Source organism: Electrona antarctica (genome assembly GCF_951216825.1).
Source record: "Electrona antarctica genome assembly, chromosome: 2".
NCBI classification, from domain to species: domain Eukaryota; kingdom Metazoa; phylum Chordata; class Actinopteri; order Myctophiformes; family Myctophidae; genus Electrona; species Electrona antarctica.
Window position 1 is genome coordinate 7,140,546 of NC_136807.1, and position 72,089 is coordinate 7,212,634.

A 72,089-nucleotide genomic window follows, 5' to 3' on the forward strand; every position below is an offset into this window, starting at 1 on the left:
GGATTCAAACTCAAGTGTTTTGCGGTGTAAATTATGAAAGTGATTCACTCACTGCCATGTGTTATGGTGTGTAAATGTAATCTGACAACCAGCGGAACAGAGATGCCTCTGTGTGTTACAACAAAAGTGAGACACTGTCACAAACCGCTGTCCAATTACGTTAGCCTTTATCAATGAAACTCTACAGTTATTATCCTCTACGCCTCACAGGCGCATTTTGACAGATGCACCAGTCAACTGGAAAAGGTGAGGGACCTTCGGGAGGGCCAGGTTTAACAGCGTATTATCCTGATCTGACCACTCACTGGTTCCCATAGTGTTCAGTAATGTCTTGGAAAACTAATCAGACTCTACGACGGAATCCCATGGTACTCAGGGCTTTGATGCTGGTGCTTTATAGGCCGATCCTAGTGATAAGCACCGGTGCGGGGGCGTGGGGAGCTGTGTTCTTTCCACTGCCAACACAATTAGCCTGATTAGTAACTGGGCACTTTATAAACATGGACTACTTTCTCATGACCAAGACTATGTGGAAACCGAGGGCATGGCTGTTGTACAAAGTAAAGCCCCATCCATCCATAAGTTTCATGGCCTACCTGGACATGCAAGTTAAACAAATCTAAGACTTCTTAAGACTACTTTGAATGCAAACCTATTTCACAGCCATATTGGCAAAAAGCATTTGAATATGAAGAAAAGCATTAAGAATGAAAATAAGTCACACATACAGTATCCTAATCTCTTGGCCCAGTTGTGTGACAGAAGGTTGTCAACAGGAGATTGGGGGGGACTGTAAAATATGAACCGCTGTTTCCTTCCCTAAAAAACATTCAGCTGAAATGGCTTTTCTAGAGCAAGGCCTTAAGGACCTCAATGACTCCATGGCCAATGGCCATGGATATCAACGGGGATCGAGATTCTGATATTAGCAGCGCACTGCAGCACCCATGGGAAACAGGTCAGTGTCTTACTTAAAACACTTCGTCACCATGTCGGGAGGGACCGGAGCCTTCTGATTGGCGACAGATCCCACTTGAAGAGCCCCTGCTTCCCCATTCAAGAAATGAGAAAATGTAAGTGTCTAATAACAAAACTGTACTGAGGGGAAATGAACTGACCCATCCCAGATACATTAGAAGCAGGGAAAGGCTCTCACTTCCTGAGACAAAATACAAATGTTGGAAATGGAAAATATTTGCCTACAATGACATTACTAAATACAGGGGCACCTGGGTGAAAGTGGTTAAGGACTAAGGAGTGTTTGAAAATGAAAGTGTCTCAAAACAAAACTGTACTGATGAAAGGAAATGTTTATGGATCTGATCAGATCAATTCCAGAAACAAGAGAAAATTAAAGTGATGTTTTTATTATGAATATCAAAACAAAACCAACTAGAAAAAGTGCCCCTCGGGGCACAGGTCTCCACCAGGGCAGGTCAGGTTGTGGCCTCCTGGTGGCGCTATATTAGGCCAATGTGAAAACGGTGCCATTTCTTCATACGCCTTTGATGGCAATTGGATGATTTGAGGCATTTTGTTCCAAAAATGTGTTTTGCAAAAATCAACCTGTTGGTGGCGCTATAACAGGCCAATGTGAAAAGGGTGGGATATATTCCTCAGCCTAGTAAGAAAATGTGTGAAAGATTTCACGTAAATTGCATGCTGCATTCATGATTTGAGGCTTTTGTTCAAAACGGGGCAATCTTGCAAACTGTGAAAGCCAATTATAGCCAATTAGGATGGAATATGAAATATCGGACAGATCTGACTTGAGCACATGACCATAGAGATACTGTGTAACGATTTGTGAGATTTTTGGACAGAATCTGGAGGAGTAATATCAAAAAATGTGTTTTACAAAAGTCGGCCTCCTGGTGGCGCTATAAAAGGCAGATGTGGAAAATGCAGGTCAAAGGTTTGTCCTTGGCCTCTAGGGAGTGTGCATGCAACATTTCACGGAGATCGGTGCAGTTTTAGGTAAAGAATGTGAAAAGCTGCCTCATGGTGGCACTATAACAGGCCGCTCTGGAAAATGTGGGGCAGAGGTTCATCGTTGGCATCCAGGGAGTGTGTGTGCAAAGTTTGGCATCGACCGGGTTAACGGTGCCGGAGATTAGCTGGTAACAGACGGACGGAAGGACGGACACACACACACACACACACGGACGGAGTGCAAAACATACTCTCTCCCCATGCCTTCGGCCTGGTGGAGACAATTTGAATGCAAATTAAAGTAACCTTTCCTAATGAGCATCAACACCAAACTTGCAGCCATACTGTCAAAATAAGCAAGGGTCTGTTTCCTGACTTCACATGCAACTCAAATGAGCGAAAGGTCCCTCATTGTAGCTAGACTCTGCCGAGGCAGTCTACCTGAAGACTAAAGGACATGAATGGATGCCACAGAAGTTGTTTTGAAACATAAACCACATGGATGGCTGTCAAAACAGAAGGACCTTTATTTTTAATGATAAAAAAGGCACAAGGCAGAGGCTCATTCTATGACAGCGGGCTGATGTTTTGCCATGAGCTTCATGGGTTCTTGTTTGTAGGCATTATTACAAATCCATGCTGTCGCTGTCGGGTAGAAACCTTGTATGTCCAAAACCGTTGGTGAAAACGGACGATCTACATTACAAGCTCACAGTAGATAGATTGCCATTTTCACTACTTTTGTGTGACAGTCTTGCATTATGAAGTAGAGCATTACTTTATGAAAAAACCAACAACAGTACAAAGATGAAATATGTTGAATTGATAGGTTTCTTCTACCCGACAGCAACAAAATGTATCAACAAGCACAAGACAATAAGCATCCATAGCAGACAGTACTAAACACTTGATGTGACAAAGGGGTTTGGCAGGTGGTATTCTGGCCTCAAGAGTTGGAAACTTTGTCCATCATTCTACAGAGCAAAAATCTGTATGTTTAAATTTAAATCTTAAGGTCCTTACACACCAGGAGCGCGACAAATAAAAGAAAAATCTGAAAGACAAATATTTCACATCAAACTATTAATTTGGTGATGCCTCAATCATACAGGTTGATGCTTTTATTCCCAGCGAAAAAAAATATTAATTATGTCGCTGTATATGCATGTAGCCCATATGCACACATTATAACTCTTCCCTACTCACAGATGTTACCGATGATAGTAATTAAGGCTCCGTTCCATTTAGTGTGCAGTGGTTGTCAAACCTTTTAATTTCAAGGACCCCCATAACTCTGAAAGTGTACAAATGGAACCAAAATGGTAAATGGAGCATTTATATAGCGCCTTTATCCAAGGCGCTTTACATAGTGCATTACATTCACTGATTCACCCATTCACACACACATTCATACACACCGATTGCGGCGGAAGCCATTGCAAGGTACCAACCAGCACATCGGGGGCACTTTGGGGTTCAGTGTCTTGCCCAAGGACACTTCGACATGTAGACAGGAGGAGCCGGGATTCGAGCCGCCGGCCCATGGATCATTGGACGACCTGCTCTACCTCCTGAGCCACAGTCGCCCTCTGTAACTCTGTGTTACACACCCGTACAGGGCCATTTGGAACCCACTCAAGGACACTTTGAGACCCACTGGTGTAGCAGAGTGTTTCCACACGCACAATAACAGCACCCTGACTCCGTTTGACCAGAATGGAACAGAGCCTTCATTAGTATCAGCGGTAACACCCAAGCGGTAACAAGTAGGGAAGGCGCCCAAGTTCTTTCCAAAATGGTGTGTGTGCACACAGAGCTCATTGCCACGGAATGTCTGTTTTCTGTGCGGATGTACTCGTGGCACAAGCAGCAGTTTAAGTTAATTTGAATGAATCACACAAAAATAAACGCTCCCGGTGATGCGTAAGGACCTTCAGCGTGTCAAAATAAACGCTCCCGGTGATGCGTAAGGACCTTCAGCGTGTCAAAATAAACGCTCCCGGTGATGCGTAAGGACCTTCAGCGTGTCAAAATGGACCAGAAAGCATCCAATTTTACTCTCAGAGTTAAAGGGAACCTTTGCCGATTTTGAACAAAGTCCACGTTGGGAAACACGGCACTACATCGTAGACCTTAATATCTCAACACTCCTGACTTCGAGACGCCGCTCCAATTTGCCTACGAGTTTGACTGTCCTACACGTGACCTCAGCATCCCAATTCTGTGGGGAATGTTTGACAAAAACAATACACCTCACAACTGTAGACCAGCTATTTTTTTTGGCAAAGAGATATGGTGTAGATTGAAAATCCTCTAAGAGGGTTTAAGTGGTTAAAATTCGGTATTCCTGACATCGACAAGAACTGCAAGAACAAGTAGGACCTGAAACCCCAGTGGCCACAAGCAATTTGTGACAGAAAAGGTGAGACATACGAGGAAATCATATATACCTGTGGTGTAAGTAAGCCTTGGGCAGGAGGACATTTCATGAAGTAAAGTACATCCCCTGGACATGTACAAGTACACCCCCTGGACATGTACAAGTACACCCCCTGGACATGTACAAGTACACCCCCTGGACATGTACAAGTACACCCCCTGGACATGTACAAGTACATCCCCTAGCCATGTACAAGTACACCCCCTGGACATGTACACCCCCTGGACATGTACACCCCCTGGACATGTACAAGTACACCCCCTGGACATGTACAAGTACACCCCCTGGACATGTACAAGTACACCCCCTGGACATGTACAAGTACACCCCCTGGACATGTACAAGTACACCCCCTGGACATGTACAAGTACACCCCCTGGACATGTACAAGTACACCCCCTGGACATGTACAAGTACACCCCCTGGACATGTACAAGTACACCCCCTGGACATGTACAAGTACACCCCCTGGACATGTACAAGTACACCCCCTGGACATGTACAAGTACACCCCCTGGACATGTACAAGTACATCCCCTAGCCATGTACAAGTACACCCCCTGGACATGTACACCCCCTGGACATGTACACCCCCTGGACATGTACAAGTACACCCCCTGGACATGTACAAGTACACCCCCTGGACATGTACAAGTACACCCCCTGGACATGTACAAGTACACCCCCTGGACATGTACAAGTACACCCCCTGGACATGTACAAGTACACCCCCTGGACATGTACAAGTACACCCCCTGGACATGTACACCCCCTGGACATGTACAAGTACACCCACTGGACATGTACAAGTACACCCCCTGGACATGTACAAGTACACCCCCTGGACATGTACAAGTACTCCCACTGGACATGTACAAGTACTCCCACTGGACATGTACAAGTACTCCCACTGGACATGTACAAGTGCATGCCCTGGACATGTACAAGTACACCCCCTGGACATGTACAAGTACACCCACTGGACATGTACAAGTACATCCCCTGGGGGTACTTATGTCCCAATCCAACACATGATGCCGAGTGTCCAAACAGGGAGTCATTGGGTACCACTTTTATAGTTTTTGGTATGACCCGGCCACTGGAAGTTGAACCCCAACCTCCCAGTCTCAGGGCGGACACTGAAACCACAAGGCCACTGGAAGTTGAACCCCAACCTCCCAGTCTCAGGGCGGACACTCTAACCACAAGGCCACTGGAAGTTGAACCCCAACCTCCCAGTCTCAGGGCGGACACTCTAACCACAAGGCCACTGGAAGTTGAACCCCAACCTCCCAGTCTCAGGGCGGACACTCTAACCACAAGGCCACTGTCTATTTCTCCCATAAAAAGCACAAAGAAGGGTACCCGCCTGTGCTGTGCAGCCAAATGAGTCATTCCTACGCATGACCACAAAATACGTTTTTCCTACAGGATGATCTCACGTCAGAACAATGGGATTCAAAATTGGCGAAGTTTCCCTTTTAAATTAAGATTCCAGAATTTACAGTGCACTTGTAAAGCTCTCGTTATTCATAGTGGTTGTTATGACTTCAAGAATGCATATATGAAACTCAAAAAAAATAAAATGCTGAGCAACCAAAGAAATATCTACCAGGTCAACATTTTGATACACACTAAAATGCCACTCTCTCACTGAACCAGTCACAGTACAGTCAAAAATGTACGCAAATAAAATTCTTTATAAAAATAATTCTCTTAAATAAAGACATTAACAGCAACAAAGGAATGTTGTTGATGTATATATGTGCCATCAGAATTCATCACCCTAATATCTACATAATCTATTCTATGGATGTTTAGAAGCTGTACTTATAGTTAGTGTTTTTTAGTTTTTAATTTTACTTGCATTAGTCATAATGTAATGCTTACTGGCTTTGTTGACTATTTGTGATTTTCTCTATTTCTCTTTTGCATGAGTCACTTTTGACTGAGGGCACAACAGAGGAATTGACCTTGTGGGGCCAGTGGCGACAGGGGGAAACCTTCCATGGGGCCAGTGGCGACAGGGGGAAACCTTCCATGGGGCCAGTGGCGACAGGGGGAAACCTTCCATGGGGCCAGTGGCGACAGGGGGAAACCTTCCAAGGGCAAAGACAAGAAAGGGGCAAAAGTTTGACCTAAGAACAAAGCAGAGGCCCAAGAGAAAGAGTCCAAGAAGTTTGACCTAAGAACAAAGCAGAGACTAGGGATGCATCGAAAGGGAAATTCTTGGCCGAAACCGAATACCGAATATAGGAAACAGTTGGCCGAATACCGAATATCCGAATATGATTAATATTATATACCTTTTTTCCTACCATTGCTGTCATGGCCGTACCTTAAAGCTACCTGATTTATGGCAAAATAAATGGTTATGGCAAAACTTAACTTAAATAATAATCACTATTATGGGCCCATAAAACATTTATTCAGCTCTTTTGAATGCATTAATTACATACACTATTCGTGATATATTTTCTGACTATTCGGGCCGAAACCGAATAGGCCGAAAATGCATTTTTAGCCATTTTCTGACGAATATCTTCTGCGGCCGAATATTCGGTGCATCACTAGCAGAGACCCAAGAGAAAGAGTCCAAGAAGTTTGACCTAAGAACAAAGCAGAGGCCCAAGAGAAAGAGTCCAAGAAGTTTGACCTAAGACCTCATCGAGGCCCTTGAAAGAGACATTATATCCCAAACCCCCAACATTAAATGGGATGACAATGCAGATTTGGAAGATGCCAAAAGGTGAATGCCTGCAGTTTTCAAGGGCAATACGAAGACCATGGAAGGGAGTGCTCATGGTGGATTCTCCAGGCATAGGAAAAGAGAAGGGAACCCGCACACTCATATGCTCCAAAAAGGTATACGGTATTCATTGACGACGTTTCGAGCCAAGGCTCTTCATCTGGTCAAACTGATTGACCAGATGAAGAGCCTTGGCTCGAAACGTCGTCAATAAATATACCTTTTGGAGCATACGAGCACATCTCTTTTCCTATGTCACTTTTTTGAACCCAGCACCTCCACGAAGTGGTGTGCGTATTTTACTATAGTTTCTGTAGGATTCTCCAGGCACCCGTGAAACTTTCTTGGTCAAAGCAGTCGCTACAGAGAGTGCAAAAGGAATATCTTCAACGTCTAAGTACAGAGGAGGGGAGTCTGAGAAACTGGTTGGCCTCCTCTTTGAAATGGCACGGTTCTATTATGCTGCCACCACAGTCTTCATCAAGGAGACTGACTCACTGTGCAGCCGCCGTGGAACATCAGAGGAGCATGAGCGGCCAGTCACAAAGACAAGGCAGAGTTGTATCAGGAGGAGATGAAGAAGACCCTCCAAGATGGTTCCTATACTAACTTCCCCTGGGACATCGACGAGGCTCTGAGGAGAAGACTGGAGAAGAAGATCTACATCCCTCTTCCCTCAGCCGAAGCCAGGGTGGGGATTCCCTTTAGTTTGAAGAAGAAACGCCGCAATTTTCACCTTAAATCAATCCGTTGTCAGGAGATGGCGTGGCAAATATTTCCCTATACGTCGTTTCGCATCATCAGCGTGCAATGATGTGAAGCGACGAGTTTAATATCAGCACGTTGCAATGTCAACATCACACTGTGAAATACACAGATACACAATCCTTTTGCCACACTATGTTATTGATCTCCTCACATCAGAAAACAAAATGGAAAAGGCGCTTTTCCTTGAAGTACTAATTTGATTCCCTTTGCTTTAACCAACATGTTGCGCCCCTGTGTGTTGACTCAAAACTAATTCTACAGAGAATTTTCACCAGAATATTTGTTTGATGGAAAATTAACTGTACATGTTAAATATGTTTACTGTAGTACTTCATGTTTCGACAAGATTTACTGTAACTTATCCTCCAACAATGCCCAAAATTATTAAAATAAAAATCTGGTCAACAAAACAACAAACAGACTTCGAGCTTCCCTTAGACAACACTTCAACACTGCGATTTACCTGAATTATCAATGAAAATATTTCCCCTGACAAGCTTTACACAAGTGCAATAAAATTGTTAGAGCAATTAAATACATCATGACTTGGTTATAAGCGTTAGTTGAGCCGCGAAGCAATGCATCTATTTTGATGAGGGTGTACAGTATATTTGTCTGTCTGTGTGTGTGTGTCTGTGTGTGTGTGTGTGTGTGTGTGTCTGTGTGTGTGTGTGTGTGTGTGTGTCAATCTATCTGCCAAATGAAAGGCCACAAGCCACGTGGCTCAACTATGCACACCTCTAAGCTGCCATGTTTAGCACTGGTTTAGGTAGCAGAATCTCAAAGCAAACCGTCTATAACTACAAAGCTCTATTTTGCTATAACGCTGCAATGAGATAGTAATGATTTAAGTGCAAATACAGTATAATATTTACAAAACAAAGAAAAATAAACCTTGAAATATAGTCAAAAATAAAAGTGCTAGAGTGACAACATTGATAAAGCATAAATTGTCCGTCATGAATAATGGGCAATCAATATTTCATTTTCGTAGAATATTGTGTTGTGCACATACCTCGGTAAGATAATTACGCGTAGAAGATGTAGGAGGGCCCAAGGTAAGAGAGACCTTAATTGTAAAGAGTTATCGATTACGTCAGTAGAAATAAAAGCCTAAAGAGTAAATCTTTAGTGTCAATTAATATAACCCGTAAGGGTCCATTTGGTTCCATTTGTACACTGTTCTGTGTTAAAGGAACACAGAGGATTTGACCGTGAAAATGCCTGTAGGATAGCTTAGGACGCGGACTCTTCCTGAACATCAATGCACGTATGCACGTATAAAAATCTAAATGTTCTACCCAAATGGAATTAACCGCAAAAGCAAGCTACCCCAAGATCACATAAAAAAGTTGCATGTTCCCCCGTTTACCATGAAGAATGTGTACATGTCTGTTTGTAAGGGTCATACACGTGCATTTGGAATGGACGGGTACAGGCTTGTCGTGAGTGACCACCGGGTCAGAAATAGTCTGTGACATTTTGAATGAGATGTGGATCTTCCCCTGCCGTTCAGATGGTGATGTAGTGTTGTCTGAGATGTGGACCTTCCCCTGCCGTTCAGATGGTGATGTAGTGTTGTCTGAGCTTGGCGCTGAGGAACTCGTGGGTTAAGTTATGCCTCGTGATTATCCCGACGATCTGAAAGACCGGAGGGACAGAAACAAGAGTTACAGGTGCCGTTACCATCATTTTCTTAATTACCCCCCAAGATGCTGTTTTGATAAGGAGGCCTGCGTTTTACTTGTACTATGACCAACTTCCAAGTACTACTATTTTCTTTTTATCCCAAGATTTTGTAACCCATTTTTTCACCTTGTGTCAATTATCAAATGTAATCCTGGGCTCTACACTCCCTCTGCCAACCTGGGGACAGCAACGGACTGACCTCATGTTTCCTTCAATGCATGAGCGTCCAAGCCACTTCTTTTCACCTGACAGGGGGGAGTTTACCCGGTTGGACGCAGACCGTAGAAGGTACGCGTTATTTCACCCAGTTCCTTTCCCCTCCATCAGGCTGGCCAAGATTACTGCATGTTTCTTGTGAGGGTACCTACCTACCCTGGGGACACGGGGAGAACAAGTACTACTATTAAGTACTACTGACCTCTCCTACGGCATTGACCACTGGCAGGTGTCGTAGGCCCATGGTTCTGAAGAGGTTAAACACCTGGGACACATGTGTGTTGGGGGACACTGTGTAGGGACACGGGTTCATGTAGGGAGTCACATCCTGCACAAAGAATGACGACAACATGCAGGATTTAGAACAGCAAAATGAACCCATTGAGACCTGAGGCCAGATTCTACAATATGTCTTGTAAAACACCAGTTTTCAACAAAAAAAAAGAAAAACGATATCAGTGGTTCTCAAACTATTTCATGTCAAGGACCCCAAAAATGATATCTAATTGACCCCCATCTGAAAATATGTTGTTTCAGGGAACCCCCAGAAGCAAAGATTAATACTTAAAAACGTTTGCTGGGAAAGAATATATATTCAAAGATTTGCGCACATTTTCCACCCTGAATTTTTTATTTTTCAACAGCTAAAGTTTTAAATAAACATCATCAATAGCCCAAAGTTGGCGTGAGATGACTGTATACCACTATCATGCGGGGGTTGAGGGAGGCCAGGTCCAAGTCATGGATGTCGGGGTAGCGTGGATAATCTTCTGTCATCTCTGCGTAGGACAACCTGGGCTGAGTGGCGCTCTGTGTTGGGAGACACAGACACAAACAATTAGACATGCTTTCCAAATGCACTTTCCTGTGTGTGTTTCTCAGCCGGTGGGTTGGGACTTGAAAGTGGGTCACGGGATTTTGTGACAAGGTCCCAAACGAAAAAGTAAGATAATGGTAATTATATTCAGTCTTGAGTAAAAAAATTATATTGCGGTCTTGAGTAGCGAGGCAGTTTTCCTGCTGGGCTGTGAGTGACGTCATGTACGTGTTTTTTCCCTGACCCGCAGTGTTGTTTTCGTCGACTAAAACTAAGACGAAAAATGTCTGTCGACTACCTTTTTCAACTGACGAAAACTAAATGGAAACTAAATAGAAACTAAGCTATGATGACTAAAACTAAGACTAAATATACTGACAATTTCGTCAACAAATAAAAACTAGACTAAAATGTTAGGAAGGGACTAGTGGACAAGAAATCCAGTATAATTTTACACTTGGTTGCATGCTGAAAATAGCAGATCTACAAGCTCACAACGTGTCGCACTGCGACACGTTGTGAGCTTGTAGATGAAAAAACTGTCATCACGACGGCATCAAGGCCCGCCAAAATACATTTTGTTCCACTAAATCAACTGTAGATTTAGTCGACTAAAATCTAATGATATTTAGTCGACTAAAACTAGACTAACACTAAAACATTCCAGGTGACTAAAATGTGACTAAAACTAAATGAAAACTATTCAAGAGACTAATGACTAAAACTAAAATAAAAATGTGCTGCCAAAAACAACACTGCTGACCCGTTTGCCCTCTGGGCTGTGACTTCTGGAAGACGGAGTGAGGGGGGGGCTGTGACGTCATGAGTAGTCTCGCATAGCCAGACAACTATTCCACAATCTCAGAATGCTATATAGAGTCTGGAACTATAGCCCCCATGAGCCGAGTAACGGAAGCTGCCATTTCCGTTCACGAAAATATATTTTAAAATATCTAGAGCTTAATTTTTTTATTTCCTTTTCTGCTAAGCAACTAGCTATATATGCTTAGATGTTTTCTATTTATATTAGGATAAATGTGTGCGACTGTAAAGACGAAACGGAAGTGGGGAGGAGGCTCCACTTCCGCTTTATAGTTTACTCATGACAGCTCTTCCGTTGGCCCAGACTGTATGACGAAGCGTTTGGAAATCGCGGAGGCAACAGTCTGGTAACGCCAGACTACGTCATGGGTGTCAATACATCATCATTTAAGGAGAGAGCTACTCGAGCCTACACCGTTTCTTCAGGAACAGTATCAGATGCAATAAAAACGTATCGCTCAAACCCCTGTGTGTGTGTGTGTGTGTGTGTGTGTGTGTGTGTGTGTGTGACTGACCGACACATTCTCAGCATAGCAGACCCCTTGTATGAGCAGGGTGACCAGCTGGGAGCGCAGGATGAGGCCATGGAAGGTGAGCGGCCTGAAGCGTTCTTCCATGGTCCAGTCCTCGCTGGGGGACTGGTCTGGGTACAGGTTGGGGTAGGGCTCGTGTCTGGAAAACAAACACAATGTACACAACTGCACATGATGATGATCTACAAGCTCATAGCACGGCACGAGTGCCGCGCTACGAGCTTGTAGGTCTGCTATTTTTGAAAAATAAAGCGGCTATAGGAGACAACGGAAACGTGGGAGAAACTGCATTAACCGCCGATGCCGTTAAGTATTTTTTATCATGAAATAGTTGAGCACCACTGACCGTCATGCTTTAGAACAGGGGTTCTCAACCTTTTTGGCCGGGGACCCCCGGAAATGCTTTGGCAACGTCTCGGGACCCCCCTCCCGACCCCCAATATAAATTGACTGCTACAATAACCTTAATAATAGAGACAATACACCATAAATAAATACTGAAACCATAATCATTAGGGAAGGTGTATGCATGTACTATGTGTACTATATGTAAACTCTTCATTTCCACTTTACAGCCATTTAGTTGCAACCCACGGGTTGAGAACCCCTGCTTTAGAAGAGAATCGAGCGTAGGTCTAAATCAGGGCTGGGCAACTTTGATGATGGAGAGGGCCACTATATTTCCACACTCACTCCCTAGGGCCATATATTACTGTCGTAGCAAAAATAGCCGATCTACAAGCTCAAAACGCGTCGCGCTGCGACGCGTTTTGAGCTTGTATCAGTATTGTATCAGTATTCTGACATTAACCTGAGGGCCACATTAAGTGAAGGTGGGGGCCGCATGTGGCCGCATGGGCCGCCAGTTGCCCACCCCTGGTCTAAATGGGTTAATGAAAGCTCTTAGTGAGTAAGTATAGCCTTGGGGACCAACGAGGGTTTCACTGTGTACCTTCTGTCCAACATCTGCTGTAGCATGTCCTCGCCCTCCTCGGCGGGCGCCGCTACGGGGACCAGCTCGTCACACACGTTCCTCAGCTCGCTGGACGGGTAGGACTTCATGGACTGACAGCGCCGCCGCTGTTCCCCCGCCCGCGTCAACACGCTCGACTTCTGTGTGATGGAAAGAGACAGTAGTAGACACACAAAACCATTGAGACCAGAGACCAAATGTCTTGACAATTTCCTGAAGAAAAACTATGTTTCTATATCAGTGGTGCTCAAACGTTTTCATGTCAAGGACCCCCAGAATTATCTGTATTTGTCCGCCGACCCCCATCTGAAAATATGTTGTTCCAGGGACCCCCCCAGAAGCAAAGATTTTAGTTAAAAACGTTCGCTGTGAAAGTATATATATATAATATATAACATTTGTGCCACATTTTCAGATCTACAAGCTCATAGCGCTGCACTTGGTGCCACACTATGAACTTGTATATCTGCTATTTTTCAACAGCTAAAGTTTAAAAATAATGTTTAAAATGATCAAAAGCTAAGGTGACACAGCTGCGTTCCAGGTCCTAATGGGGACCAGAAAAGAAATGCACATGGAAAGAACAGGCAGTACTGTAAATACAACGGCCTTGTTGGAAGAAAACATTCTGACGTGCTGTGTGACAGCCCCATCAGTGCTGTGTGACAGCCCCATCAGTGCCGTCACACAAAATGTGGCATCAGTATTTTCAGTATTTTGTGCTAAATACATATTACACTGAGCATATTCTCCCAAATGTATGAAATATTGTATGTGTACAGTACAACATGCTGTGCTGCTCTGCCTCTCTCTGCCAGAACAATGCATGATGGTATTTAGTACTTGGTTAGTGACCATCAGGTCACACAATTTACAATTTAGGCATTTAGCAGACACTCTTAACCCATTCTGACCTGAGATCAGATTATAAAAATGTCTTCTACATCCTGACAGTTTTCTGAAAAAGCTATGTTTCTATGGCAGTCGTTCTTCGATTTTTCAAAAATAGCAGACCTAATAGTAGATCTGCTATTTTTCAATAGCTAAAGCATAACACAATGCTAACACCAAAAGGGGTTCCCGCCCAGAATGGGTTAATCCATCATGAAACATGCGTAAGCTAAGAACGTAACAGTGGAGTATCTATGTAAACTATTATACATAGGCTACTATACTATATTATATATTATACATGTGTACTATAAAGTGCTATGACTACATAAAATGCAATTCTAGTGCTGTCTACGTAACATGCTATAAGTCTGTTTAAAATACTATCTAAGTCTACATAAAGTGCTATATTTAAAATACTATCCAAGTCTACATAAAGTGCTATCTAAGGGGCTAGTGCTACGGGCCATGGTGGAGTCTGAAGAGGTGGGTTTTCAGACTACGGCGGAATACCCACACCCAGTAAAAAAGGACACTTGGTGAAGGTAATGAATGTCCTAGCACAAGGTAAGGGTGGGTAACTTTGACGATGGAGAGGGCCACTATAGTTCCACACTCACTCCCTAGGGCCATATATTACTGTCGTAGCAAAAATAGCCTACAAGCTCAAAACGCGTCGCAGCGCGACGCGTTTTGAGCTTGTAGATTGGCTATTTTTTGCAATATTCGAATTGAAATCTTAAATTTTTGCTATTTTTATGTAATTTTTTATGTAATTTCAAATGCCTTTAATTATACTTGTGTTGCGCATTGAAGCTACTAATTTAATTATTAATTAAAGCGGGTCATGTTTGCATGTTGTGGAATTGTTAAAGGAGCATTCAGTGATTTGAAAAAATACCCGGTCCACCCGGTAACAAGATGTGCACATGCACACGCTCTACAGTGGGGGAAGTACAACAGACCAACAGCATGTGCACCAAGGCCCGCCCCACTCGATCATGATTGGAGGAAGGCCCCTCTCATCCTGATTGGATGAAGGCTTTGCCACCCAAAGCCCAAACCGAAACTAGGGTTTTTTGACCCCAGGGGCTCACTGGGGACAGGGAGGAACTCCTTATATGGTCAGCACACTTTATAGTAGGGAGGATTATCCAAAAAATAAGAAAAAATAAGTGATATTTGAATTAAGTGCAATCACTGAATATACCTTTAACAGCTGAAACCAATATTGTGACATTAACCTGAGGGCCACATTAAGTGAAGGTGGGGGCCGCATGTGGCCCCCGGGCCGCCAGTTGCCCACCCCTGTCCTAGCAGGACAGAAAAGTATTATAGGATCTTGGACTGGGTTGATAAACACCAGGGTGACAGAATGAGCCCTAAACATGGGCTTCTGGCTCCCTCTGCTGGTGATAGTTTGCAAATAGTATATTCAATTAACACTGGAGCCTGTATAACCCTGGCGACCCTGTTGTCATCTCAAACTATAAGCACTGTTGCAAAACAGTCCAATCAGAATGTATTAATCCAACTTCACAATCAGTTGCTTGTCTTTAACTCCTGCAACAAGGAAACGAGGATGCATGACAGGACTGCCCAAAAACTAAAAACAGATCACACATAAATTGAACGGTAACGCAACAGTTAACAGGATATCCTGGATACCAGAGAAGCCCGGGTACCTTAATCTCCTCATATTAGCACTAAAAAACACTTATCCTTTGTACTGTTATCCTGCTAGAACAGGGGTTTCCAACCTGCGGGCCATGTAGGTTTTGCAAATGGGCCCACAAATAATTTTCAAAACACTAAGATTTCAATCAGAATACAACATTAACGTTTCATGTTTTTTCATTGAAGCATTTATTTATGTATTTATTTTAATAAACATGCTCTGAAAATGCACACGGTCCATCCATCTGATCACTTAACGAGTGGTCAGATGGGTGGACCGCGAATGATATCGAAATTTCCAAGTGGGCCCCGACAGCGAAAAGTTCGGGTACCGCTGTGCTAGTGCATTAGCTGAATAACTTGAACTTGTATCTTAAATAAGATCAGGTCTTATTGTTATATAAGGAGGTATAATTTTTTCAAAAAAGTGTACAGTATTTGTTAAATTGCAGTCACTTTTGTGACTTCCTAGCGAAAATTCAGCAGCAGCGTTTTGACTGGTTTCTTGTAGTCAGTTGATTCTTCATATCCAAATGAGTGAAACGGCCGGGATGATTTGTTTATTTTTCATACAGTTCTTTATGAGGCGATCTGAAAAAACCCTATGGGGATTACAATGCAAATAAAAAGTATATGAACCCGCAGACCTATAGCGCCCTCTACCGATATTGACGTCAGAGTCGGTGCTCCCCATACAGGGAGTATTGTCCGAATTCATCACCATTTGAGTCCACTGAGTCTGGATCCCCGTATGGGGAGTAGGGAGTAGGGAACAACCCTAGCAATTCGAACGCAGCCAAAGTGAATATATCATTGCACATAAAACGACTCCAGGGTGTCTAATGAAGTACTGTCACCTCATAGACACATGAAAAACTGGAAAAATACAAACATTGTGGCACTCCATCTTTAAATATGAAGGGTATGTGTGTGTACTACAGTGTGTGTGTACTACAGTGTGTGTACTAGTGTGTGTGTGTACTACAGTGTGTGTACTACAGTGTGTGTGTGTGTGTACTACAGTGTGTGTACTACAGTGTGTGTGTGTACTACAGTGTGTATGTACTACAGTGTGTGTGTGTGTGTACTACAGTGTGTGTACTACAGTGTGTGTGTGTGTGTGTACTACAGTGTGTGTACTAGTGTGTGTGTACTACAGTGTGTGTACTACAGTGTGTGTGCGTACTACAGTGTGTGTGTACTACAGTGTGTGTGTACTACAGTGTGTGTACTACAGTGTGTGTGTGTACTACAGTGTGTGTGTACTACAGTGTGTATGTACTACAGTGTGTGTGTGTGTACTACAGTGTGTGTACTACAGTGTGTGTGTGTACTACAGTGTGTGTGTGTACTAGTGTGTGTGTGTACTACAGTGTGTGTACTACAGTGTGTGTACTACAGTGTGTGTGTACTACAGTGTGTGTACTACAGTGTGTGTGTGTACTACAGTGTGTGTGTGTACTACAGTGTGTGTGTGTGTGTGTACTACAGTGTGTGTGTACTACAGTAAATGTCAAGCAGCAACAGGTGCTACGGTAGTACCTTGAAGAGGATGTTGTTGCTGATCAGGATATTGCCCTTTATGAAGTCCTTCTCGTTTTGCCGGTTCTCGGTGACCACGGGGAAGGCGTGGTAGACGGTGGTACGCAGGATGCTCACCAGGGACTGGATCCGTGTGTGGGGGTACACGTAGGTCAGGTTGGGCTCCATGATGTCACTGGCCGTCAGTCTGGAACGGGACGAGAGCCGGACACAGCTCACTAAACCCTTTTCATATCAAGGTCCATTTGATGCCTTTTTGCCTCTGAGACCCAAATCTAAAGAATATTTTGTTGTCTTTCAGTCTTTGGATAAGATTTTGTCTACACTTCCATGCTGTATTGATGTTGCACCTGGCCCATAGCAGAGATAAACGTCAATTCTTCTACATTCTCTAATTGTGTACAAATTAAGTAATTCAGATGTTTAGAACGTAAAAGGACCACTGGTGGTTCCCATACCACTGGTTGAAAACCACAGCATTTGTTTTTAATAATGCAATCTGGACATTTTAACCACAAGGACCCTAGAAGTCCCTATTCTGGTCATGCCATAAAATTCAAATATTAGGCGAATATTCAGCGAAAATAGCAGAACATCCATTGGGATACCCAAATGATTTTGGAAAATATTTTGTGCCAGGGAGCCCCAATTAGAATATCTACAACAGTTTGTAGATCGGCCATTTCAAACAGTCGATGTACATAATGGATTAAAGTGGATACATTTAGCGTGGGACTGGGACCTCCTGGAACCCCCCCAATGAACCCTGGGGGTCCCCAGACCCCAATTTGAGAACCGCTGCATTAATAATGTGACCCATAAATCTTACTTGTCCATCTCAGCCTCCGTCTCCCACTCCAGCAGAGGAACTCCTTTCAGTACGATGTGGACATCATAGATGCCCTTGTTGAAGAAGTCTCCTGTCCATTTGGCCACCTGCCAATCAGCACAACAACCATATGTGACAAGATTTGACTGAGAGCCTGCCATCGCGCAAATTCCAGCTTTTCACCAGAGGAGAAAAAACATTTTTTTTCTCAAAATGAGTTAATAGCACAGGCAGACTCTTCACATACTAGAGCATGTCTGAAATAAGTGTCAGAGCTGAAATCAACATGTAAATATGAAATAAATGCTTAAACATGTAGCTAGGTGTAATGTTAGAGACCACAGAAGTGAACCTTTCAAGCCTGTTTTCTCAACTCTCTGTTTTCTGCAAGACATTACTCTATAAGCCATATCTCCAAAACTGGTGGGTCAAACTGAACAACCAATATGTCAATTTGAAGCTATGATTCCCTGCTTTCATATGACATGAAAAAAATGAAAATTCAAAAAGATCCAATGGCAGTCCCTCAGTCAAATTTGGACACATATAGCCCGATTCATAGTTCATAGGTGTTAGGCACTGGAAATAGCAGATCTACAAGGTCACAACGTGGTGTGACTCAACTCAACACACTATACTACCATTACTATACATCTGTGACTGTGAAAATAAAACCTGGTTTATAGTACACTACAGCATTGTAGGTTAGTATGTTGTAACGGTTAACCATATAGTGTACTGTGTACACATTTATTTTTTATAATTAATCAAACATCGTTATTAATATATTGTTTAGACTGGATTAACCCATTCTGACCTGAGATCAGATTCTAAAAATGTTTTCTAAATCCTGACAGTTTTCTGAAAAAGCTATGTTTCTATGTCAGTCGTTCTTCGATTTTTCAAAAATAGCAGACCTACAAGCTCGTAGCGCGCCACTCGGTGCCGCGCTATGAGCTTGTAGATCTGCTATTTTTCAATAGCTAAAGCATAACATAATGCTAACACCAAAAGGGGTTCCCGCCCAAAATGGGTTAACACAAATTACAACTAATCAAGTAATTGCTAATCAATCCATTTCAGCCACTGAAGACCTGAGGATGATCAGCTCTTTTCGCCACAGGACAACAACTACGACAGTGACACAGACACAGAGAAGGCTCCCTTGACTCAAATACACCAGAGTAAGGCCAGGTGTGGACAAGGACGGACACATGCACACCGACACCGCACAGACGAACAGTCTGGTGAGACGTAGGAGGACACTAGGCAGGAGGCAAACCACAGTCCTAGAGACCTCTCAGTGCCTGCTATCCCCCCAAGAACACACAAACCACAGTCCTAGAGACCTCTCAGTGCCTGCTATCCCCCCAAGAACACACAAACCACAGTCCTAGAGACCTCTCAGTGCCTGCTATCCCCCCAAGAACACACAAAACACAGTCCTAGAGACCTCTCAGTGCCTGCTATCCCCCCAAGAACACACAAACCACAGTCCTAGAGACCTCTCAGTGCCTGCTATCCCCCCAAGAACACACAAACCACAGTCCTAGAGACCTCTCAGTGCCTGCTATCCCCCCAAGAACACACAAACCACAGTCCTAGAGACCTCTCAGTGCCTGCTATCCCCCCAAGAACACACAAACCACAGTCCTAGAGACCTCTCAGTGCCTGCTATCCCCCCAAGAACACACAAACCACAGTCCTAGAGACCTCTCAGTGCCTGCTATCCCCCCAAGAACACACAAACCACAGTCCTAGAGACCTCTCAGTGCCTGCTATCCCCCCAAGAACACACAAACCACAGTCCTAGAGACCTCTCAGTGCCTGCTATCCCCCAAGAACACACAAACCACAGTCCTAGAGACCTCTCAGTGCCTGCTATCCCCCCAAGAACACACAAACCACAGTCCTAGAGACCTCTCAGTGCCTGCTATCCCCCCAAGAACACACAAACCACAGTCCTAGAGACCTCTCAGTGCCTGCTATCCCCCAAGAACACACAAACCACAGTCCTAGAGACCTCTCAGTGCCTGCTATCCCCCCAAGAACACACAAGGCAGAGAGAGCTTCCTGTTCGTTCTGGCAGGAGAGAAAGCACGTTTACAGAAAGGGTCTTAATTAATAGCATGCAATAGAGCGTCGCAGTCCCGCCCCCTACCAGGGCCCAGGAAATTATTCTCTGTTCATTTTTCTCATAGACATTTCAGGAAGTATTTATTTAAAGACGTTTACGCTGCGGACAAAGTCAACTCTTGTCGTGACAAATCATGACAACAAACACAATTTTTCGGGCCAAACAAAGAATTAGAAAGGAGAAAAAAACGGCAGGTTACACATTTTTTGTTGTTGTTTTTCTTCTATGTAATTATTTGTTTGGTCCAACATATTGTGTGTGTTGTCATGATTTGTCACGACTCGAGTTGGCTTCGTACGACGCTTAAAAGGTCTTTAAATAAATACTTTTTGAAATGTCTATGGGAAAAATGCATTGCGATTCATTTCCTGGGCCTGGCGTCGTCATGAAAGGGGGCGGGACTGCAACGCTCTATTGTCCATGACATATGGTGGAGGGTATTTCTGCATCAACGTACCATCAGTGTTATCATGATGGGCAGTCCATAGGTGATCTCATTGGTTGACTCAATGAGGATGACAGTCAGGCTGATGGTCATCCTGACCACGCCCCCAAGGAAGGCGGCTGCACCAATCAGAGCGAAGGTCCCAGAGTAGATGTCCAGGCCAAGTTTTCTAAAACATTTGACAGAAACAGAAACAAGGCAGGTCATTGAACAGGTCATTTAACATGAAAGGGGAAAGAAAGATGGTTAAGTTTTAAACCTTCCTTTTTTTCCTTCTTTAGCCGATTATAGTATATTCACCATGTGCTGTTGAGTTTGGCTGCTTTTATAGATATTTTATGCATTTCATATCATTATATCGTTTGCCTATTGATTTGAACTATCTAGCCCATGCTACAAGCTCACACACAATGTCACGATGCAATGTGTCAGCTTGTAGATCAGCTAGTTTTGCTATTCATCGTACAACAAAGTATACAGAGATTAACCCATTTTGGGCGGGAACCCCTTTTGGTGTTAGCATTATGTTATGCCTTAGCTATTGAAAAATAGCAGATCTACAAGCTCATAGCGCACCACCGAGTGGCGCGCTACGAGCTTGTAGGTCTGCTATTTTTGAAAAATCGAAGAACCACTGACATAGAAACATAGCTTTTTCAGAAAACTGTCAGGATGTAGAAGACATTTTTAGAATCTGATCTCAGGTCAGAATGGGATAATGAGCAGGAATGGTGACATTGTAGAACAAGTGCAAGCAGTGGTGCATTAAAGTGGCCGCCAGTTCTGCAGGATGCAACCGAGAACAGCCTGAATAGATGATGAAATGACCAAAAGGTTTTTTAAAGTGAAATATCCCTTTAAGGCCGAACCCGGGTCTCCTGCCAAAGCTCTCAAATTCTTACCTCCGAGTCAAGAGAGCATGCCAGCTCTCTCAGCGGAAATATTGAATTTTCAGGCAGTGCCACTAGAGGTCCAGACTCCAGGATCTATGTAAATGTCCCAATAGAGCACCCAAGTCCTGACGTCACTGTCAGTAGAGGGCGCCAGTCCACCAGGTTTGTGTACTTTTTATTTGCATTTGAATCCCCATAGGGGGATTTTAGATCTCTTCATATAAGAACTGCGTTTGAAAAATAAACCGATCATCCCGGACTTTTCACTCATATGGATATGAAGCATCGACTGAAGGTGGAAATGTAGAAATATACCCAAAGAGTAACACAATAAGCGCTAGAAACGAGTCAAACAACCCAGAGACTACATTTCCGGGTAGGCAGGGTGGCTGCAGCTGCCCATCGCACAACAGAAACTGACATGTTAATTAATTATTATTATTCTTTTTTTTTTAATATTTAATGTTTCGGGGTTACTACGAGTCGAGTCACTGCCGGCTGAGCTTACGTCAACGAGGAATCTCAGGAACGCAATGTGTTGACAGCTGGGCGTGATGTATTGTATATTAGCAGCGACATTGTAGTTTCAAGGCTTTTGCGGCCACATTAATTCCATTTTCTCCAGAAACTGGCTGTATCAAATATGAATGGACATCATTAACGACGCACAGCCACGCCCCTGACAGAAAGGCCGGGATGATCGGGTTATTTTTCAAACACAGTTAAAGCGACCTAAAATCCCCCTATGGGGATTTCAATGCAAATAAAAAAAATACTCAAACCTGTGGACTGGCACCCTCTACTGAAAGTGACGTCAGACTTCGGTGCTCTATAGAGCGTTGCAGTCCCGCCCCCTACCATGGACCAGGAAATGAATCCCAATGCATTTTTCCTATAGACATTTCAAAAAGTATTTATTTAAAGACGGTTACGCCGCGGACAAAGCCAACTCGAGTCGTGACAACTCATGACAACACAAACAATATTTTGGACCAAACAAATAATTACAAAGAAGAAAAACAACAAAAAAAGTGTTGTAACCTACCGTTTTTTTCTTCTTTCTAATTATTTGTTCGGTCCAAAAAATTGTGTTTGTTGTCATGATTTGTCACGACTCGAGTTGGCTTTGTCCGCGGCGTAAACGTCTTTAAATAAATACTTTCTGAAATGTCTATGAGGAAAATGAACGGAGAATCATTTCCTGGGCCCTGGTAGGGGGCGGGACTGCAACGCTCTATACAGAAGCAAGGAGACCAAATACAACCACTGTAGTTGTGTTGCATTGCATTAGCAGAATACAGCTACCGCAGTGCTTCCCAAACCCCCCCAAGAGAAACTATACATTTGCCCAGGACACAAACTAGTGAAAATAGCAGATCTACAAGCTCATGTGTCACTTCGCGACACATTGTGAGCTCATAGATCGGCTATTTTCACTATATTTGTTCTCTAATCTCTAATTCTTCATGACATAACTGGGAAAAAAAAGAATCATTGGATTTTGTTATTAATTCATGAAATCTGTAACCACACAGTATTTTGTTTCTAATAGCCATAATGTGTCTGCTAAACAAAGTAGGCCTATAGTAAATGTTTTTTTTTTCTTTTTACATTTTGCTGGTAGATTACACTGTGAGAATGCAGAGTGTTGTGTCTCTCAATTAAGCATAGCTGTGGAATGACCAGTGCTAACAATCGTTACTTGCAGCTGAGTGGCGTTCAAAAGCCTGCGCGACGGCGGCAGAGGCCGCCCGGTGGAAGTGGGTCAGAGAGAGAAAACTGTCAGGACATAGAAGACATTTTTAGAATCTGATCTCAGGCCAAAATGGGTTAAAATGTCCGTGCTGCTCCAGTGACCTCTCCTCCTTCTGCATCAAGTGTCCTTGTTCCTGTGAAGCAACCGGACCAGCCGTTTTAGGCTTGAGGCGCGTCGGTAGACTCCTTTTGTTCTCAAGTTCATTTGACTACACTTACCTCTTTGGAACAGTACGGGCACACTGTAATCTGTCCTTTGTGACATTTTCACCTTCGTCGACGGGTTACAACAGGGTTCCCCAATTCATTTTCCTCAAGGGCCATATTTTGACTAGGGAACCAGGCTGGGGGCAGAGTCTGCACGCGCAAAAAATTGGGTTTTTTATTTTTTCATTAATTAATTCAAAATTGTTCTCAAACAGTGGTCCTTGAGGGGGTGGCCAGTTTGACATGCATAGGCTACTGACCCCCATTTAATGCCATTTATATCTGGGACACCCCCCCAAAACAAAACAAAAAACTTTAAAAAAAAAATGAAATTCTTCCAGGGGCCACAAGGGGGCGCTCCGCGGGCCGCAAATGGCCCGCAGGCCGCCTATTGGGGAACCCTGGGTTACAACAAGGATACTTGTAAAAGAGAGTTGAGCATTCCTCTTACATTTTAAGGAGGTTGGCTACGAGGCGTCCGAAGGCAGCGCCACAGAGCAGCGCGGGGACAAAGAGGCCACTGGGCACCGACGTGCCGTACGTCCAGCAGGCCAGCAGGAAGTAGAGCACGAAGAATATGCTCAGAGTCACCGGGCTGAAAGTACCTACGGGACACACGGGAAAAAAGTGGGGTTGCACAAGCTTTAGGGACTCATCATGACTGCTTTGACAACATCAATATACTCATCATACTGTCCGTTTCTATAACTGCCGTTTTTAATCCAAATCTACACACTGTTTTTGGGAGTATATCAGATATGGTTTGCACAACGTGGAAGACATTCAAATGATGTAGAGCAGTGGTTCTCAAAGTATACCATTTTATACTTCAGCCATTCGAAAATAGTCTAGCTTTTAAAAGAAGCTCGAAAGATCATGGAATCATTTGGAATAATAATTTAACATTCTGGGCAGGAACCCCTTTTGGTGTTAGCATTATGTTATGCTTTAGCTATTGAAAAATCGAAGAACGACTGACATAGAAACATAGCTTTTTCAGAAAACTGTCAGGATGTAGAAGACATTTTTAGAATCTGATCTCAGGTCAAAATGGGTTAAACAACACAAATCTGGGGGTCTTTGGCACAACATCCTTTCAAATGGGGAGTCACATGCAGATCAATTTGCGTGTCCTTGACATGAAAGTGTGAAAGTGTCTTGCTCCAATGGGGAAAATAAATACAACTCTAGATATAATGACAGTCTCTCTGATCAATTGCAATCCCATGTTTCTCTGATCCCTGTCACCTTGCTGGTGGAAGAGCTGGTAAATGGCGGCCTCCTGGGGGTTGAAGAACAGCGTGGCCATGTCGTTGTACGTCTGGTTGGAGCAGAAGAACTGTCGGGTGGTGGCGTTGATCTCCTCACTGCCACGCAGCTGGAAACAGTGGCGGAAGAAGTGAAAACTATTCAAGAGACTATGACAAAAACTAAAATCAAAATTTCCTGCCAAAATCAACACTGGTATAGGTTGTGGTAGAGAAAAAGGGCTCGTGAAAAAGAGAAAAGACACTCATCTTCTCCAAAAGTTATACTTTTATTTATCCCATTTAGGCCCGACCTCAACATTTAAAAAAAAAATCTTCTAAATCCTCTTCTAAATATTTTCACGATTTTTCAAAAATAGCAGACCTACAAGCTCGTAGCGCGCGGGTGGCGGTGGACGTACCGGCGGTGTGGTGTTGTGTGGGGTGGCGGTGGACGTACCGGCGGTGTGGTGTTGTGTGGGGTGGCGGTGGACGTACCGGCGGTGTGGTGTGGTGTGGGGTGGCGGTGGACGTACCGGCGGTGTGGTGTGGTGTGGGGTGGCGGTGGACGTACCGGCGGTGTGGTGTTGTGTGGGGTGGCGGTGGACGTACCAGCGGTGTGGTGTGGTGTGGGGTGTCGGTGGACGTACCGGCGGTGTGGTGTTGTGTGGGGTGGCGGTGGACGTACCGGCGGTGTGGTGTTGTGTGGGGTGGCGGTGGACGTACCGGCGGTGTGGTGTTGTGTGGGGTGGCGGTGGACGTACCAGCGGTGTGGTGTGGTGTGGGGTGTCGGTGGACGTACCGGCGGTGTGGTGTTGTGTGGGGTGGCGGTGGACGTACCGGCGGTGTGGTGTTGTGTGGGGTGGCGGTGGACGTACCGGCGGTGTGGTGTTGTGTGGGGTGGCGGTGGACGTACCGGCGGTGTGGTGTTGTGTGGGGTGGCGGTGGACGTACCAGCGGTGTGGTGTGGTGTGGGGTGGCGGTGGACGTACCGGCGGTGTGGTGAGGTGTGGGGTGGCGGTGGACGTACCGGCGGTGTGGTGAGGTGTGGGGTGGCGGTGGACGTACCGGCGGTGTGGTGTTGTGTGGGGTGGCGGTGGACGTACTGGCGGTGTGGTGTTGTGTGGGGTGGCGGTGGACGTACCGGCGGTGTGGTGTTGTGTGGGGTGGCGGTGGACGTACCGGCGGTGTGGTGTTGTGTGGGGTGTCGGTGGACGTACCAGCGGTGTGGTGTTGTGTGGGGTGGCGGTGGACGTACCGGCGGTGTGGTGTTGTGTGGGGTGGCGGTGGACGTACCGGCGGTGTGGTGTTGTGTGGGGTGGCGGTGGACGTACCGGCGGTGTGGTGTTGTGTGGGGTGGACGTACCGGCGGTGTGGTGTGGTGTTGTGTGGGGTGGCGGTGGACGTACCGGCGGTGTGGTGAGGTGTGGGGTGGCGGTGGACGTACCGGCGGTGTGGTGTTGTGTGGGGTGGCGGTGGACGTACCGGCGGTGTGGTGAGGTGTGGGGTGGCGGTGGACGTACCGGCGGTGTGGTGAGGTGTGGGGTGGCGGTGGACGTACCGGCGGTGTGGTGTTGTGTGGGGTGTCGGTGGACGTACCGGCGGTGTGGTGTTGTGTGGGGTGGCGGTGGACGTACCGGCGGTGTGGTGTTGTGTGGGGTGGCGGTGGACGTACCGGCGGTGTGGTGTTGTGTGGGGTGGTGGTGGACGTACCGGCGGTGTGGTGTTGTGTGGGGTGGCGGTGGACGTACCGGCGGTGTGGTGTTGTGTGGGGTGGCGGTGGACGTACCGGCGGTGTGGTGTTGTGTGGGGTGGCGGTGGACGTACCAGCGGTGTGGTGTTGTGTGGGGTGGCGGTGGACGTACCGGCGGTGTGGTGTTGTGTGGGGTGTCGGTGGACGTACTGGCGGTGTGGTGTTGTGTGGGGTGGCGGTGGACGTACCGGCGGTGTGGTGTTGTGTGGGGTGGCGGTGGACGTACCGGCGGTGTGGTGTTGTGTGGGGTGGAGGTGGACGTACCGGCGGTGTGGTGTTGTGTGGGGTGGCGGTGGACGTACCGGCGGTGTGGTGTTGTGTGGGGTGGCGGTGGACGTACCGGCGGTGTGGTGTTGTGTGTGGTGGCGGTGGACGTACCGGCGGTGTGGTGTTGTGTGTGGTGGCGGTGGACGTACCGGCGGTGTGGTGTTGTGTGGGGTGGCGGTGGACGTACCGGCGGTGTGGTGAGGTGTGGGGTGGAGGTGGACGTACCGGCGGTGTGGTGTTGTGTGGGGTGGAGGTGGACGTACCGGCGGTGTGGTGTTGTGTGTGGTGGCGGTGGACGTACTGGCGGTGTGGTGTGGTGTGGGGTGGCGGTGGACGTACCGGCGGTGTGGTGTTGTGTGGGGTGGCGGTGGACGTACCGGCGGTGTGGTGTTGTGTGGGGTGGCGGTGGACGTACCGGCGGTGTGGTGTTGTGTGGGGTGGCGGTGGACGTACCGGCGGTGTGGTGAGGTGTGGGGTGGCGGTGGACGTACCGGCGGTGTGGTGTTGTGTGGGGTGGCGGTGGACGTACCAGCGGTGTGGTGTTGTGTGGGGTGGCGGTGGACGTACCGGCGGTGTGGTGTTGTGTGGGGTGGCGGTGGACGTACCGGCGGTGTGGTGTTGTGTTGTGTGGGGTGGCGGTGGACGTACCGGCGGTGTGGTGTTGTGTGGGGTGGACGTACCGGCGGTGTGGTGTTGTGTGGGGTGGAGGTGGACGTACCGGCGGTGTGGTGTTGTGTGGGGTGGCGGTGGACGTACCGGCGGTGTGGTGTTGTGTGGGGTGGAGGTGGACGTACCGGCGGTGTGGTGTTGTGTGGGGTGGAGGTGGACGTACCGGCGGTGTGGTGTTGTGTGGGGTGGCGGTGGACGTACCAGCGGTGTGGTGTTGTGTGGGGTGGCGGTGGACGTACCAGCGGTGTGGTGAGGTGTGGGGTGGCGGTGGACGTACCAGCGGTGTGGTGAGGTGTGGGGTGGCGGTGGACGTACCAGCGGTGTGGTGAGGTGTGGGGTGGCGGTGGACGTACCGGCGGTGTGGTGTTGTGTGGGCTGGCGGTGGACGTACCGGCGGTGTGGTGTTGTGTGTGGTGGCGGTGGACGTACCGGCGGTGTGGTGTTGTGTGGGGTGGCGGTGGACGTACCGGCGGTGTGGTGTTGTGTGGGGTGGCGGTGGACGTACCGGCGGTGTGGTGTTGTGTGGGGTGGAGGTGGACGTACCGGCGGTGTGGTGTTGTGTGGGGTGGAGGTGGACGTACCGGCGGTGTGGTGTGGTGTTGTGTGGGGTGGCGGTGGACGTACCGGCGGTGTGGTGTTGTGTGGGGTGGCGGTGGACGTACCGGCGGTGTGGTGTTGTGTGGGGTGTCGGTGGACGTACCGGCGGTGTGGTGTTGTGTGGGGTGGACGTACCGGCGGTGTGGTGTTGTGTGGGGTGGCGGTGGACGTACCGGCGGTGTGGTGTTGTGTGGGGTGGCGGTGGACGTACCGGCGGTGTGGTGTTGTGTGGGGTGGCGGTGGACGTACTGGCGGTGTGGTGTTGTGTGGGGTGTCGGTGGACGTACCGGCGGTGTGGTGTTGTGTGGGGTGTCGGTGGACGTACCGGCGGTGTGGTGTTGTGTGGGGTGGCGGTGGACGTACCGGCGGTGTGGTGTTGTGTGGGGTGGCGGTGGACGTACCGGCGGTGTGGTGTTGTGTGGGGTGGCGGTGGACGTACCGGCGGTGTGGTGTGGTGTTGTGTGGGGTGGCGGTGGACGTACCGGCGGTGTGGTGTTGTGTGGGGTGGCGGTGGACGTACCGGCGGTGTGGTGAGGTGTGGGGTGGCGGTGGACGTACCGGCGGTGTGGTGAGGTGTGGGGTGGCGGTGGACGTACCGGCGGTGTGGTGTTGTGTGGGGTGGCGGTGGACGTACCGGCGGTGTGGTGAGGTGTGGGGTGGCGGTGGACGTACCGGCGGTGTGGTGAGGTGTGGGGTGGCGGTGGACGTACCGGCGGTGTGGTGTTGTGTGGGGTGTCGGTGGACGTACCGGCGGTGTGGTGTTGTGTGGGGTGGACGTACCGGCGGTGTGGTGTTGTGTGGGGTGGCGGTGGACGTACCGGCGGTGTGGTGTTGTGTGGGGTGGCGGTGGACGTACCGGCGGTGTGGTGTTGTGTGGGGTGGCGGTGGACGTACTGGCGGTGTGGTGTTGTGTGGGGTGTCGGTGGACGTACCGGCGGTGTGGTGTTGTGTGGGGTGTCGGTGGACGTACCGGCGGTGTGGTGTTGTGTGGGGTGGCGGTGGACGTACCGGCGGTGTGGTGTTGTGTGGGGTGGCGGTGGACGTACCGGCGGTGTGGTGTTGTGTGGGGTGGCGGTGGACGTACCGGCGGTGTGGTGTGGTGTTGTGTGGGGTGGCGGTGGACGTACCGGCGGTGTGGTGTTGTGTGGGGTGGCGGTGGACGTACCGGCGGTGTGGTGAGGTGTGGGGTGGCGGTGGACGTACCGGCGGTGTGGTGAGGTGTGGGGTGGCGGTGGACGTACCGGCGGTGTGGTGTTGTGTGGGGTGGCGGTGGACGTACCGGCGGTGTGGTGAGGTGTGGGGTGGCGGTGGACGTACCGGCGGTGCGGTGTTGTGTGGGGTGGCGGTGGACGTACCGGCGGTGTGGTGTTGTGTGGGGTGGCGGTGGACGTACCGGCGGTGTGGTGTTGTGTGGGGTGGCGGTGGACGTACCGGCGGTGTGGTGTTGTGTGGGGTGGCGGTGGACGTACCGGCGGTGTGGTGAGGTGTGGGGTGGCGGTGGACGTACCGGCGGTGTGGTGTTGTGTGGGGTGGCGGTGGACGTACCGGCGGTGTGGTGTTGTGTGGGGTGGCGGTGGACGTACCGGCGGTGTGGTGTTGTGTGTGGTGGTGGTGGACGTACCGGCGGTGTGGTGTTGTGTGTGGTGGTGGTGGACGTACCGGCGGTGTGGTGTTGTGTGGGGTGGTGGTGGACGTACCGGCGGTGTGGTGTTGTGTGGGGTGGGGTGGCGGTGGACGTACCGGCGGTGTGGTGTTGTGTGTGGTGGCGGTGGACGTACCGGCGGTGTGGTGTTGTGTGGGGTGGCGGTGGACGTACCAGCGGTGTGGTGAGGTGTGGGGTGGCGGTGGACGTACCGGCGGTGTGGTGTTGTGTGTGGTGGTGGTGGACGTACCGGCGATGTGGTGTTGTGTGGGGTGGCGGTGGACGTACCGGCGGTGTGGTGTTGTGTGGGGTGGCGGTGGACGTACCGGCGGTGTGGTGTTGTGTGGGGTGGCGGTGGACGTACCGGCGGTGTGGTGAGGTGTGGGGTGGCGGTGGACGTACCGGCGGTGTGGTGAGGTGTGGGGTGGCGGTGGACGTACCGGCGGTGTGGTGTGGTGTGGGGTGGCGGTGGACGTACCGGCGGTGTGGTGTTGTGTGGGGTGGCGGTGGACGTACCGGCGGTGTGGTGAGGTGTGGGGTGGCGGTGGACGTACCGGCGGTGTGGTGTTGTGTGGGGTGGCGGTGGACGTACCGGCGGTGTGGTGAGGTGTGGGGTGGCGGTGGACGTACCGGCGGTGTGGTGTTGTGTGGGGTGGTGGTGGACGTACCGGCGGTGTGGTGAGGTGTGGGGTGGCGGTGGACGTACCGGCGGTGTGGTGTTGTGTGGGGTGGCGGTGGACGTACCGGCGGTGTGGTGTTGTGTGGGGTGGCGGTGGACGTACCGGCGGTGTGGTGTTGTGTGGGGTGGCGGTGGACGTACCGGCGGTGTGGTGTTGTGTGGGGTGTCGGTGGACGTACCGGCGGTGTGGTGTTGTGTGGGGTGTCGGTGGACAAGTCACGACATTCACCCAGTGTCATGGAAGACACAAATATCACCACCGTTGTCACCATGGTAACCAACAGGCTTTCCAAAACCCTGAAAAAGAAAATCATGGTACTGCATTATAGATAGAAGTCAATTAGTCAAATGACGTCCTCAACTAATTGTAGATTCTGCATGTCCAATGATGAAAAAGGATTCATTTGGCAAGATATAGGGTATTTTCCCCACATGAGAACAATGGGATTTAGTTTCCCTTAAACAGATGCATCAGATGCCTGAATAAAAGTGTTCATATTGCAAGTACAGACGGTGTGCGTGTCAATATGCACTTTTTGTGCATTTATGAGGGGCACTAGCCCCTCCTATATACAGGTTTAATGTTTGTCTTGTATAGACAAACATTAAAAACGACAATGGACAGACAATGGACAGAGTTTAATGTTTGTTTTGTCACTAACAAACATTAAATGCTATTAACAATGAACAGTTTAAGGTTTGTTTTGGCTGTCACTGCGCAAATCGGCATGTGCATGTTATGATATGATATCGCGATGATGTTGGTAAAGCGCCCCTCACTTCACACGGTGTGATTTTTTGAATACCATAAACAAATAAAAAACAAAATAAAGAAAAGGTTGATTGATATATTTCACAGTTTAGATTACAATATTTGTATCTAAAAGACACTTGACAACATATAAAAATACGAATTGCAAACGTCATCTTGATTCCAAAGCCATTTTAACAAAACAGATCTGTGTAATCTCTGAGATGCCACTGATTAACCCATTCTGGATGGGAACCAGATGTGTTTTAAGCATTGTTATACTTTAGCCATTGAAAAATAGCAGATCTACAAGCTCATAGCGCGGCACCGAGTGCCGCGCTACGAGCTTGTAGGTCTGCTATTTTGGAAAAACCCGTGAAAATGTGGCGTAAATCTTTGAATATATATTCTTTCGGAGCGAACGTTTTTAACGCAAATCTTTGCTTCTGGGGGGGTCCCTGGAACTACATATTTTCAGATAGGGGTCGGCAGCCAATTACATATGCGTCCTTGACATGAAATAGTTTGAGCACCACTGACATAAGACATTTGTAGAATCGAACTTAGGTCTAAATGGGTTAAAAGAGAATGTCTAGAACAGGGGTTCTCAACCCGTAATTATTTTGGGGGGTCCCCAAATTATTAGCAAAAAAAAAAAAAAATGGAAATGAAGAGTTTACATAGTACACATAGTACATGCATACACCTTCCATAATGATTATATCTGGTTTCAGTATTTATGGTGTATTGTCTCTATTATTATGGTTATTGAAGCAGTCAATTTATATTTGGGGTCGGGAGGGGGCGGGGAGGGGGTCCCGAGACATTGCCAAAGCATTACCGGGGGTCCCCGGCCAAAAACTGGTCTAGAAGACGACTAGATGTGATAATATCACACCACATAAAAAAAGACCTGAAACAGGATGAACACACCTTGGGACATTCAAATACTATTAAGCCTGATTTATACTTCGTTGTATGGTGGAGCTCACATATGAACTTGTAGGTTGCCTATTTTTAGGTGTACCACAAAGTGTCAGTGTACGACAAACTGTCAATATCCGATCTACAAGTTCACGGCTATTTTGGTGCGCGACATCTCCCGTGCAGCTAAGTAAAACAGCCTTACGGCCAAGCTACACCAGGCTTTTCTCGCGCGTTTACCCTAAACGCGCGTCCCGCGCATGCATTTTTAAAAATAGGACTGGACCTAAATTAAACGCACGCGCGGGAGAAAACGCGCGAGAAAAGCCTGGTGTAGCTTGGCCGTCACTTACCTGATGAACTTGGCTTTAGGGTGGATGTGCTTCATGCGGTACTTGGAGAGTCTCCTGTTGATGCAGTTGAAGAACGCTCCCAGCAGGCCTCCCACTACGCCCATCAACACAAAGAAAGCAAGATCCACTACCGTCCACAGGTGGCAGTTCTTATCCCCGTCTTTACACTATAGGGATGGACAATGGAATTAGCAAATGAACCTAACAAGAGTCAAAAATAAATTGGGATGATCTTATCTTTTAACAGACTTTCTGTGACTTGTGACATGACTTATGACAAACATATATTGTATAATGCTGTAATTTGTATTATGCTGCTATTTGGATAAGAGTGGCTGCTAAATGCCTAAATTAAAAATTGCGTACATGACCAAAGCTGAGAATAGACAATGACAGTATGGTCCAAAGTAAGCTACTAGACTAGTGTGGCACATCTGCACACAAGTACATATTGTTTTGCACACACACACACACACACACACACACACACACACACACACACACACACACACACACACACACACACACACACACACACACACACACACACACACACACACACACACACACACACACACACACACACACACACACACACACACACACACACACACACACACACACACACACACACACACACACACACACACACACACACACACACACTAAAAACTTACCTTAAACTCTCCGAAGTTGAGCAGGCCAGGCTGTTGGAAGGAGCCCCACTTGTTGTAGTAGATGCCGGAGCGGAAGAAGTTGAGGGTGAATGTGGCAGACATTGAACAGAAGAGCTGGGGAAGAGAAACACCAGCAATTAACCCATTTTGACCTGGGAACGATTCTACAAAATTACAGTTTTCTGAAAAACCCATGTTTCTATATGTCAGTGGTGCTCAATATTTCATCTCAAGGACCCCCAGAATTATCTGTATTTGGCCGCCGACCCCCATCTGAAAATATGTTGTTGCAGGGACCACCCAGAAGCAAAGATTTGAGTTAAAAACTCGCTCTGTAACAATATATATGCAAAGATTTCAGGCACATTTTCACGGTTTTTCAAAAATAGCAGACCTACAAGTTTGTAGGTGTAGATCTGCTATTTTTCAATAGCTATATTATAACATAATGCTAACACCAAAAGGGGTTCCCGCCCTAGAGAAAAACAGAACAGCACTTGCATGAGTTTCCATGCAGTGTCCTGCATGCTGAGATACAGCACAACATAAAAAGGCCAACACACAACTTTTATGTTTTGATGTGATGTCAGTGCACTATACAATACAAGTGTGCAAAAGATGCACATTATGTTTATGTAATTTATTTTAATTGAAATACATTGAATTATGTTAGTATTATGAACTGAATAAACTGTACATAATACATAGGAAACCGTAATCAAGACCTAGAGAGTATCAATTAATGTCTTTTGATAACAGGGACCTGTTCAAATGAATCAATAGAGCAACTGCATGGCCTGTTTCTCAACTAAATTGGAATCAGAAACTGTTATCAGGAAACAACACATTTGTTACAGTCGTACACTAGTTACAAATGGATAAACTAACACAGATTTGACAGTGCTACATGCTACAGTACGTGGCAGTGGTGGCCGAACGGATAGCGGAGCGGTCTTGATACCGGAAGGTCGCCAGTTCGAATCAGCAGTCCGACACGTTAAAATTACCACCGCTGAAGTGCCCTTGAACAAGGCATTGAACCACTACGATGAAATGTTCTATGAGCAGGGCCTGGCTGGAAACAAGTTCTTGAGCTTAGCCCAGATACCCTGGGTAAATATAGTAATAATTTCATTTCATTTCATTTCACAGAATGATAGCCAATTACACCTAGTATAGTACTAGTAGTACTAATAGTATTAGTTTAACCCATTTAGACCCGAGGACGATTCTACAAATGAAAAACCCTGTTTCTATGTCAGTGATGGTCAACCTTTTTCACGTCAAGGACCCCCAGAATTATCTGTATGTGGCCGTGGACCCCCATGTGAAAATATGTAGTTCCAGTCTCCCCCAGAAGCAAAGATTTGAGTTGAAAACGTTTGCTCTGAAAGAATATCTATTCAAAGATTTGCACCACATTTTCACGACTTTTCAAAAATAGCAGACCTACAAGCTTGTAGCGCGCCACTCGGTGGCGCTCTATGAGCTTGTAGATCTGCTATTTTCCAATAGCTAAAGTATAACATAATGCTTTAAAACACCAAAAGGGGTTCCCGCCCCCAGAATGGGTTTTAAGGGGTGACACACATACCACTTTCCAGGTGAGGGCCTGGTTCCAGAAAGAGGATCCCTCCTCCAGACTGAACAGAGTGCCTCCTATGGGAGGTTTTAAGGGGTGACACACATACCACTTTCCAGGTGAGGGCCTGGTTCCAGAAAGAGGATCCCTCCTCCAGACTGAACAGAGTGCCTCCTATGGGAGCCCCGAAGGCAGCCGCCACCCCGGCAGCAGCCCCGGCTGACACAAAGTCCCGCTTGTCCCTGGAGAAAAGATGAAATGTTACAATGAGGGGCATTCGGTACAGGAAAATGCATTTTCTTTAGTGTGTAATGTGTGTATGTGTGTGTGTGAGAGTGAGTGAGTGAGTGAGTGAGTGAGTGAGTGAGTGAGTGAGTGAGTGAGTGTCTGTGTGTGTGTGAGTGAGTGAGTGAGTGAGTGTGTGTGTGTGTGTGTGTGTGTGTGAGTGTGTGTGTGTGTGTGTGTGGTGAGAGAGTGAGAGAGTGAGTGAGTGAGTGAGTGAGTGAGTGAGTGAGTGACTGAGTGAGTGAGTGAGTGAGTGTGTGTGTGGTGAGAGAGTGAGTGAGTGAGTGAGTGAGTGAGAGAGGCAGTCACCTGTCACTGCGGAAGTAGGGAAAGTCAAATTTGATCTTTTTAAAAGTGATGCTCTGAAACTGAGCGAGAGAAATAACATGTGGTCAGTGGGTGCACTTTACACATTATCTGACCATAATGAGTCTGAGGCTCATTTCAGAGGGTACTATACTGTCCGTGACTATGTGGTGTCCAGTAGTGTGTACCTGGGGGAGGCCAGCTCCCACAATGGCCCCACCGTGGATCAATGGGCCCTCCTTCCCGACAAACATACCTGGAAAATCACATTGAGTCACTGAGAATCACTGTAAGTACAAGTAATGACCGGGTGGCAGGTGCACAATTTAAGATGGGTCACACCATCTGTGTCATTGTCAATGTCACATGAACAGTGTCCTGGCAACAGCGGACTTGCTCCCCTACTCAAAACCGCCTGGTTTATTAGCATTCTCTTGTTATGTGGTTTTATGATGTTTTTTTCCTTTTTGTATGTAGTCATGATGACCCAATGTACCAGATAATGCAGTGGTTCCTTATCCAAAATGTTCTTAGACTGTAAGCCTACTCACTGAAACCACTGTTTGAGAACATAGTATTTATGTCAGAAAACATGGAGTAGCATTTTCAAATCACAGCAAGGGATGACAAGACAATGAGTGGTGGATCACATGCCTCCAGACACAGCGAACAGGACCCCGATGGTCTTGCAGAGGAAGGTACGTAGCCGTACGATGCCAGGAATCTTCACTCCGTTCAGGTAGCTTTTGATCTCTGGGATTCCAGAGCCTGCAGCGACTGGCTGAAAGATAAAAAGCATGTACAGGAACACCAGAAACCTGAATAAACATTCTGTGGGAGAATTCTCACATGATCTAGTATAGCAGATTGACAAGGCAGCTTGGACAGTCAATAATTTATCTATTGAAAAATAGCAGATCTACAAGCTCATAGCGCGCCACCGAGTGGCGAGCTACGAGCTTGTACGTCTGCTATTTTTGAAAAATCGTGAATATGTGGCACAAATCTTTGAATATATATTGTTTCAGAGCGAACGTTTTTACTCAAATCGTTGCTTCCGGGAGCATCCCTGGAACAACATATTTTCAGATGGGGGTCGGCGGCCAAATACATAATTCTGGGGGTCCTTGACATGAAATACTGAGAACCACTGATATAGAAACATTTTTCAGAAAACTGTCATGATTTAGAAGACATTTTTTAAATTTCGACGTCAGGCCTACTGTAAATGGGTTAAGGACAGAACTGTGGTGAATAATCAATGTGGTACCAGAAGCAAATTCCATCAGCCTTTGCTGTGGACTGGAATGATGAATATATCTGAACCTATTTCGTATTGAGTCTAGCCAAACTGGTTCTATCCAAGATACGTTGCAGAGTCTGTTGTAATGGCCTAAAGAACACATGGATAGATCGCCAAAAAAAACCCTGGAGTTAAAAAAGTCTGCCGTTCATGCCCAACTGACTCTTTAAAGTTTAAAGGACGACTTTGCCACTTTTCAACCTTGTCTGTGCGTTTTTAGTAAGTGCATTCATGCCAATATGCGCCTATTTACTTTGGCTCACTGGAGTGGATTTTCTAAATGACTTAAAACCTTTTAATACATGTTTGAAGGACCATGATAAGACTTTTAATGTTTTGTAAAACCGGTATGTCACCAGTGTCCACTTATAAAGTGAAAATTCATCAGTCTAAGAAATTGTATAAGATGTAGGAACGGACTATGGGAGGATTTTGTAACATCTCTACAATCTTTTAAGAAATATTGGCGCCACTTATATTATAAAATTAACTTATTAGTGTGTAAGCTTCACGTTTTATAACGAGGCGGCCTTACCTCAATGAGGACGAGCACACTGGCTATGAAGACGAACAACATGTTGAAGGCCAGCAGCTCCAGGAGAGACAGAGCAAGGCAGCCCTTCTCACTACATTCCTGAACAGCTACAACATTCTGGATAAGGTAGAACAACTCCCAACACAGCCTTGTAATATAGAGTGGCAATAAGTGTTTACATGCATGTTTTCAATGTTTGCTCATTTCCTGACTGAGGTCATATCCACAATACAATATACTTTGTGTCTTCATGTTCCAACCACAAATACTTCTGTATTACTAAATGTAAAACTGAATTTCGTTGTTTCATGCAAGCAATGACAATAAAGACAATAAAGATCTATCTATAAGTTCTTAATATTACCATGTAAAGTAAGCTGATGGAAACAGCTGATCCACAGCACATCCAAAATAAATCATTTTGAAATTCCTAAGTGCTTATTCAGGTTACTATAAACCGATTTTATGTTTTTACATGAGCAAATTCAAAAGCTGACTACATGTGTATTATTGTACACAACAATGTGATTATTGATGTGAGTGCATCTCTAAAGCAGTAAGAAAGGATACAGTTCCCAACCAATGTGAATTTGACATGGGTGAAGAGATGTACGAAGAAGTCCACAAACAACCCCACCTGAACAAATACATATAAATGTTCCTGTATCTTTGCACTGGGAAATGTTTGATTGTATGATAATGCCTGACATGTCGTGTTGCCCACTGAAAATAATAGGCTCACAATGTGTCATGCTGCATGCATTGCATACACACTGAGAGCTTGTAGATCTGCTATTTTCAGTACATAACAGACATCAGTCATAAGGAGGCACTGGACCAAGTTTGTTAGCACCAGAGAGGCCAGACTTTATTTTGCAAAACAATTTCAGAAGGCATGAACAACACTACGTACCAGACCGACGGTGACTCCAATAGCAAACACCAGGATCCACCGTATGGCTTCATACTTTTGGGCTTTCTATTGGCAGCCAATAAAAAGGGAAATCATTGATTTAAAAAATGAAAATATACAAGTTTATCTATCTAGAAATAAATAATTCACATAGTCATCCTATAAACGTTGAATAGAAGAGCGGTTCTTGAGAATGCTGCAAGCAGTGATAACGCAGTTCTTGGCCCTGCAAGCCCTGAACGGGCATGCCACCCCACCGACACGCACGATGCAACCAGAATCTCCCCATTCCGAATTAGCACACCCCAAACGGCCACTGCACTAGCTCAAAACAATGACAGATGATGCTGTAAATGTATAGTGACTGAATGGAACTACATACCTTATTGTTCATTCCCTCCAGGACCTCCGTAAACGGTTCATTGATGCAGCGGTCATAGTCAAGACTCTGTCAACAGAAGAAATGAAAAGGTTGTGTACAAATAAAAACTTGACAAAGATTTCCAGTGCCAACTTGCTGATTGGCCCATATGTATCCTGGTGCAATGACAACTGTATTTCCAAACCTTTTAACAATTACTTTCAAACAAATTCTCAAATACACAAACACAACACTAGTAGACAGGCTACTCATCTCCATACTCCCCTTTATCCAGTCATAGTCAGTTTTCCATCAAATACAGAGGTACCTACACTATACGACAAATACGCTACTGGTCCGCAACTGTCTTCACTCAACTTATTTAAGAACACATTGAAGTATCTTCTGATTAATCCGATCACTTAAATTATTCTGATTCTAATTATTACCTTTTACCTGTTTTGTATTATTATTTATATAGAAACATACTGACAATCAATTTACGTCATGCTGTAAATTACTAAGAACTGTGTTTTGTTCTAGACTTCTTCTGTATGCAATCATGTTTTCTGTTAATAATATGTATATTTAATTGCACTCAAATCATGTTTTTAATGTCTGGTTACTGTACACAGGTTGAGGCCTCGTATAAGCCCTTTGGGCTTCTTGCCTCCTCCTAGCACTTTCCTTTATTATTATTTTTCTACGTATTTCCCATTTTTTTTATTGTTTTATACTGTGCTAAATAAAATAATAAAAAATAAAAAAACATGGTTCTCCATCTGCAATTATCTCATCCGTTCCCATGAGCATAATTTAGCCCCCTGGGTTTGAACCGAGGTCTCCCACATATTGTACATAAACCAAAACTCTGCCTCTTCATCCCAATCACCCTTTAGGGGGTTTGTGCAAAGTAGTTATTATGCTTATGGTCTTCAGGCAGGGCTACTCTTACATTATGTAAACATCCAGCACCTTCCGGCAGTGTCTCTCACCTCATAATCCTTCCTTGGCAGAATCTCCTCCTCTTCATCTTGGGTTTCTGCCAGTATTGCCTGCAAGAAGAGAATTTATGCTTTGCCTTTGACAGATACAAGAAATACAAGAAGTACAGGAATACAGCTTACAGGAAACCAGAAGTCAAACAAGGAAGCAATGTGCATTGTCAATTTAATGCTGAGCCAATTTATTTTTTTACTGATGGAGTTTTGACCCACAGCAAAGCCACCCCCACAAAGCCCCTACAGCCCCCAAGAGACCAGACCATCTGCCATCAGCATCCTTATTTTCCCAGACTTGTCATAGGTGGTGGTGATGCACTAGAACAGTGTGAGTGAGGCTTTCAGATAAGAGGGTAGCCCCATAATGTGCCCTCTCTCTACGCTCATTCTGTAGCTCCGAGGGAGAGGGCACATTATGGGGCTAATAAGAGGGGTGCAAAACGGTTTTAAATGTTGAAATGTAAGGCAGGGAAATAATGTTATTAATGGGCTCTGGGTACTGATCTGTCCATATCTGTGACCTGAATGAGCAATGCATGCAGACTTTGTCAGGTCAAGCAGCCAGCTGCACACACAAGAGCAGTTTAGCAACGACAACCCCACCAAACCATGCACACCAAACAGAGTGGAGAGCTCATCAGAATCACGTCTGCACCATTCCACCCATCATTCAAATTGACACTACAGTTTTAAGCACAGTGACATTACAGAGAGAGAGAGAGAGAGAGAGACAACATACACAACAACAGGGGCACCCAGCCTGAGAGCAGAGACAAGCTCACAACTTAAATGCTTTCCCCAAGATTTTCAAGCGTATGTTCATTCGTGTCTTCGGCATCTCTCAGTGCATCTCTCGCTGCTTTTCTTACCAGTTCTTCGGGCGTGCGGGTCTCTCCCTCATTGCAGCAGCAGCGCTGACAACAAAAAGTGTTTCCACAACACGCCATCTTCACTGTGGCCTCAGCATCACCTCTCCTCTTCCCACAACCATGTCACGTGACCAGACACAGACGACGGACAGCTTCAAGCGCGTCAAACCTGCGTTCCAATCCGTTTAATATTTAATTTGACTTATTTCAGTTATTGAGAAACACGCTGGTTTTTGAGGACTGTGTAAAATGACAGGTCTAGCTGCTGGGCATACTTGACACCCCGTGATTTCACATTATGAATCTGATGAAAAAATAAATAAAAATGGTGTCATTCTTTAGTGCTGCATTTGTGCTGAATTGTGCCGTACATTTCATAATTTGTGCTGGTATCATTTTTCAGATAATTTAAGTTATAGGTCGTGAGCTTTGCGGGGTGCGTTCGGAAATGCGCACCGGGAGCGCAATTATTAGTTTGCATTGCACAGTGCGCCCCTATAGTCTCGATGTTCTCTAATTTGTGCCGTTGAAATCATCATTGTGCTGCTTATATATATATATATATATATATATATATATATATATATATATATATTATATATATATATATATATATCAATGAATATCAATATGTATATGCTTATGAGCATTGCAGACCATTGCACCCCCACTCAATTGTGCTGCTTTTATTGTTTTTAGATCATGAATATTTATTATTAGCTCCTTTTCAAGGATGAAGGATCTATGTAATAAGTGACCCATTCTCCGCCCACCATGCACGGGCCATTGTAGCCCCTGGCTTACCCGGGCTTAACCCGGGCTTTCTTACTAGCCTACTTAAAGCTTACTTATCTGCGAAAGGAGGGCCATTGGCCAACATGGGTAACCTGACTCCGCCAGATGGGGCAGCAGAGAGTACACTGGGTTCCAGTGTACTCTCTGCTGCCCCATCTGGCGGAGTCAGGTTACAACATGGGGCCATTGGGGCAAATTCGCTTCATTTCAGTTGATTAATTAATTATGAATTACTTGCACCTGAGAGAAAACAAAAGTGGTCCCATTCTGCAGTTCAGCGAACAGCACAACGCAGCAGTATTTATTTTCCCCAGCAAGCATCCATTAAAAGGTAAGTAATATCGTTTTTGGTCGTATATAACCTACTGTAAGTAAGTTAAGTATGTACATTCTGTGTTTTATATGTAAACAAGCCATTGCTTTTCGGTCTATGTGTGCCTTCGTCAGGTATAGGCTACTCTGTAGTCATGTTTCAATTAAGCCATGGTTTTGCGCAGTAGCTATTGTAATTCCTGAATGAAACACCTCAAAATGCTTATATAAGTCTCAATTTTTCGCAGAAAACACTTTTGCGCTTGAAAGGGGTGGATTTTGGCTCTATATCGAAAAAGTGAAATGCGCAAATGGCCTATAGAAACACGTGCGGAAAAGGCGCATTATTAGCCATGGTTCACATGACGCTCGTGTCATGATAATCATCATGACAGTCATGCATGTTTCAGGGCTAGCGCATATGCTTTTGAACAGTTGGAAAAGAAAAAAAACATGCGATGGGGAGTCAGTGGGGTGAAGGATACCCTTAGCCTACATATAACCTCGCCTCACCAGGCTTTTTTCCACCACATACGATCATCTACCTAGAGGACATCTCCCCGAACGCGTGCGTATGTTACAACCGCTGCCCCGAAGAGCCGTCTCGTGTCCAGCGTCCACTCTGGTCTGGAAACGGCACTTTTTAAAATCTCTGAACCCTGGCCTGTACTTTTACCATGTACAAATGTTTATTCCCCCACTGAGTAGTAGGCTACACACACACACGAAAATGTGCCCATTTAAATCGGCAACAACCTTTTAGGGCACATACAAGTAGCCTCGCGTTGCGATACTAATATACCACTGCGCTGGGCTGCGAATCCGCCTCGGGGCATATATGCAATAGGGGCGGGTTTAGTGTGGCTGCGCCAGGCTAACATACAAGTACTCTACTATACTTTTTAAAATAAATGTATGACTTTAAAAAAATAATTACAATTACCCAGTGTCCCCACAGTGACCACCCCCAGTGTCCCCCCAGCCAGATCAATCTTTAAATCTTTTTATTATCTTGTGTTTGCATTGAAGCAGATGGGGATAATCAAATACTTAATATAAATTGGTACAGTTAAACAACTTGGGAATAATCAGTGGTGAATTTTACTAATCGATGTTAACAGATATGCTATTATATAATCACCAAATCATTTTAATCAGAGGTACATGTGTACATTAGGAAGACCACCATGTAGTTGGTATGTGATAACAATTTGATTAGATAATTGTATTAGTATACCATTTTATTAGTATACCATGTAGTTGGTATGTGATAACAATTTGATTGGATCATTTTATTTGTATCTTGTTTCCATTGTAGCGGATCAAAAGGGTGAAACTGGCAATGTAAAGCAGGGCCTATAGGTTTTCTCATGCCAATAAAGCTCCCGTTACGACCCCCGGTCTAGGGTAAGGGGAAATAACATAATAATGGAGGAGACAGTTTTCAAAAAGAACTTTAAGTTTTATTGTTGCTCTTTTTTCTTTGTCAGCAGAGACAACTGATGCAAATCTTTGTTTTGAGTTTCAAAAAGTATTGGCAGGGTGCTGGTTACATTTATAATAATAATAATAAAACTTTATTTGTATAGCACCTTTCATAACATGCAGCTCAAAGTGCTTTACAGAGCAATGGAGAAAGAAAAGAAAAGCAAGGCATAAACATTAAAAAAAAACAAGAGCAGTAATGCAATACAGTGAGGACATGAATAACAAAATTAAAAGATCAATTAAAAGCAAGAGTGTAGAAGTGGGTCTTGAGCTGCAAATGTCTACAGAGGCTGCCTGTCGAAGGTACAGTGGGAGTTTGTTCCACGCCGTCGGCCCGTAGAAGCAAAACGCTGCTTCCCCGTATTTTTTAGTTGCCATTTTTTTAGGCAAAGCGAGCAGGCCAGCAGTGGAAGACCTTAGGGGGCGGTTTGGGACATATTTAGGCAGGCAGTCATGTAGGTAGGAAGGTGCGAGACCATTGAGAGCTTTATAAACAAGTAAAATAATTTTTAAATCAATCCTAAAAACAACCGGAAGCCAGTGCAGTGAAGCCAAAACTGGAGTAATATGTTCTCTCATCTTAGTTCTAGTTAAAACTCTGGCTGCTGCATATAGAGAAAATGAACTATCTAGAAAACAAAAGGTTTACCCCTAAAGCGTTATTCATTTTCGGTGGTGAGGTGACCACCGCTTCACCCAAAACTACAACATGACGTCACTGAGCCGCGGTGAAGAGCAAACCACCGCTCTTCCCAGCCCTTCTCTGTTCTTACTCACCGCCGCTCCACGTTATTACAGCTCCGGTGGTCACCTAACCACCGAAAATCCAGACTATGAATAGGCCTTAACTCAATCCCTAACCTAGGAGAAACAAAAATACAATACTAAACCCTAGTAACTAACCTAACTAACAAAATTACGTGAAGGAACAACAAAAAGGGCCCGACGGCCCTACAGGATGGCAGTGGCAGGGAGGACCATTAGGTAAAAGTACAAATAGAATATAGGAATAACAAACTGAGGGTTTACTCTTAAAGTGAACAAACTGAAATACTAAAGGCTGACTGGGAGATAACAAAAAGCAAAAGGGAACTAAGGCATAATTTACTGAAAACAGCATGGCTCAACTCAGACAACTCAAACCAACAGAATAGACTGGAAAGGCAAACAAAAGGAAGGTGGACAAGAGGAACCGAGTCTCTGCTGCAAACGGCTGTCATCCCCACCAAAGACCACAAGTTAAACTGAGCATTTATAGGCCACAGGATGATGGCTAGGGTGTGGGCGAGGTAGTTTAATGTCCAATCAGGAAGGAGGGGCAGGTCCGGGCAAGGACCTGTCAAGTTCACAGCTAAGACTTGTTTACATCAGGGTCCTCCATTTTCAATGAATCAGATATTCATATAATCTCTGAGATTGTACAAACCAAATCCATTTTTTCCATTTACAGCCTGATTTGTGGAATCATTGCGTGTATCATTCCCTTTAGAGACCATGGCCAGAGTCCAGACCCCCCTTGATATGGTCTCCCAGGTAAGAAGCGTATGAAAGCCATTTAATATAGTCTATAATGTACTGTACCTGGTAAATATTTGACTGGATTTTGTCTGATGTCTCACAGGCTATCCATGAATTGAAGACGACTGTGACTGTGACGTCTGAGGAAAAGTCATATCTAAAAGAACTGAAAGTCACATCTGCAAAAGTACAAGTCTTCATCTTTTTAGTTTAAAATATTGTCTATTTCTTAAAAAGATTGTTTTACTTCAGGAGTGCAAGTGCCACCATGGCTTTGCTTTTCAGCAGTTTTCTGAACATGACACAAATGTGTAAAATGTGTTTAATTAGTGTGGTTGCAGTAGGCAACCAGATTATAGTTATTGACCGACTTTATTCTAGATAAACATTCTGTATAAATGTTTTGTGATGTCATGTGGGTCAATACATCGTCATCATAGAGCATCATTATACTGTACTTAATGGGCTAAGTGTGGCAATTTTCCCAGAATTTCAGCTTTCTGGTTCTCCTTTCTTTTTTATTTTAAGGAAATAGTGGACAAGCCACGGTTTGGCAGGGAACGCATCTTCATCGCCTACATCCCTCCTAAACAGAAGAGTGCTTTGTACGGCGTCCAGAAGACACTGGTGAATGCTCTGGAGTATTAAGAATACCCAGGTTTTGTATTCTTCTTCATCTTAGAGGTAAAGTCTTCATTAAATATTTTATAGGCCTATAAGGCCTGTTCATGCTGTGACGGAACTAGCTACATCAAGATCAAGCTGGAACCAGACACCCATGACGACATTAGTCCAAAAGAGAGGAGATGAATTCATAAATCCTTAAATCTGTTAAATGCGGTTAGAGTATAGGGTGCTGGCAAGATCCTTGAACAGTGTTAAAAATGTTCTGAATCGTGTTTCTTATGTCCAATTTCTTATGTATCAATGGGCTGATGCACACAAACCTACCAGTGCCTGGTCTGTTTACCTCCCAGATAGACCTTGTGCAGCCTGGAATGTTTTACTCTGTTTGTAGATTTTTACCTGAACTGGAAATCAAACTGCCTATAGGGTTTCATGCACCTTTACTGTAAAATGCTATGAATACACTGAACCTTGCAGTCATTGCAGTGAACGAGTGATGTTAACAATTTCTCTTGTGTTTTTCTGTCAGGTGGAGACAATTCAGAACCTCTACAAAAGAATCACAGGCAAAGTGGTCAACATCACAGAGAAAGGGGCATAGGTTCCCTCAGCAGCAAAGTTTGCAGGTGAGGTTTTTATACCTTTGTTCGTTTTATTTGTTTTTTTTGGTCATGCATCTAGATTACACAATTTTCTTGTGTATCCTGAAGACCAGAACACGTCTCCTCTACGCTGCGTCTTCCCAGTCCCACCCTAAGATAATGAGCAGGGGATAGGTGATTAATTACAAACTTAAAACGCATCCCAAAGTGACACCTTGTAAGATTGTGGATCAGTTATTTCTGACCTTTTCCATGTATGAACATTTTTAAATATGGAAACGATGACAAAATAGACTATTATGTAATAATTGTCGATACGAGACTGCTCGCCCCAATTCCAACTCGCCCCAAGGTAAATATTTGACTGGATTTTGTCTGTCTCACAGGATATCCGCGATTTGAAGGAGACTGAGAAGTCTGAGGAAAAGAAGTGTCTAAAAGAACTGAAAGTCACATCTGCAATTGTACAAGTCTTCATCTTTTTAGTTTAAAATATTGTCTATTTCTTAAAAATATTGTTTTACTTAAGGAGTGCAAGTGCCACCATGGCTTTGCTTTTCAGCAGTTTTCTGAACATGACACACATGTGTGTGTGTTCCCACTGTCACAGTGATATCATTTTGTGGCAAGACCTTTGGGTTCAAATTAGGTAGGGTCAGTTTGGGTCCATTCTGACCGGCAGCCAGCATGCATGTCTGATTGAAATTTCTATTCACAGTATGTAGAATGGGTACATTTCAACGGAAGTACAAGTCGAATCAAAAACTGCTAAGAGCATAAAACCAGAAGCTCATACATAGTCTGGATGTGGTGAGGTGACCACCGAACTACAACATGACGTCACGAGCCGCGGTGAAGAGCAAACCACCGCCACCACCCCAGCCCTTCTCTGTTTTTACTCACCACCGCTCAATGTTATTTCAGCTCCGGTGGTCAGCTCACCACCGGAGCGGTGGTCACCTCACCACCGAAAATCCAGACTATGTATGAGCCTTAAGTCTGCATTCAATCATTCACTGCCAGCCATCAGTCTCTCTCACTCTCCAACATACTCCATTCATTACCTTACATGAGACACAAAAATAAACAACATAAGAACCAACATTTCCATACAAATATTCCCAATTTAACCAATTACCATCGTAATAATTAACCATAACAATATTAATAACAAATACTCAGAAGGACCGTGGTCAGTAACAGCTCCTTTGAATTGAATTGAGAGAGGCCGCGTAGCCAATAAGAAAATAGCCAATCTACAAGCCACCAACACATTGCAATTCAACGCATTGTGGATTTTTAGATCAGGTACACCCAAAGAATGATCGGTGGGGGTGTGGAGTATTACCACTCCGATATCGGACATCTGTTATACTTCGTATAATATTATATAGACATGGTAACACTAGCAATGGGAAACACATCATCAATTTGAGTTACCATTCAGGTTTATGAATGACAACTGTTTTTCTCTAATCTAAAAATAAACATTGCATCGCCTCTTGCTAAATACTAATACTTATGACTTAACTTTCTTTCTACAGCATCATGATAAGTTTCGAATTACACGCCCACGGTGCGGGTCCTAACAATGCATTCCAGTACATGCACCTCCCGATGCACCTGAACCTGAATGAAACACTGGTCGAGTTTATGGATATTGTGAAGGAAAAAGTGAGTATATGACTAATATATTGACATAGTTTAATTGACTCTCAAATGTATCACTGCAGTAGATTCCCACACACATGATTGATTGATGATTGATTAGACCGAAATATAAACAGTTCAGAGTACAGTCAAACACTTGGTCTAAAAGGATAGCACAAAAATAATCCATTTGTGCCCAATGTATTCAATTCATAAACATGAAGACAAGACAACCAAATTCATGATTAATTCAACCATCACAAAATAAAAAAGGAATGTATTGGAGGGCTCTATTGAAAGGTGGGCAAATCAGCGGCATGCGGGGTGGGGCGCGGCTAACATGGTATCCGTCCATAACAACCGTTGGGACTTCGCATGGGGTCTGATTGGGACTGTGACCATTTCCAAAATGACGTAAGATCGTAAAGGAAAACAATTACATTGATGACCCTTACATCAGATGTCACATACAGAGTGAGTGGTGAACGCGACTTCAGTCCATATTGACGATGATCATAGTGCTACTGAAACTAATACATATATTTGTTTTCAGAACTCGAGCAGGATCTAACCAATGGTGAGCCTAGATGACATGCCCACAAGGCCCTGACACTGAAGCACTGAAGCAGCATATGGGGCGGGGCGGGGCTGGACAAGGCGTCCATAATAATCGTTGGGCCACGGCATGGGGTCTGATAAACAACGTGACCATTTCCAGAATTACGTAAATGTGCGACATCATCGTAATACCTGAGATGTGGCAATGCTTACTGACTGGCAAATAACTACTTTCTGGCTTGACAGCCCATACATCTTAACAGAAAAGTCCTATTTTATTGCATTAAACAATGTTAAACTAACTTTCTCTACCGTTTTGGACGCGGGGCGGCTCGCCGGAACCGGGCCGGCACCCTGGGTGCGTTCCTGTGGGTCTGGAACCTCTCCCCCCCCCCCCCCCCCCCCCCGGAGTTGCACCACTCACTTCACACGGGTGTGATTTTTTTTAAATTAAGGCGTATGTATTCCGACTTAGTTTTTGACGCCGAGTCCAAGGGTCAGCGGTATTGGGTTTTGGGGTGGGGGTCTAGTTTACGGTCCAGGGACAATAATTATGCATGGGGGGGGGGGTCCTTTATAGGTCATATGCCCATAGATCCGAAGTCCCTAGTTTGAACATGTGGGAATAGTGCACTTCTGGAAAATTTGTCTGGCCGTCGCCCGCTGTTAAAACATAGGCTACTGTTAGAATTCAATTATTTTATCTGAATTGAAAGTTGGGTGACTCATGACGCGTTTGCTTGTAAGCTAGCCTCACCTTAGCGTAAGTGAGCTTAATGTAAGGTAAATGTTAGCATTGAGGCCTAAGATGGCGCCTGAGTCTACGACATGGTAACGCGTAGCAATGGGAAACGCATCATCAATTTGAGTTACCATTCAGGTTAAATACTAATACTTATGACTTACTTTTTTTCTACAGCATGATCACTTTCGCGTTGTGCCCCCTCGGTGCGGGTCCTGGTCCTGCACCTGGTGCGTTCCAGTACCTGAACCTCCCCGACCAGATGCACCTCAACCTGACCCAGACCGGGTCGAATCAGTGGCCTAGTTCATGGAACTTGTTCATGACAAAGTGAGTATATGACAGCAACACCTAAGCATTCACACCGGAGAGAAACCATTCCACTGTAAGCAGTGTGAAATGAGTTTCTCTCGGTCAGGGACTCTGCAGCGACACCTACGCATCCACACCGGAGTAGGGCTGGGTGTATCGGGTTCGTTACCGCGGTAAAAAAAAAAAAAAAGGTTTTTTTTTTTTTTACGTTTTTTTTTTGTCCGTGCTGTTCTGGCGCCCTAGGTTCTAACCCTAACCCTAACCCTAGTTCTAACCCTAACCCTGGGTTCTAGGCCTAAGTGCATATGGTTGATATGAAATAAAGTGTATCATAATAAACAGTGAGGCTCAGTCAGTCTAATCATATGCCAGCAACACCAGAGGGAGTTCAACAAACCATGTGCAACCCAGATTCGGCACAAACAAGTATTGATTGATTGATTGATTGAACTATTTATTAACAGTTTGCAGAATTACAGTAGCCTACATTTCAAGCACAACTCAATACAAAGACCTGATGAAGATCAAATAGATTGACCAGTGTACAGCCTGCCGGAAACTAAAAGAAGAAGAAGAAGAAGAAGAAGAAGATTGAAACGTTGTCAGAACGCAAACATGAAACGAAAAACCCCAAAGGAGGCAGTAGCAGCAGCAACAACACCGCCGCTGCAGCAGCCAGCAGGAGGGTTTCAGACAGGCAGCGCATTAGCGCACTGCTTTTTGGGCCCGTCCGGGCCCCTCCACGCAGCCGCAGCAGCAACGGCAGCAGGCAGCAGCCGGCGGCGGCAGCAGCAGCCAGGCCACTCCAGCAATTGCCGCAGCAGCAGCCACAGCAGCAGGCAGCAGGAGCAGCAGCCAGCAGGCCACTCCAGCAACTGCCCCAACGGCAGCCGTTGCCACAGCAGCAGGCAGCAGGAGCAGCAGCCAGCAGGCCACTCCAGCAACTGCCCCAACGGCAGCCGTTGCCACAGCAGCAGGCAGCAGGAGCAGCAGCCAGCAGGCCACTCCAGCAATTGCCGCAGCAGCCACAGCAGCAGGCAGCAGGAGCAGCAGCCAGCAGGCCACTCCAGCAATTGCCGCAGCAGCAGCCACAGCAGCAGGCAGCAGGAGCAGCAGCCAGCAGGCCACTCCAGCAATTGCCGCAGCAGCAGCCACAGCAGCAGGCAGCAGGAGCAGCAGCCAGCAGGCCACTCCAGCAACTGCCCCAACGGCAGCCGTTGCCACAGCAGCAGGCAGCAGGAGCAGCAGCCAGCAGGCCACTCCAGCAATTGCCGCAGCAGCAGCCACAGCAGCAGGCAGCAGCAGCCAGCAGGCCACTCCAGCAATTGCCGCAGCAGCAGCCACAGCAGCAGGCAGCAGGAGCAGCAGCCAGCAGACCAAAAAAAAAGGTCCACTTCAAAAAAGCTGCTGCTGCTGTACCTGCAAGGACTTGGGATGTAGCCTTTCTGGCCAAGCCGCGGACGCCGCCGTTTGAGGACAGACCCATGATAATGGAGCCCTCGGTCGAGGAGGACCCTAACACGCCGCAACTGCACCAGCCCCAACGGCAGCCGCCGCCGCCACAACAACAACAGCAGCAGCCAGCAGGAGCAGCAGCCAGCGGACCGATAATTATCGGGTCCTCGCCTGAGAAGGGGGATGGTGACACGTCATCAGAGAACATGGCCGCAACCGGCTTGGCCCGCAACGCAACGCGGCAAACTTTTAAGGATTTTAAAGGCTTTTATACAGGAAAAGCAACAAAATCATTAGGGCAACAACGAGGGAGAACAATAGCCCCAACGGCAGCCGTTGCCACAGCAGCAGGCAGCAGGAGCAGCAGCCAGCAGGCCACTCCAGCAACTGCCCCAACGGCAGCCGTTGCCACAGCAGCAGGCAGCAGGAGCAGCAGCCAGCAGGCCACTCCAGCAATTGCCGCAGCAGCCACAGCAGCAGGCAGCAGGAGCAGCAGCCAGCAGGCCACTCCAGCAATTGCCGCAGCAGCAGCCACAGCAGCAGGCAGCAGGAGCAGCAGCCAGCAGGCCACTCCAGCAATTGCCGCAGCAGCAGCCACAGCAGCAGGCAGCAGGAGCAGCAGCCAGCAGGCCACTCCAGCAACTGCCCCAACGGCAGCCGTTGCCACAGCAGCAGGCAGCAGGAGCAGCAGCCAGCAGGCCACTCCAGCAATTGCCGCAGCAGCAGCCACAGCAGCAGGCAGCAGCAGCCAGCAGGCCACTCCAGCAATTGCCGCAGCAGCAGCCACAGCAGCAGGCAGCAGGAGCAGCAGCCAGCAGACCAAAAAAAAAGGTCCACTTCAAAAAAGCTGCTGCTGCTGTACCTGCAAGGACTTGGGATGTAGCCTTTCTGGCCAAGCCGCGGACGCCGCCGTTTGAGGACAGACCCATGATAATGGAGCCCTCGGTCGAGGAGGACCCTAACACGCCGCAACTGCACCAGCCCCAACGGCAGCCGCCGCCGCCACAACAACAACAGCAGCAGCCAGCAGGAGCAGCAGCCAGCGGACCGATAATTATCGGGTCCTCGCCTGAGAAGGGGGATGGTGACACGTCATCAGAGAACATGGCCGCAACCGGCTTGGCCCGCAACGCAACGCGGCAAACTTTTAAGGATTTTAAAGGCTTTTATACAGGAAAAGCAACAAAATCATTAGGGCAACAACGAGGGAGAACAATAGCCCCAACGGCAGCCGTTGCCACAGCAGCAGGCAGCAGGAGCAGCAGCCAGCAGGCCACTCCAGCAACTGCCCCAACGGCAGCCGTTGCCACAGCAGCAGGCAGCAGGAGCAGCAGCCAGCAGGCCACTCCAGCAATTGCCGCAGCAGCAGCCACAGCAGCAGGCAGCAGGAGCAGCAGGCAGCAGGCCACTCCAGCAATTGCCGCAGCAGCAGCCACAGCAGCAGGCAGCAGGAGCAGCAGCCAGCAGGCCACTCCAGCAACTGCCCCAACGGCAGCCGTTGCCACAGCAGCAGGCAGCAGGAGCAGCAGCCAGCAGGCCACTCCAGCAACTGCCCCAACGGCAGCCGTTGCCACAGCAGCAGGCAGCAGGAGCAGCAGCCAGCAGGCCACTCCAGCAATTGCCGCAGCAGCAGCCACAGCAGCAGGCAGCAGCAGCCAGCAGGCCACTCCAGCAATTGCCGCAGCAGCAGCCACAGCAGCAGGCAGCAGGAGCAGCAGCCAGCAGACCAAAAAAAAAGGTCCACTTCAAAAAAGCTGCTGCTGCTGTACCTGCAAGGACTTGGGATGTAGCCTTTCTGGCCAAGCCGCGGACGCCGCCGTTTGAGGACAGACCCATGATAATGGAGCCCTCGGTCGAGGAGGACCCTAACACGCCGCAACTGCACCAGCCCCAACGGCAGCCGCCGCCGCCACAACAACAACAGCAGCAGCCAGCAGGAGCAGCAGCCAGCGGACCGATAATTATCGGGTCCTCGCCTGAGAAGGGGGATGGTGACACGTCATCAGAGAACATGGCCGCAACCGGCTTGGCCCGCAACGCAACGCGGCAAACTTTTAAGGATTTTAAAGGCTTTTATACAGGAAAAGCAACAAAATCATTAGGGCAACAACGAGGGAGAACAATAGCTCCCTCGTGGATGATGATTGGATTTTTAATAGCGTTTATATGTCTGCTCCAGTCGCGACATCTACTGCTAAACAAGGAGAAGAGAGGGAGCTTCTACTCACCAGCAAGTAGAAGCCAATTCCTCCTATTCTCTGGGCTGTTGGAAAACGGACGCGCAAGGATTCCTTCTAAAGGTGAAGAGAGGGGAACTCCGCGAGCATGCCTGGTTCAGATTGCTGTGATTATCCTGCTAGCGGGTGACGTGGAATCGAATCCAGGTCCACAAACAACAACGCTGCCACCCCTAGTACAGCCTAATGTGGCTAACGGGCTACATAATAACATCACCCAGCAGCAACAGGCATGGCCACACCTGTCACCTGAAGCAACAAGAATTCTACTGTCCTGGCTACATCTACCCCCTCCGCTGTTTCGATGGCTCTTCATCCACTCCGGTATGCGGTCAGATGGCAGGAGTCCGGTCACTCCAGGGTCCCGAACGGACGGACGCACAACGACCACAACAACACCACAACACCGGAGCCTCATCACAGCCTCCGTGAGTGGCTGTGCAACGCGGGACACCGGCGGATCATCGGAGCCAACAACAACCAACGGCGGTCCAACAACCCACAGTAGGACGCAAACGGAGTCAGACTACAAGGCAGCGTTTCATAAAAAAGGTCTGCATTTTTTACACCTCAACGTGAGAAGCCTGTATTTTAAAATGGACGAAATTAGGAAGATTATGATGAAATCAGAAGTTGGGATAATATGTCTCACAGAAACGTGGCTTGATTCAAGCATAAATGACTCGGAAATTGCAATCAATAATTATAATGTTGTGAGAAAAGACAGAAATCGCCATGGGGGGGGGGTATGCGTTTATGTTCGCACGGACATTTCTTTCAACGTCAGAGAGGATCTCATGAATGAACTGGAAATCGTTTGGCTGGACATTTGTTTAACCAAAACAAAACCCATATTATTTGGGGCTTGCTACAGACCTCCAGATCAGACAGAGTTTTATGACTCTTTGGACTCTGTGTTATCCAACGTGGCTGATTCAATGGAGATCAATCTGATGGGAGATATGAATACCGATGTATCTAAACATACCCACCCTACAATGAAAGTGTTTGAAAATTTGTGTAACTCCTATGGTTTTAAGCAACTAATCAAACAACCTACTAGAGTAAGTGAAACAACAAAAACCATAATAGATCTTATCTTAGTCTCAGATGTCACAAAAATTTCACAGAGCGGAACCATCGAATATGGCATTAGCGACCATTATATGACATTCTGCACAAGAAAAATAGTAAGGGATACATACAATGATCATAAGACTGTCCTGGCGAGGACTCTTAAAAATTATACTGCGGACAAATTCACAGAGCAATTAGGAAAGAGGGACTGGACACCAGTTTTAATGGGAGGCTGTGTCAATAAAACTTGGGAAGCTTTTGGGAAGGAATTCCACCAAGCCATTGACACAATCGCACCCCTCAGACAGGTGAGAACTAAACAGAGGTCTAGTCGCTGGTTTAATAATGAAATATTGGAGTCCATCAGGGCCAGAGAGAGAGCCCATAAATCTTACCGCAATTCCGACTCAGTAGAAGATTTTGCTCGTTTTAAGAAGTTAAGAAATGAGACCCAGAGGCTCATAGATAAGGCAAAACGGACCCACTATAAAGATCAGATAATGGAGAATAAAGGTAACACACAAAAACTCTGGAAAACCCTAAAAGAGTTAGGAGCAGGTAATAAAGTTAATAATAATAAAGGCAGCAAGATCGGCCTTAAGATCAATGATGAGATGGTTTTTGATAAACAAATAGTGGCAAACCAATTCAATAATTATTTCAATAATGTAGCAGCAGAGCTGGTCGCTAAATTGCCGGCTTCTCCGGGTATTTTTGACATTAACAGGGTTAAGAACTTCTATGAGAACCAGGGGGTGACCTCTAACTCATTTTCCCTGCAGAAGGTGGAAGTGGAGGCGGTCTCAGGAATGCTTTCTGAGATAAATTGTGCAAAGGCCACAGGTCTGGATGGTATATCTCCTCTCTTTTTAAGGGATGCAGCAGCACATATAGCTCCATATATCACTCACATCTTCAACCTATCCATAGAACAGGGTGTCTTCCCACAAGATCTAAAAAAGGCTAAAATACTCCCCCTGTATAAAAAAGGAGCCAAAAATGACCCCGGTAACTACCGACCGGTGTCAATTTTGAGCTCTTTATCAAAAATCTTCGAGAAGATAATTAACGAGCAACTAAATGAATACCTAAATAGGAATAACCTAATGTATAAACTCCAATCTGGCTTTAGAAAATCGTGTTCAACTGACACATGTTTATTATATTTAACGGAACAAATTAGGAAAGAAGTTGACAATGGAAAACTATGTGGAATGGTGCTGCTGGACTTACGGCGAGCATTCGACACAGTGAACCACTGTAGGTTACTGAGCAAGCTTGAGGCCCTGGGGGCAGACAGGGCAACATGTAAATGGTTCAAATCATATCTGACGGGGCGCGAACAAAGGGTAGAGGTGAATGGCGTTTTATCTGACCCAAACACCATGGAATGTGGAGTTCCACAAGGAAGCATTCTAGGTCCAGCCCTATTTTCGGTGTATGTGAATGATATGACAGATGCTTGTAACTGTGATTTATTCCTGTACGCTGATGATTCTGCACTGCTAATGTCCCACAAGGATCAAACCACATTAGAAAGCTCCCTGAGTGAGGAAGTAGCCAATGTTAGTTCCTGGCTTATAGATAATAAGTTATCTTTACACTCAGGGAAGACAGAATCAATTCTGTTTGGTTCAAAAATCAAATTAGGAAGAAGCACAGACTTCAAGATCAAAATAAATTCGGAATACATAGCAGCAAAGTCATCAGTGAAATACCTGGGTTGTATTTTGGAGGGTAACTTAGACGGCCGAAGTATGGCCAGCAAGGTGCTAAACAAAGTCTCCGGACTGACTAAGTTTCTAGCTCGAACAGCAAGATACATGGATAGAGAGACAAAATTAGTGGTGGCCAACTCCCTTATCCTGTGCCACTTTGATTTCGCGTGTACATCGTGGTTCGAGGGCTTGATTAAGTCTTTTAAAACAAAGTTACAGTCAGCCCAAAATAGACTGATCAGGGTTATACTAGGGATGGAACCCAGAACCCATATAGGAAGGAACCAGTTCAGAGAGCTGAACTGGCTCCCAGTAGAATCCAAGGTAACAATGGCTAGACTAAACATGGTCCATAAAATTAAATACGGAGAGGTCCCAGCAGTTTTAAGAACATGTTTCAGGCAAGTAAACGAGGTACACAACCATTTCACCAGAGCCAGTATTGCAGATGTGGTGCTCCCTGCTTTTAAAAGTAAAGTGGGCAAAGGCTCATTCATTTACATAGGAGCCACACAGTGGAACAGCCTGGAAACAAGTGTTAAACTGACCTCCAATTTGAGGACATTTAAACAGAAGACTAAACAATGGCTGCTGGAAAAGGTTCCCCTATAAAGGGTCATCTTAGAGGGATGGATAGGGCCGTACTTGTTGTGTTGTGTATGTAATGTATATGTACTGTTATGTATTTGTGATGTACTGTATTTTAAAGTATTGTTCCGTTCAGTGTGAGAGGACCCCAGTGGAAATAAGTCTTTGGACTTTTCTGTGTAATCCTTGAATCGCTGATTATAATGTTGTATTATGATTGCTTTTCTAAATAAATCAAATCAAATCAAAACTGCGAGTGGACGACCCAATAAAGCATTACACTTGTTTACAAGAGGGTCCACCTAAATTAATTTCACTCCTATGCCACAAAAATGTGGAACGCCCTACCAACTGTCATTAAGACATGTAAATCCCTTGACTCCACCCACCCACCCCCACCCACCCCTTTTCCCCCTCACTGTATATGTTTTTCCCCCTTTTTACCTCCTTTATGATGATTTCCTGTTTTTGGCTTTATAGAAGTGTATAGTGTACAAAATGTTATGATGAATTGAACAAGGTGGACCCTCTTGTAAACAAGTGTAATGCTTTATGGTGTCGTCCACTCACATAGTAACAGTTAACAGTTTTTGTATTGAGTTGTGCAAATGTACTGTAAACTGTTAATACAAACTTAAATCAATCAATCAAGCAATAATGTTAACTCATGGCTTGGGGACTGGGGAGGCGCGCAGTTGCTGCGTGGTGTGGAGCGGCTGGAAGTTGAACCTTTCAATTCATCATATATTAAATCTATCAGTTAACTTGGAATTTGTTTAATATGTTTAAGATTTTAGGTTCCATGATGAGGGGACGTTTTTGAATGGTGGTGTTTGTTTCATGCGATGCGCTGCTGAGCGGGCATTTCATTGGAGTGAGAATGGTTGCCATTGCGATTCCAAGTGAGACAGTGTGCGGGATTCTTTTTTTCTCTACTTCTCAGTTCCAGTTATCCGACGCACCTGTCCATTGTAGGTGTGCAGAAGGACTTTTTCTTATAGTCAGTCAAAAGATAAAAACAGTTCTGTCCGTCCTGTCTGTACAGCTCTCTCTCTCTCTCTCTCTCTCTCTCCCTCCCTCTCCCCCTTTCTCTTCTCTCGCTGACAGACATCAATACAAAGTTGAAACCGTTACGATGCGCCCTTATCCATAGGCTACAGCCTAATGTCTCTCTCTCTCTCTCTCTCCCTTTCTCTTCTCGTCTCTCGTTGACAGACATCAATACAAAGTTGAAACCTGTTACCTACGATGCGCCCTTATCCATAGGCTACACGTTTAGCCTAATCTTTCTCTCTCTCTCTGACGGTCTGAGCAATGCACGATGCACCTGGCTGTTACAATAGCGCGAGGTATTAATATTCTCTCAAAACAAAGTCGGACAATGTTTTAAATTAGGCTACTCCAAACCAGACCCACCTATAAATGTTGTCTGTTGTGACATCAATGGGATCGCAGGAAAAAGACGCTCAACACAACTTGTCTTGATCTGAAATGATGTGAAATCCGTTCGCTTTTTTATTTCTTTTTTTAACAGCGGGCTGCGGGAGATGTCTGACGCAGTTGATTTGATTGTCACCCGAACACGTGTTGCGGCATTGACATGCCAATCTTTCCTTAATAAAACTGTAGTCCATAATATCCTCCTGATAGCTAACGCCCCCCCCCAAAATGGTTATTTGGCCCAAAAGCATTTATATATATTATAATCACACAATCAAAGTCCGGATCGTTTGCAGCTGGGGTTAATTGCCTCGCGCTGCGCAAGAGTCTTCACAATAGCGCTGTTGTGGATTTAATTTTGGTAAACTGGATAACAGAAACGTGGAAAAGCTATGAGTCGTCTTGTCTGTTGTCTCTGTAACGGTGCCACTGTGTGTGTGTGTGTGTGTGTGTGTGTGAGCTGTGAGGGGAGGCCGCGCACGGAGGAGGAATGACACTGGAACTGCACTAAAGACACACAGCTGCTCTATACATCTCCGTATACGGTGTTTTACCGGATCTGCAGAGACACCTACGCATCAACACTTAAAGCGTTCCACTGAAGCAACACCACTAGTGAGTGTTAGGGTGCTTTTCATTTCATCTACGCAATCTTATCTATTATTAACACAGGAGGAAAATGTAATTTATTCTTTGAATTGTTTTGTTTTTGTTCCATTCCTAAGCCAATTTTGCTGCTGCTCTGACCCACAACTGATAATAGTGGTAATGGGATTAATCAGTTCTCTAATCTTCTATTAATGGCTAGGTATGCTGTCATGCTCATTTCAGTTTTACCAATTTTACTGCTGCTCTGACGCACAACTGTTTTTTGTAACGTTCATACAAAAAACCAACAACACATACACGCAAGAAGAAAAAAACCTCCAATACAATCAGTAGGCCTATACAGAGATATCAGAGATCCAACGTGAATGTGAGGGAGGGTATGTTTATTTTCCAGTGGATCAGACTAAGGCGTCTTGCCGGAAGAGTCACAAAAGCGACAAGGTCTATGGTTTCAGGAAGAACACCAAATAAGGAAATAATAATGGATGGACCAATTGCTTGGTCAGAAGAACTACCTTTATTAATATAAATAAATATTTCATTCCACTTTTGTCTTTTGTCTCCTTTTTTGGGCGACTCCTCAGAGTACCACCTGTGGTTGGGAACCCCTGCTGTACCTGAATCAATTTCTATAGAATCCATCGTTAACATGTGACGTTTAGACTTTAGACGTTTAGATCGGCTATTTCCAGCAAGAAATTAAATATATTGACACATAGTTTAATTGACTCTCAAATGTATCGCTGCAGTAGATTCCCACACACATGATTGATGATTGATTAGACCGAAATAAACAGTTCAGAGTACAGTCAAAAACTTGGTCTAAAAGGATAGCACAAAAATAATCCATTTGTGCCCAATGTATTCAATTCATGATTAATTAAACCATCACAAAATAAAATAAAAAGAACGGTCACCTACTGTGCTAACATCGACTTTTGTTTTTGTATTGCAGGGCTCTACTGAAAGGTGGGCAAATGTGCGGCGTGCGGGGCGGGGCGCGGCTAACATGGTTGCCCTCCACAACACCCGTTGGCACCACGCATGGAGTCTGATTAAGACTGTGACCATTTCTAAATTTACGTAAGTGTGTGACATCATAATACCTGAGATGTGGCAATGCTTACTGACTGGCAAATAACTACCTTCTGGCTTGACAGCCCATACATCTTAACAGAAAAGTCCTATTTTATTGCATTAAACAATGTTAAACTAACTTTGCCACTCACTTTATGCATACCCTCTATAGGGCTGCTGGAGTACAGCAGATTCTGCAGGGCCCTACCCTCATGAATGCGCTTCCGGGCCCGGCTGCGACATTGGCCAGCATCCATGTCGTCAACAACGACCACCTTCTTGTCGAAGTCGTATAGGTAGATATATTTTCCTAGATTTTTTTTCATAAGCATGTCTACATTTGTCCCTTTCATTCTTGCTGATACTTTCCTATCACTTCTCTCATATACTCCTGTACCCATCCTACGTGTTTCATGCTGTTGCTGCTATGACCCCTTTCCCCACTGATGATCAATAAATGTTGATCGTATCTTCTTATCCCTACAGCTGTCCTGGATGACTGACTCCATCTGGACTAATTTAAAAAAAGAAATGTGGCACAGTGGCAGTATCTGGTGTGGTCTACCATATTTTGTACATGACAGTCACTATGTGTTGCGTTTTTCTGAACAAAGACAGGTAAAATGATATTGTGATTATATGCTTTTTATATAATAAACATGAAGACAACCAAATCCATGATTAATTCAACAATCACAAAATAAAAAAGGAAAAAGAACGGTCACCTACTGTGCCAACATCAACTTTTGTTTATGTATTGCAGGGCTCTATTGTAAAGTGGGCAAATCAGCAGCATATGGGGCGGGGCTGGACAAGCCGTCCATAATAATCGTTGGACCACGGCATGATAAACAACGTGACCATTTCCAGAATTACGTAAGTGTGTGACATCATCATAATACCTGAGATGTAAATAACTACTTTCTGGCTTGACAGCCCGTAAATAACTACTTTCTGGCTTGACAGCCCATAAATAACTACTTTCTGGCTTGACAGCCCATACATCTCAACAGAAAAGTCCTATTTTATTGCATTAAACAATGTTAAACTAACTTTGCCACTCACTTTATGCATGTGCATACCCTCTATAGGCCTAATGTGACGTTGGGCGGGATCGGGGTCGTCAATGGCGACCACCTTACTGTGGATGTCGTGACCAGTGGGGGTGGAGTATTCCCACGATTCGGATATTGGACATCTCAGTTATACTTTGTTGTGTGTGGGTGTCGTGCGATTATTTTGGCCGATCTACAACTCCAACAACACTTGCAATTCAACGCATGGTGTTTTTGTAGATCACCGATCATGTACACCTGATCGGTGGGCGGAGCTTGATGGAACTAGGAACTTTCTTCCTTCTTCATACTCTACACAGCGTACAGCAACAGCAACAGACCCAGCAGTCTTTAATATTTCTTGCACTAGGTAAGTTTTTAGAGCAAGATTAATATTATATGAATATATTAATTAAACTGTACATGGCGACGCTATAGCGACTTATAAGTAGCTAAGAAGAAGGTTAAATTCCATCACGCACTCTTGAGTGAGTCAGGGGACTGCCCATAGATCCCGTTAGTTTGAACATGTGGGAATAGTACACTTCTGGAAAATTCGTCTGGCCGTCGCCGGCTGTTAAAACGTAGGCTACTGTTAGAATTAAATTATTTTATCTGAATTGAAAGTTGGGTGACTCGTTTGCTTGTAAGCTAGCCTCACCTTAGCGTACGTGAGCTTAATGTAAGGTAAGTGTTAGCATTGAGGCCTAAAATGGCGCCTGAGTCTACGACCGAGCATAGACATGGTAACGCGTAGCAATGGGAAACGCATCATCAATTTGAGTTACCATTCAGGTTTATGAATGATAACTGTTTTTCTCTAATCTAAAAATAAACATTGCACCGCCTCTTGCTAAATACTAATACTTATGACTTAACTTTTTTTCTACAGCATGATCACTTTCGCGTTGTGCCCCCTCGGTGCGGGTCCTGGTCCTGCACCTGGTGCGTTCCAGTACCTGAACCTCCCGGACCCGATGCACCTCAACCTGACCCAGACCCGGGTCGAATCAGTGGTCGAGTTCATGGAACTTGTTCATGACAAAGTGAGTATATGACTAATATATTGACACATAGTTTAATTGACTCTTAAATGTATCGCTGCAGTAGATTCCCACACACATGATTGATTGATTAGACCGAAATAAACAGTTCAGAGTACAGTCAAAAACTTGGTCTAAAAGTATAGCACAAAAATAATCCATTTATGCCCAATGTATTCAATTCATGATTAATTAAACCATCACAAAATAAAATAAAAAGAACGGTCACCTACTGTGCTAACATCGACTTTTGTTTTTGTATTGCCGGGCTCTACTGAAAAGGTGGGCAAATCTGCGGCGTGCGGGGCGGCCTCACATGGTTGCCCTCCACAACACGCGTTGGCACCACGCATGGAGACTGATTACGACTGTGACCATTTCTAGATTTACGTAAGTGTGTGACATCATAATACCCGAGATGTGGCAATGCTTACTGACTGGCAAATAACTACCTTCTGGCTTGACAGCCCATACATCTTAACAGAAAAGTCCTATTTTATTGCATTAAACAATGTTAAACTAACTTTGCCACTCACTTTATGCATACCCTCTATAGGGCTGGAGCACAGCAGATTCTGCAGGTTCCTACCCCCATTAATGCACTTCCGGGCGCGACATTGGCCAGCATTAATGTCAACAATAACGACCACCTTCTTGTCGAAGTCATATAGGTAGATATATTTTCCTAGATTTTTTTTGTATGTTACTTCATAAGCATGTCTACATATGTCCCTTTCATTCTTGCTGATACTTTCCTATCACACTTCTCATATACTCTTGATGAGCTTGAGGAGCTTGAGGAGCTTGATGGAACTAGAACTTTCTTCCTTCTTCATACTCTACACAGCGTACAGCAACAGCAACAGAACCAGCCGTCTTTCATCTTTCTTGCACTAGGTAAGTTTTTAGAGCAAGATTAATATTATATGAATATATTAATTAAACTGTACATGGCGACGCTATAGCGACTTATAAGTAGCTAAGAAGAAGGTTAAATTCCATCACGCACTCTTGAGTGAGTCAGGGGACTGCCCATAGATCCCGTTAGTTTGAACATGTGGGAATAGTGCACTTCTGGAAAATTCGTCTGGCCGCCGCCCGCTGTTAAAACATAGGCTACCGTTAGAATTTAATTATTTTATCTGAATTGAAAGTTGGGTGACTCGTTTGCTTGTAAGCTAGCCTCACCTTAGCTCTATTGTAAAGTGGGCAAATCAGCAGCATCTGGGGCTGGGCGGGGCTGGACTAGTAGCCGTCCATAATAATCGTCGGGCCACGGCATGGGGTCTGATAAACAACGTGACCATTTCCAGAAATACGTAAGTGCGTGACATCTTCATAATACCTGAGATGTGGCAATGCTTACTGACTGGCAAATAACTACCTTCTGGCTTGACAGCCCATACATCTTAACAGAAAAGTCCTATTTTATTGCATTAAACAATGTTAAACTAACTTTGCCACTCACTTTATGCATACCCTCTATAGGGCTGGAGCACAGCAGTTTCTGCAGGGCCCTACCGCCATGAATGCGCTTCCGGCTGTGACGTTGTCCATCATCCATGTCAACGCTCTCGACCACCTTATTGTCGAAGTCATATAGGTAGATATATTTTCCTAGATTTTTACTTCATAAGCATGTCTACATATGTCCCTTTCATTCTTGCCGATACTTTCCCATCACACTTCTCTCATATACTCCCGTACCCATCCTACGCGTTTCATGCTGTTGCTGCTATGACCCCTTTCCCCACTGTGATGATCAATAAATGTTGATCGTATCTTCTTATCCCTACAGCTGTCCTGGATGACTGACTCCGTCTGGATTTCATTCAAAAAAATAAATGTGGCAGTGTCACGTCCTGTCCTAGGACGTACCACGCCTGGACCGCCGTCCTTATGTTTGCCCCTTACCACCCTGTGTGTTCCCCACCCCCCTGAGAGACCTGCACCCGATCCAAGCACTGATTGATCAGATAGATGCAATCCTCCATTGGCACTAAAATAACAGGTTGACTCATTGTGGAGGATGGAGGATGTTTGGAGGATGGAGGATGTTTGGAGGAGGATGTTTGGAGGATGGAGGATGTTTGGAGGATGGAGGATGTTTGGAGGATGGAGGATGTTTGGAACCCCCCCCCCCCCCCCCCCCCCACATGGAGGATTTATTCACAGAGTTTGTTTTGTAGTGAGGGGCGTTTTGAAGTGAGGGGCGCTCTTGTCATTTAATAAAAAAAAGATATACTTCAAAATAAAAATAAAAACGTAGTGGTCCTTGACACGTCGCGTGTGGCGTATGCGATATTAATGGTTGCTCGTTCTACAAGCCCTGCGAGGCATCTTGTGTTCTAAGTTCCTGTGTGTGAACGTTTATTAAAGTCTTGTTCCAGTACTCCGGTGTTCGCTCCCTGCATTACACTCCTGCACCAAGTCACACCGTGATAGGCAGTGGCAGTATCTGGTGTGGTCTACCATATTTTGTACATGGGTCACTATGTGTTGCGTTTTTCTGAACGAAGACAGGTAAAATTATATTGTGAATTTGTGATTATATGCTTTTGGTCAAGTCTGCTGCTTTTTATAGTCTACATATCACTTGGTCAAAGGGGAATGGTATACTCTTTTAACCCAATTAGATCTGAGGACGATTCTACAAATGTCTCCTAAATCATGAGTTTTCTGAAAACCCTAAGTTTCTAGTCGGTCGTTCTGAAACTTTTTCATGTAACGAACCCCCAAAAATATGTAATTTTCTGAAAATGTTGTTCCAGGGACCCCCCCAGAAGCAAATACTAGAGTTAAGGTTCGCTCTGAAAGAATATATATTCAAAGATTTGCGCCACATTTTTACCAATTTATTCAAATATAATCAGTAGGTCTGCTACTTTTCAATAGCTAAGTATAACAAAACACCAAAAGGGGAACGGGAACCCGTATGAGCGAAGACCAGCTCGTTTGGACTGAACCCTGTGCTCTCCTGTGTTACCGCTCTAGTAGCAAGCATCAGCCACAGGCCGGCAGACCCTCTTCCCAGTCTTTACCCATCTCAGTGCAGTATACTATGCGCGCATGGTATGCAGAGCTCAGATTGTGGCGCACACGCAACTGTTTCAGAACCTGAGAAAACAGCAGTTAGAACCCCTGTCAGACTGAATGACCTGCGGAACGCCGAAAATAGAGATAAACAGACAGAGCACGCACAACTGACAGAGTTGTAATTGTGCGGAGAGGATACGCGGCAGGGTAGCGAGTTTCCTGGCACATTACCGTTAACAAATAAACTGCTCCCGACTTTGAACGTGGTAGAAGACCAACACCGTGTATGATTGATTAGATGTTCAAAAGGCTGGCTAATGGCCGGAATGGGGCCGGAATGGGGTACAATGGAGCTAGTTTCAACTTCTGATTAGGCTTGTCAGTTAACTAAACTGGCATGTATGACACGTTTTAATAAATGCTGACATCTCTCAAGTCTCTCATACCAGCATGTCCAGATTAATTGTGCGCTACTTTTAACACTGACTGGCAAAGTTTGTCTGGCAACACAATTTGAAACACCGGTTCACCCACAAACCTTCCATCATGTGGCAGCCGTTTTCTCACCAACAAAGAGTTTTGCAGAAAATACTCACAAGCACGGTCAATGATCTCATCCACTGGTCGGGTCAGCGGCACCTGCTCCTTCAGAGAGGGGTCCGCCTGCTGCTCTGCCACCAGATCTGAATGCGTTATGGACAATGGAAAATCGGCAAGAGGTATTGAAAACTTTTCAGATACGTTAGACTTAACCGATTCTTTCGACTCAGAGTTCCCCTTTAACTTAGCCATTAAAGGTCAAAACGCACTGCAACATCAACGTGCGCGCAGTCAGGCCATTTACGCACGTCGGCCACACGCTCAAACATGGCAAAAAATGCCTCCGGATCACATTCATTAAACTTTGGGACCAAACGTAAATTACCATTAATGTTGAAACCCCCTACGGACTGCAGGTTCTGACTGTAGTGGACACTTGTGCAGCAGCTGAAAATGTACCGTCCCTTATAAGGTCCAGCCTGTTTTGCTCCACCTGCCATTTCACCTGTACAGCCTCATGCTTCATTTTCTCAATTGCATTATTGCACGTCTAACCTCGTCTTCTCCTGGTCAGCCTGCAATTTAGCCTGCAACATAATTATTTTTGTTGTTCGAACGTAAATCCTGTCCCTGACATCATTAACGTAGTAGGCACCGCCGATGCTGCACACCAAATAAATGGTGAGTCAACACTACCATTATGGATTCCTTTGTTTTCTTATCATTTGAATCAAGTGATAAATGCCTCTAAAGTTACCATCCTGGCTGCGCTTTAAATTCCCAGCTGGTAGAAAAGAATATATACACAAGTGCCCCTCTAGCCTATATAATCCCCAAGCTAAACTCCACCCGTCTTCATGCCCGGTTTGCGGTAGGTACTTACGCACGGAAGGCCACCGCAAAGGCCTAGCTGATACCGAGAGGCAGGTAGGGCAACCAGAAACTGGCGACCCGCATACACCTCTCAGCTGTGCCCCCGAGACGGACTGTGCGCAAACCAGAGCCTACACACAACCGCTACATCCGCACCTGGCACCTAAACCACCCCCCGGCCTAGACCCAGCGAACTATTTAACCCCAGGCCAGAACTAAACGCACCTACCAGAGACACTCGTATAAAATGAAAATAAATAAAAAAAACAGCCAAGAAAACTATTATATATTTGTACTATAATAATTATATATACACGCGCATGCGTGCACTATATTCCATGGAGACTAGGGCTGGTCATGTCCATGAATGTGGCTTCCACACGGTAGCAGAGCTGGACATCTGGGTCTGCTCCCCCTAGCTCCTCTGTGGTACACTCTGCTTGGAAGAATCTCCCCCTGGAAGCAACACGACCTGCGGCTTCTGCTCTTTCAGATTCTGTAGTCCCAAGGAGAGAGAGAAGATGATGACCCAAGGTTAAAAATGTAAAAAACACCAGTATATCAACAAAACGTATAAAATATAAATATCGTGGTCTATGTGTTTTACATTTACTTCCACAACATTTATCACCCATCACCATAATCTTGGACAAGTGACAAACCGAAATAGGGATATGTACAGTATATTCACATTAGACAACCAGATATTTTATTTTATTTTAGAATCAGTCACGACTCTGAATCCGCATCCTTTTAAAATGCAGCAGGAATGTCAACGAGTACTTGTACTTACTGGTGATGATGGGGTCGATGTCCCTGCCCTGGCCTTGGATGCTACATCGGAGGCACACACTTGACCCACCTGCACCAGCAGAGCTGCCATGTCGTCGTACAGCGGTGGGAACGCCTGGCAGAAGGCCACCATGCAGGGCAAGGTGGGCATGAAGAAAGTGAAACGCTTGGCACGGGTCAGTACTAAAAGACAGACAGACAAGAAACAATTCATGAAGAACAGTATACTGTACTTACATTCACAGAGAATATTATGCAGCACTAACAGGCAGCTACCAGAAGATGGCAACCAAACAAAGGCAGAGGGATAAAACATATACTGTATAAATGGGATAATGATGGGAAGATGTGTGACGAGGAAGTCTCAAAAGTAACGAAAATACATAAAAACATTGGCAGCATGCTAACCTGTAAGCAGGGTGCCCATGACACTGATGGACTTGGGCAGTGCGTACTTGAATGTGCTGACCTCATCACGCTTTTTAAGCCCAAGGAGTGTTTTTCGTGCAAAACTAATGCTTGGAATGGATTCAGAATCATGAAAACCCCCTAGTTTGGCCATAGACCACCTAGTTTGGGCATAGCCACTTGTATTCCCAGATTGTATTAATATCCCCTGACTATATAGATAAACCTTTAACAAAGCATGAACAATGAAAGAACTCAAGTGAACAAAGACCCCACAAGAGCGATATTGGAGTTGTGGTGGTGCAGTGCAGCGATTGTTTAATATTGTTTGATATGCATTAGGCCACAGACCCCCCATTTGATATATTTGGGGGAAATGGATTTTATTTTTTTTACGATCTAATGAATATGAGAGAGAGAGAGAAAGAGAGAGAGATAGGCTAACCTGTTTCTCCAACTGGGGCTGGGCCAACAGCTCTGGAATGAAGTCCAGACAAATATGGATGGAGTGAATGCCAGCCACAGTCAGAGGCTCTGGATGGAGTGAATGCCAGCCACAGTCAGAGGCAGCAGAGCTTGAGAGTAACCGAGCCAGACAGAAAGGAGGGGGAAAAAAAGAGAAAAATAAGAAACTAGAACTTCAACAAAACCACATAAATCATAAGTGAGATTAGTGAGCAGTATGTATAGCACTTTTCTTTACAAGAACACCAATAAAGGAAACCGATGAGCAACTAGAAAAAGTAGCTTTTAGGGCTACAACAGTTAACCAAACTAATAGCTTAAGTGTCATGAGCTTGTAGATTGGCCATTTTAGCCATTTGTGTGGTACAACAAAGCACACATTTCAAACACAGACACTTATTTTTTTTAACTCTAATGTGCACAGACCAGCTCCAGATTAGCCGATATATGGACCAAGGTGGATTAGTGTAACAAAGGACTTTAAAACCGGGCAAGTGGACAGAACACAAAAAATAAAATGAACACAAACAAAAAGAAAACATGAAATGACACATTGGTTCTACAGTACAAAACCCTTGCAGTTACCTGGAAGTGGACCAGCTTGGCGATGCTGGGGTCAGCGATGAACATCCGATGCATCATGAGGACTCCCTGGAGGTCTGCAGAAGGCTCTCCGTGTTCCCGGCCCCAAGCTGCTGCTGCTCCTCGGGAGTGGGAAGACACAACTCGAACAGCTGCACCGCCGCACTGTCCTGAGGTGACAGAGAAATGGAGATGGACAGAGAGAGAGAGAGAGAGAGAGAGAGAGAGAGAGAGAGAGACAGACAGACAGACAGACAGACAGACAGACAGACAGACAGACAGACAGAAGGTGCCTTTGCATCAAGAATTTGAAAATAGGAAGAGAGTAAGTAAAAAGCTTCTTGGGAGAATTAAATAAGCAGTAGATGGCGCTATTTTGCCAGTCAAGTGAGACTCGAAGAGGCACATTTATTTTACGTTTGATGTCTGAAATCTGATCGCATCTGCATCACACACTACAGGATAATCTTACACAATTATTTTATCATGTCACGCACACACAGTTCTCGGATTTGTTCTTCACCACGGTGCATTTGAGGTTCTTTTAGGCTATAAAAAAATTACACGGACTGCCTGCGTGTGCTTTTTACTTTTCCAACTGTACAAAAGAGATATAATGCAAGTTCAATGCTTTCTAATTAGAAATCTTTTCCACAAGTGTTTCCATACCCCATTTGCGCATTTCACTTTTTCGATATAGCCCAAAAATCCACCCCCTGGCTAGGACTCTGGTTACCTGTGCAGCCAGCAGGGCGTTCTTCAGCGCCTCCATGGTGACCTCAGGCGTGTCAGGCTGTCCAGTCAGGCCCGGGTTAGAGATGGTCTGACTCCGACGGTCGAACTCGGCCGTCTCCTTCAGGTGGCAGTGGAGGTAAGCCTTGGAGGCTAGCAGGTACCCATTCAACATGTGCAGGACAATATCCATCAATGGAGAACACCTGAAACAGAGAGTGTACCATTCAATATCAAAGGAGGCAGACATTTAGTGAAATAACAAATGAAGTAGGGCTGCAAAATGTTAATAATCAAAAGTTATGTTTCAGAATGTGTAAGAACGTGTAGTAATTGTTTTTAAATGGTGGAAATAGCCAATCTACAAGGACAAAATTGGGTATCACATTGCAACGCATTGTGAGCTTCTAGATCTGCCATTTATTTTTTTTATATTTTCAAAATGTATGAATTTTTTTTGACATGGAAACGATTATGCCAAACAATTGTGATTTTCTCAAATTATTACTTTATGAAATAATGGTGACAGGCCCAACCTGTAGACCCATCACAGCACAGGACAATGAGAGGGTCCACCACATAGAGTATGGTCCACCATCAGGGCATTCTTCTGACTACTTCTGCTGTCTGAGGCCCTTGGATGATGGTTGCAATGAGTTCACTGTCATCACCCACAACCTGCAACAGAGACACAGTTCATATTGTCAGACGCATCACAAATTCAACATGTAATATCCATTGGACATACAAATGTAACTTCCTTTCTGTTTTAGAATCAATGAAAGTTAAAAGCCTTAGCTTTTTAACTTCAGGTTCTACACGGAACCTCTATCGAAGGTTACAGTCACACACATAGGCCTACTCATCAGGCAGATGAACCGCATGGGACACAACTCTGGATGCCTCCGCAAAAATAAATAATAACTGGCCAATCATAAATCAAAACAAACTAATATATAGCAGTGCAAGTTGTGCAACTCTGCCTTTACCTCTGTTGACTGGTATACATATACACATTGGTTGGGCAGACGTGCCCACGCCACGGCACGACGGGACTATCGGAATGCCTCAGTTTGCGAGGCAAACGACGGCAAAACAGGTAAGGGGGGGTTAGCAGCGAGCACCTGCAGAGTGAGGATAATAGTATGTTTTAAAGGGTCACCAGAGATTTCGACCCAGGACTATTCGACCCGGACCATTCGACCCGCTCTCGACCCGCTTGGACCTGACTTTTCGACCCGGACCGCGAGAGAGAGAGACAGAGAGAGACATAGAGAGAGAGAGAGAGACAGCGGCAGCGGCAGCGGTGGCCGAACGGATAGCGGCGCGGTCTTGATACCGGAAGGTTCCTAGTTCGAATCAGCCGTCCGACACGTTAAAATTACCACCGCTGAAGTGCCCTTGAACAAGGCATTGAACCACTACGATGAAATGTGTTCTATGAGCAGGGCCTGGCTGGAAACAAGTTCTTGAGCTTAGCCCAGATACCCTGGGTAAATATAGATTTCATTTCATTTCACATAATAATAATAATATGTACATTGATTTACCAAACAATTATTGTGTTGGTGTTTTTATTTACCAAACAATTACAAAGCTAATGGAGGCTAATGGAGGCTAAAGGGAGCCACCCACAGAGACACAGAGACACAGGCCATCAACGATCACATTCCTAAGGCTAGCAGCCACCATCCTCATCCCCATAGCAGAGTATGACGTTTTTTGCTAGTGGGGTTTTGTGAATAATCACATGAAGTATAAAAGTATGATATATAAGAAAAGTTATAGCTATAATGGTAATGCCTTTATTGATTGTATGCTGTGATTTGAATACACTATATTTTGTCATTCAGTCATAAAGTGACGTTCAGTCTACACATTAGCAGCAGCTCTGTGTTGTCTGACAATTATTCTTGCACTCATTTTATTCTCCCATATAGAACGACACAATGTAACATAGCTCTGTTTACACAATGCTGTACCCCCCTCCAACTGTATATGTTCCCCATCTTAAATCCTGAATATGGAGAATTAGGCATCATATATGAGATGCGAATATTATAATTGGGATTTCATTTATATTGCATATTTCATCTTACTTACATTTTGTTTACAAGGTGAACCCTCTAGGGGTTACACCGTTTGTCTGTTTTTATGTTTTGTGTGAGGACTGCGGATGAAAATTAGCATCTTTGCTAATCCCGGTGTATTTACGTTCATGTGACGTTCATTAATATGCTCTGTCCTGTCTAAATAAACAAATAAAGTAAAGTAAAGTAAAGATAATTCGACCCGGTAAAAACGGGTCGAACGGACTCGAATTTGCGGTTGGTCGAATAGTCCTGGGTCGAAATCTCTGGTGACCTTTTAAAGACGCTAACAGCGATAAACATTTAACACACCTAGGCGCATATATACGGTACCTTAAGCACGAGACGCTCCTGCACTGCAACCACACGGACAGACAAACTGTCAGCTAAAACGCCGGCCGCACACACGGCTCCTATTAATTATCCTGGCGATGAGGAGGGCGTTGCGTTGCTAGGGGCAACCTGTCAGGTCAACCCACTACCAACGCGCGCACACACACACACACACACACACACACACACACACACGCTTACTTAAATTGCTTATGGACGGTAGTCCATCGTATCCGATGATGACTTCTACTGGTGAGTTTTGAGGTGACTGAAGTCCAATCCGAGCGCCACATATGGTTTATTGCAGTGAGGGCATATTATGAAGTCAGTATTTGTGGCCTTGGCTGCAGTGATCATCTTTCTCCCGGACCCCTGGCATTCCCTTTCCCTTGCCTTACTCCTCTCTTCTTCAAAACGCTGAAGTCCAGTATGGCAAAGTTGCCTCCATAATATAAAGTGCGTTCTGAGGGAGAGCTTTGTCCACACCTCTTCAGTGATGTTTTGAGCTGGTCTTTAAATCTTCGCGGTGCAAAAGTGACAAATCCCCCCCCCCCTCCCAGGGACATTAAGTAACTATATACTTTGCTTAAACGATAATGCTATTATGTGAGAGTTAAACACTTAAAGCCCTGTTTTATGCTCGGATGCATCTTTTCAAATAGATTTACACGAGGAATCGAGGGTGTCTTTTAGAAATAGTCTGGATTTGGCTGCCCCAAAACAGTAGCCCTGGTTGGAGCGGTTGGTTGCCTGACAACCAATTAGCCAATCACGGCGGGCCGTCTCCCCGGGCTATGGGATACACACGATGTCACCCTGGGGTGGGGGGTGTGCGGGAGTTCAGTTGTTTTTAATTTGAATATTTTCACGCTCCTCTTGTTTTCGTTGCAGAGTCAGACAGAGGAGAGAGGAGGAGTGTCTATTCTGGACACCGGGCTTATAAAACACCCGTTATCTGCGTACATGCCTTCCACAAAGACTCCACCAAGCCGGGTAATTAACTTTGACAGTTTCCAGCTCCATGTGCACGTACGAACAACAGTGCGCACACAGCAGCACTACAGCCGTAGTAGTAAACCCAACCGTGTTTGTTTACTTTGGTATTCAATGTGGTGCGTTGTTGAGCTAAGCTAACATAGCCAGCTGCGCGGAGTTTTGTGTTTTGCCTCGCCAAAACACACTTTTTTGAAAAAGTGAGAGTGAGAGATACACAGATACAGATACACAGAGAGAAGAGAAGCTACAGAGTAATACAGCGGGACAGACGTCTGGGTAAAGTAATCGTGAAGAGGGGACATGCATCGCG

At 45.6% G+C, this 72,089-nt stretch overlaps 2 protein-coding genes across 3 annotated transcripts in view; one reads left to right on the top strand and one right to left on the bottom strand.

The window, feature by feature from the left end:
* Positions 1-8,219: 8,219 nt before the first annotated feature.
* On the bottom strand, positions 8,220-40,169 carry clcn6 (chloride channel 6). The gene is made up of 23 exons (XM_079520497.1): positions 40,030-40,169; positions 39,155-39,214; positions 38,181-38,246; positions 37,799-37,864; positions 37,456-37,522; positions 36,886-36,992; positions 35,702-35,828; positions 35,236-35,303; positions 35,051-35,109; positions 34,566-34,698; positions 32,875-32,988; positions 32,198-32,364; positions 30,349-30,466; positions 24,564-24,693; positions 23,767-23,920; positions 20,473-20,629; positions 17,879-17,985; positions 17,050-17,236; positions 12,919-13,079; positions 11,949-12,105; positions 10,497-10,604; positions 9,997-10,122; positions 8,220-9,530 (listed from the first exon to the last, which is right to left on the bottom strand). Exons 1-23 carry the CDS (start codon positions 40,105-40,107, stop codon positions 9,450-9,452), a joined length of 2,598 nt encoding a protein of 865 aa, XP_079376623.1. The 5' UTR covers positions 40,108-40,169; the 3' UTR covers positions 8,220-9,449.
* Positions 40,170-71,623: 31,454 nt separating this feature from the next.
* The window catches only part of mthfr (methylenetetrahydrofolate reductase (NAD(P)H)), a 17,947-nt gene continuing 17,481 nt past the window's right edge, over positions 71,624-72,089 (top strand). For both annotated transcript variants that reach the window (XR_013791498.1, XM_079519983.1), the window contains exon 1: positions 71,624-71,776. Coding sequence is in view for 1 of the 2 variants with exons in the window: in XM_079519983.1 (XP_079376109.1) it covers positions 71,747-71,776 (30 nt within the window). In the remaining variant the exon portion in view is untranslated. The remainder of the gene's footprint in view (positions 71,777-72,089) is intronic.

Coding starts and splice junctions, on each gene's coding strand:
- clcn6 (XM_079520497.1), bottom strand. CDS start 40,107: ATGGCGTGTTGTGGAAACACTTTTTGTTGTCAGCGCTGCTGCTGCAAT. Junction 38,247..39,154: donor TGCCAAGGAAGGATTATGAG/GTGAGAGACACT, acceptor TTCTGTTGACAG/AGTCTTGACTATGACCGCTG. Junction 13,080..17,049: donor GCAACAACATCCTCTTCAAG/GTACTACCGTAG, acceptor TCCATCACACAG/AAGTCGAGCGTGTTGACGCG.